This window comes from Eulemur rufifrons, chromosome 27, assembly GCF_041146395.1.
Source record: "Eulemur rufifrons isolate Redbay chromosome 27, OSU_ERuf_1, whole genome shotgun sequence".
Classification (NCBI taxonomy): Eukaryota; Metazoa; Chordata; class Mammalia; order Primates; family Lemuridae; genus Eulemur; species Eulemur rufifrons.
In genome coordinates, this window is record NC_091009.1 from 27,302,909 (window position 1) to 27,374,478 (window position 71,570).

General features: G+C 49.1%; 1 protein-coding gene across 1 annotated transcript; it reads right to left on the minus strand.

Annotated features, from left to right (window-relative positions):
• Window positions 1–11,700: 11,700 nt before the first annotated feature.
• Window positions 11,701–55,376, minus strand: MAPKAPK2 (MAPK activated protein kinase 2). Its single transcript, XM_069459249.1, has 10 exons — window positions 54,769–55,376; window positions 16,989–17,128; window positions 16,739–16,803; window positions 16,365–16,444; window positions 15,803–15,929; window positions 15,139–15,214; window positions 14,641–14,765; window positions 14,250–14,335; window positions 14,046–14,126; window positions 11,701–13,373 (listed from the first exon to the last, which is right to left on the minus strand). The coding sequence occupies exons 1-10, from the start codon at window positions 55,048–55,050 to the stop codon at window positions 13,230–13,232; spliced, it is 1,206 nt and encodes a 401-aa protein (XP_069315350.1). The 5' UTR covers window positions 55,051–55,376; the 3' UTR covers window positions 11,701–13,229.
• Between the last annotated feature and the right edge of the window lie 16,194 nt (window positions 55,377–71,570).

Consider the following 71,570-nt stretch of genomic DNA (forward strand, 5'->3'; position numbering starts at 1 on the left):
GATTTTATGATAGTGAGGGGATGGGGCAGGGTTCAGGAGCCCCAGGTACGGACTTGGACTTGCATGGTTTGAACTTCCTGCCAAAGCCAAAGGAGGAAGTGCTCAGGCCTTCCTATCAACTCGTGGGGCAGATGAGGTCAGAGAAGCGGTAGGCTTGAGAGCTGTCAACAAATACCAAAAATGGAGTGGGACTCTGTTACACTTTGCTGTCATCAGTGCATGGCTTCCAAGGTTGCCCCGATGTCAGCATGCAGCCAGAAGATAAGAAAAGAGGGATAGTTTGCAGAGGATCACATTCATGGGAGGTTCCAATAAGTCTGGCCAGGGAAAGGCGGGCAAATTCCTTCCGCCCACATTCCACTGGCTAGAACTGAGTCCCCTAGATGCAAGAGGGGCTGGGAAATGTAACTGGCTGGGCAGTCACCGTCCATTGACAACCACGGAAGAAGGGGCAGGAATCTTTAGTGTGTATTCAGCCTTTTAGTCCACAGTGGAATACAAGCAGCAACGGATCCAGGTTTTGTGGGGTCCAAAGCTTGTCTTTAAGAAAAAATAAATGAAAATTACAGATACCAAAGTAGAAAAGGGTCCTTGCAAGTCAAGGCTCTCAAGTTCAAGGTTCATCAGCTTCACTGTAAAGGCTTCCTGCTGTAACTTATCACAGGGTGATTCTACAGAGGCCATCACCAGCCACTGTCACGTCCACTGAGGACAAATCAAGAAGAAAGGGCTGTGGTTTCCAATCCGGCTACAGCACTCCTTCCTGGGAGGGAGTAAATTCTGGGATTGGCGACTTCCTGAAACTCTAGTCTAGACCCTATGAAAACAATTGCAAATCTGCTGTGAGAATTGGAAAACAGTATATTGTTACATATGTTCTGTTAGTAAAGACAGATATAATGTTACCTCATTGCAATCACAATACCTAAAGAAATTACATCTCCTTGGTTTTCCCCTATACGTAGCTATTCAGAAGTTTGGAGTAGGAATGCTTTCTAAGTAAAAGGTTTGCAGAGGTGAAGCCTGGCAAATATTATGATTTGGTGGTCTGTGATTTCAGAAAGTTTGAGAAGCACCAGTATCCTTTGCGGGCCTCCAGCCCTGAGATTCTGTGACTCAGAGATGCCCCAGATTGTCCATTCCTCAAACTACTCTGTGATATGTCTGGTTAGGGGCATGTGATATAAACCCAGAGTGGAGTTAGGACCCCATAAGAACTGTGACACTCCACTTCCCCTCTAGCCTCCAGGAGCAAGGGACATGCCCCCCACACACAATGGGGTTGTGGCCCAGGGTTGTCCTCAGAATGGCTCATTGGAGGAGCAGAGGTACGAGCCCCCAGATGGCAGCAGGGCTTTACTCCCTGGGTTTTGGCTCCACCAGGCTCCGCTGGGTAAGAGCTTTTGGTACATATCCCTCTCTCCTTATGTCCCATTTTTATTTTCTTATTTCCTTGGTTTTCTAATTTATTTGTATTCAGCTATATTGGACCACACTGAATACAATTTTACAAGCTTCCATTTAGGGAAAAGTGGCATAAAATAAAATGCTAAATACAAATACATAACAAAGTGGAAAACACAACCAGAAATTTGTTTAAATGACACTGCTATTGTCTCCAGACAGAGGCTGGGTAATTAAAATGACTTCGTGGGGCATCTTTTAATCTTTGGCTTTCATCCATCCGCTCATCCAACTTTTCCCAAAACTATCTAGGTGCCGGGCTTCAGGTCAACCCTATCCCAGGGGCGAATTGCCTTCTGCTTGCCCCTCCCAGGCTGCAAAAGCCCGTGGGCAATGTCTGCAGCAGCCCCTGCTGAGCCTGCCGGGACAGCAGGTTGAGGAATGAGACGGGTTGGAATGGTTAGTGCGGTTATCACCACAGGACCCACTGAGGGCACAGCAAGAGGAAATGGGCAGAAAGAGCAGCTGGAGGGATGGGGTTTGACAGAGGGGAGCCTTCCCTCTATCCGATGGGAGCCTTCCTCTATCTCGGGGGAATCGGCGTGCCCACTAACCGCCTCCAGGAGGTCTTCCCCGATCACACAGGGGTCCGGGACCGTCTCCTGACCCTGAGCACACAGTACCGTCCCTACCACACCCTTGGCACTTACTCATACAGCGCCTTGTGTTGTCCTCCACGAAACTGTCATGTCAGAGAGGTATGTCTTCACTCTCTGCAAAGAGTACTGGACGCCAGCTGGTTCTCACCAAACTTCAATGAGATTTGAGGGCCTGGTACGTGCCACGCACTGGGGACATGCCAGTGGAGAGAGCAGACACGAGCTTCTGCCCTCGGGGAGCTTACATGCCAGCCATTCTAAGTAAGTTTTAGGCTTTTAGAAAGTGATCAGATCTATGGGGAAAAATTAAGTAGGGTAACTGTATGTATATTATACTACAATAAAAATGATTTTTTAAAAGAGAGCCATGAAGGGGTATAGTGCCCAGAGTGAGGAGTCAAAGGCGAGAGGGAAGTTTGCAGTTTTAAGTAGGGCAATAAGGGTAGGTGTCACTGAAAAAGTGACATGTTAACAAAACTTAAAGGAAATGAGTTGTGTTGATATCTGAAGGAGTGTTCCATCCTGGGGACCTAGGTGTGGACACAATGGCTTACACTGTCCCCTTCCAGCCCTTGAGGTCCATGAGCACTGTAGGCCCCTAAACTGTGGCTTGGTCTTCACAAGGACAAGGGGGCTGGAACCTCTCTGAGCTTTAGATGCTTTCCCCGCCTCCTCTCTGCCTTTGGGAGGGGTTCCAAGTGGCTATAAACCTCTGTTGAGCCTCAGGGTCCTGTACTCTTAATACAAAGGATTGTGTCCTAGGTACTTAATCAAGCTGAGCCTCAGTTTACATTTACATATCTATAAAATGGGGATAATAACACCTCTTCCTCATAGGATTGGTGGAAATTAAAAATCCAAGAGAAAAGAAAAGGTCACGGAGGGGAACCGGGGTCTCTGAACTGAACCGGGAGGCCCCTCTCTGGGCTTTCCTTCACTATGTGTCAGGAACTGGGCTAAATGTCGACACTGATCAGCTATTTCATCTCACGACAGTGCTATGATGAAGATGCTCTTAAATCACCATCTTTACTAATCGGGAAATCGAGGCACACAGACTTCGAGGGTTCTGAGCTGGCTAGCAGTAGAGCCGGACCATGAACCCAGACCTGTAGGGGCCCAGGGCTCTAGCCTACACCACACCACACGTCCTCTCTTGAATTCTCTTAAGCCAAATTTCCTTTGGTGGTGTGAGCAGGAAGGACCAGGTTCTGAGAGCTAAACTAGACACTGCTATGCTCACATTTCCTCCCAATCAGCCCTAATCTCTGCGGCCTCCTTTGCTGGGATATAACCCAGTGGTTTTCTTTGCCAAATTCTTATGAGAAGAGAACAATACCCCCCGAGCCTGGGGGCCTGATTAATTTTGGCAGCTGTGGGAGGGAGGGAAGCGGAGGCATTCTTAGAACTGGGGCCTAGGCTGGGGCTGGCGGGCTCCACTTTCAGCAATTCTAGAGACCATGGCACGGGGGTTTTGAGAGCAAGCCCGTGACTCACCCTCACCTCTCATGGTCTGTTTCACCCGAAGGCACGCTGCCTTCCCATCATCCTCCCGCGGCCCCTTGCCGCCAACTCTGCCCAGCTGCCAACGCCCCGCGGTGACCCATCACCTCCTCTCACAGCCTCCCAGCAAGTCCACACCTCAGCATTGCCGGGGTCCTCCCTGCTGGGCTAAGGAGCCGCAAAAGCAGTGGGACCGCAGCCTCCTTTCCCAACCAAGCTGCAGTGTCAACCACTTTCTACCGCAAAGAGCAGCTGGGGCCAGCCCAGGGCACACGGAGGGCCAACTACCACTGTCACAAAGGCACGTGAGAGGGGGTGGGTCCGCAGGGGGCAGGGGACTTGGGAGATGATGGAGCAGGGCCAGGAAAACATGCTTCTAGATGCCCAAACCCAAATCCCCCTCTTAACTCGTGCTCACACTGGTACAATAGCAATGACTGCAGCACTCACTACCGAATATATGAGAATATATGGCAATAATGAGCGCTGTGGGCCAGTCTTGTACGTAATTTCTACATGATCTAACTACGCTAAGGCTTTCACGTGACTTTGGTACATATTTCATTTGTCCCTCCCAACAACCCTGTGACATAGGAGATGCTGTCTATTCTGGGTTCTCCAGCAAGCAGCTGCCAAAACAGGATTAAACATACAAGGGTTTTATTAGGGAAAATTTATGAGAGAAAATCGAGTAAGAAGTGAGACTGGGAGAGCCTTCAGACCACACCTGACCCCATTAAGGAAAGAGGGACAGGAGGATACGTGCAAGCGTCCCAGGCACAAGTGTCTGCAAAGGTGCCAGGGACTCAAGCCAGAGTCGGCTGTCTTTACAGTCCTGGTTCTCCCAGGAACGGACGGGCCTTAGTATCCCTGTGCTCTCTCAGTCACTGGGAGCAGTGTGACCTCTGCACTAACGCGACAATGAACTTCAGAGCATAGTAGCCGGGGCCCTTGGGCAGTTAAGCTCCCTGTAATAAGAGGTCTGTGAGGCACATCCTCAAGGGTGCCTCAATAATGATCGCCATTTTACTGGAAACTGAGGCTCAGAGAGGTCAAGTCACCAGCTCATAGTTTGAACCCAGCTTAACGTGACTCCAAAGATTTCTACTGTGCAGTGCACATCTGACCTATCGACCACCTCATTGCAAGCCGGGTTCCTCAGGTTCAGCAACCAGCAGAGGCACTCAATCGGTGTCCCATGAAGGCTTTTAGGGAGGCAATGTGGCTGGGCTCCTGTAAAGAAAAAATGCTTGTATGTGTCCTGTGTCCCCCACAACACTTAAGACGCTGAGCAAAAGCCACCTCCCCCACCATGTGCCTTTCTCTGATATCCCTAACCAGAGGGGATCCCTCCCCTCTGACCTCCCAGGGCACCCTGGGCCTCTCCTACAGCACCCACCGGCGTCTGTCTAATGTCCCACTTGTCATGTCCTTAGCGTTCCCGCAGGGCACTTGCATACCCGTCTGAGAAGCAGATCAGGTAGCTCAAGATCAAACACCACTAGGAGGCTGAGCAAGGCTGAACCTCAGATTTTTGTCTTTCAGCCATTCTGCCTATACACCCAAAATGTATGCAAATGACCACAACTGAGTGAGCAGAGCTGCTGATGTGGGGAGAGGTTGAAGGAATCCCCTAGCCGCCTCGCGATCAGACTTTTCCAGTCGCCCACGGTGTGGCCAAGGGTCTGCATCTGCATCTACCAGTTTCGGGAAGTGCTTCGAATGCCCTCTTCGTCTCAGCTGACTTATTCTACCCCCAGATTGCTCCACTGGTGACAGAAAAGTCCTTTCGTGGACCTCTCATTCAGGAAGCAGTATGCAAAATGCATTCATTCATAAACTGATACTGTTTGGCACTGCCTATTGAAACCTAAAATGTACACACCTCTAGATCCAGCTATTCCACTTCTAGTAATCTATACTATAGAAATCCTTAAGAACGTGCTCAATACTGTACAAGATATTTGCAGCATCTATACCAATAGTAGAAAAAGGTTGGGGGGATAAAAATATCCATCTGTATAGCAGATAGCTAAATTGTGGCACATCCACACGATGGAATGCTCTACAACTGGAAAAAATACAGTAGTTCTGAGTTCAGTCATGGAAATTCACTGAGATATGCTAAGTTTAAAAAGCAAGCTGCATATTGTTTAATGGGTATGGAAAAGTTCTGGAGAGTGGTTGCAAACAACGTGAATATACTATTGAACTTAAAAATGGTTAAGATAGTGCACTTAAATATGCACTTAAAAATGGTTAAGATGGTAAATTTTATGTTAAGTGCATTTTATCACATTTTTTTAAAAAAAGCAAGTTGCAGAACAATATGTCTAATGATACCATTTATACTTGTTATAACCTCCAAATAAATTTCTCAGTTGTGCTTCTAAGCACAAAAGTATCTAAATTAATAGAACTTTTTGGATAAAGCTCAAATCAAGCTGTTCAAAGAAGTCATTTCTGTAGAGGAAACTGGCATAGTTGGCTAAGGAGGGGTTATAGAGCAATTTTCACACTTCACTCTGTATGTCCATATATGTATATATAATTTCTATGTTTGAATTACTAAAGTTACTTGTGTTAATTTTTCTTTAGATGCATTCATCCATCCAACGGACACCAAGTACCTACCTGAGTCAGCTGTCATTGTCAGGGTCTAAAGTAAACTGATCGGACTGGATTTCTCACCTACCCTCCTCCTCTTCCTTGCACATGGGCTCAAAGAATGCCCTGCCCTCATTCCCCTTCCCTCCTGCGGGCAGCTGGGTGGGGTGAGAGGTAAGGCTGAAGTCTCGCTATGAGGACCACTTCCTTAGTACAGGTTTATGACTAGAAAAGGAGACAGCTGAGTGCCAGAAAACCATAGGCCCCTCTAGATCTTACTACAAATACCAGATCTCTCTGCACCACAGACTCTAGCTAACCAAGCTCTCAGTCTCAGACTCAGATGAGATCGTGGTTTCTTTGAAAAGTAAACCTTTGACTGGTGACTTCAGAACCACAGGTCTCCAAATCAGAGGGTAAGGGCTGGGAGAACTTATCTCATTCTGAAACTTGAGGCCTTGTTACCCCAAGCGGCACTAGTTTGAGGAACAAGAGGCCCACAGCTGCCAGGACTGAGGAAGGAGCAAGATCACGTTTCACATGGACTCAGACGTGCCCAGAGCCAGCCAGTGACTACCCTGGCTAGGGCCAGAGCCACCCAGACAGGGTGCTCGTTTGCGTAACTTTTGCAGATACTTTGCATGTCAGGATACTAGGATCGGAGAGGTCAAGACTAGTATTTGGTCTTATTGAGACTCAGAGACAGAACCAAAACCAAGCGGGTTGTGGGGATACTTGGGAGGGATGGGGGACTTGCAAAGGGGGAAAGTCAGTCCCAATATTTCACTTGCAAATCCTGCCACCGTGTGGGATGGGGGTAGGAAACTTCACTGTCCCTGAGAGCACGAAAGTTATGCAAACAAATGCATTTGCATGGTAGACCTGGTCCCTAAGAATGACTTACACAGGTTCCACGGGGCTCAGATTCTACAGCCCCAGCTGGCCCCACCTGAAATCCTGCCGCTTGACAAAGACTTCCCAGCCAGGGCTCTGGGCAAGAGCTCACCATCAGAGCAGTCATTGTTCCCTCCAGAATGCAGATGCAGATTCCAAGGGAATCCCAGCTTTGAGATGTTGGTGTGTTAAAAATAAAAACACATCAATGGAAGCTTAGGTACGCTGGCATTTGTACTTGTACCCGGGAGGCTCCCAAGGGCTTCACATTCAATATACTGACGGCTGGGGTAGGCTCATGAGGATGGAGGGATGAGAAAGGCTTTGTAGTAGCAGAGGCAAGAGGGGCAAGGAAGCCCCTCACAATGCCCAGCCCGCTCTTCCAGGAGGGTTCCAAGTTTCATGTAATGTCGTTTGCCATAATGATTTGTAAAATGCGTGACTAAAAATGACCTAAGTTTAAGGTATAACTTTGTAAGTCTTTTTTAAAAATTAATGAACTGAAAGATAAGTGGTGAAATCTTCCTCAGACTATATTGCCAAATTTTGGTTTTGGGGAGCAAACATCAGGAATGAGGGGGATCCAAGCTGGAGAGGCTGGAGAGAGAAAATGGACAGAAAACACTGAGGCCACCCCACTGGGGGAGACCAGATTTCCAGGGGCAGAACCTGTGGAGGTCAAAGGTCAAGCACAAGAGGAGCAGACAGTAGTTCAGACCAGAAGACAAGCGGTGAACCTGCCCCAGAAGGGTGATTCTGGCTCTTGCACAGACAAGCTGAGTGGAGACCCAATGGGAAAATCTCCGCCATGCTGCTCGCCCATGTTCTACCACCAGAACTGTCCTTCCAGCGCCCACGCAAAGGGCTGCTGGGAAACTCCCCTGGGTCTCTGCAGAACGGCCCCTCCTGCAGCACCACACCTGCTGCTCCCACTTTAGAGCACGTGGGCTCTGCCTGCCTCCTATTACAGCCACGTCTGCCCGCGGCTCCGCGCTGCGCTCCACGGGGGCTGGACCTGCGTCTTACTCGCCTGCGTCTCCCCTGATTCCTGAGCACCGGGCGTTACGCAGAGCAGGTGCTCAACATGCACTGGATCAAACTGTGGCATTTGTACTTTTGAATGGTGGCTGAAAGTCTTCTCGAAGAGCAGCTCAGGCCGAAGAGGCCGGAGTGGCCCTACCTTTGCACACCCACGACGCTTCCCCAGCGTTCTCAGTCGGCCTCATTTAACCCTTACGTGCCTGGGTGGGGAGCACGGGCACCATCCCCAGCCAAGGCATGGATGTGGAGGCTTCACCCAAACAGAGGATGAGGATTCAGGGCGTGTTTCTTTTGACCACACTCTTCTTTCCAGTCTCCAAACCTCTAGGCCCTAAGAGGCTGCCCCATGCCACCTGGGCTGGTATGACACACCCCTCACTGTCTGGACCAGTTTCTAAAGTGTCCAGGCCCGTGGATGCAGGGAGCGGAAAGACAAGGCCACTCTGCGGCACACAGGCACTCTTTGTCTTCCCAACCAGCCCCTCCAGGGCAGGAACCGAGTTTTACACTTGGCTTGTTTTTCCCAAAGCACACGGCATACAGGAAGTGCCTGCATAGTCACTGGTTTAGCAGGTTGGGAAGACGCTCCACACTGGTGTGATTGGGAGAGGAGAGGTAGATGAAGTCACCAAAAGGGCCTCCAGAGCTAGAGCAGGATGTCCCTTCCAAAGAGCTGCTACTCCCAAACTCAGCCACATACCCCAGGGTGGCCGGGGCCCCTAAATGAAGGCTACAAGAGACAGAACCTAGAAGGGGCTGTACTGTTGGGGCTGAGGCACAGTGGTGCCCCCCAAAGCCCCCTCTGACCCGCTCTGGCCCACCTGGGGCGTGCCCAGCAGGGTTTGTTTACATTCCCCAGTGAGTGGGACAGCCACTTTCTCCAGCCTCACCACCCTCACCCTCCGCTTTGCACAACTGAATTTCCTTCACACCCTGCGCAGACCTCCCCACTCACCGTTCACAGCCCTCCGCGTTTCCTGTCTCCAACCCAGTCAAAGGAAAGCCCCAAACTTACTGTTACTGTTTACCAACCCAACTGCCTCCTCACCCCAAGACACAGACCCACCGGACTAGCGGCAGGAGCTTGATCCAGCCTGGGCCACCGGCCCCACACCCTGTGCCCTCTCTGCAGGGCCGCCCACTAGTGGCAAAGGCTGCCTGGCAGCTGGCGTTCTAGGAAGCATTTAAATCCATTTTCTCCTTGAATTCCTCACGATAGCCACAGGGCCTAGGAACGCCATGTGCATTTCATGGAAAGGAAACGAGACCTCCCTCAGTGCAGCCGGTGCCAGTCTCAGCAGCCCCTCCCCCCCACCTCCACTGCTCTCCCTTAGCAAGAGGACGCCCATGGATTTTAAAGGAGCTCTAAACTTGGAAACAGACCTAGGTCATCTGACTGGTTGTGTCACCTTGGGCAAGTCTCTTTACTTCTCTGAGCCTCAGGTTCCTCTCGTGTAAACTGGAGGCTGGACTGAGCCCCCAGAGGGTGTTCATGATGGTGAAGAGGGCACTCGGCAGGTGCCTGGGGGTGTCTGCAGCTCCTCTTTATATCTCACACCACTTAAGGGTATTCGAGAAGCACACCTGGTCTCCCCGCCCCCTGCACCCATGCAAGCCAGCACCTGCCTTCAGGGGCAGAGGTTTCCATCGCTGCCCCACCCAGGAGTCCAGCAGGAGGTGGTTAAGTTCCCCCTAGAAACAGGGACTTGCCACATGGAAGGTCAGGGCAAGGCGGCATGGAAAGGTGCGGCAGGACTCCACTCGCCAGGCCAGATCCCTCCTGGCCCTTCGCCCCGGCCACCTTTCCTGAAAGCCAACATCAGGCTGGATCCTCACTGGCCACAAGAGCCCCCCTGAGCTGGGCTGACCCCGACAGGAAAGGAAGCAAAACAGAAGGGTCAGCGTTGGGCACCACTGAGAAGGCCGTGAGACAGGCCTCTGTGGCAGAATCACAGTCCCGGTGATACCATGCCCTTGTCTCTAGACCTGGGGCTATGTCACCTTACGTGGCAAAAGGGACTCTGCAGATGGGATTAAGGCTAAGGACCTTGCAGTGGGGAGATTACCCTGAATTATCTGCATGGGCCAGATCTCACCACACTAGTCCTTAAAAGCAACAAACCTTTCCCTAGTTGGGTCAGACCGATGTGACCACAGAAGAAATGGCAGAGAGATGTGAGGTTGCTGGTTGAAGATGGAGGAAGGGGCCACAAACCAAGAAATGCAGGAAGAGAAGGAATGCAGGAAGCCTCTAGAAGCTGGAAAAGGCAAGGAAACAGCCTCCAGAAAGGAATGCAGCCATGCTGAGACCTAGATTTTAGACCAGAGAGACCCTATCACACTTTTGACCTGAAGAACAGGAAGACAGTAAATGTGTGCTACTTAAACCATTAAATGTATATGGCAGGAACAAAAAACATCACAACAAAGCCTCTAAAGACAGCAGAGTGCTGACAACTTCCTTCTCCCCTCCGTTCCTGACTCCCTTCCCATCCTACCCCACTTCCTTCTTCCCCTTGTGTTCTTACCACTTCTGACACCTTCATAAGTGCAGACAAAATAACTGGATTTCTCTGAAAGCAAAACCTCATTCTGGCTTATTTTGAGCAGTGGTTTCTAGAGTGGTGAGCAGCGTCTCAAGGCAGGAACCAACCTCAGCAACCCATTCGGGAGCCCATGGGGCTTCTGTTCCCACGAGCTGAGGGTGGACACGTGAGCCCTTTGATGACTGAGGGGACAAGTGAACCTCTCCTCTCTCCTCCAGGCAGGGGGCAGATCTGACAGGACCCTGCGGCCCGAATTCTAATCCAAACCAGTTAGCTGTGTGACCCCGGCACCCGGTCTCACCCTCTGGGTGAGCCTCAGCAGGGATGGGTGGCCATCCTGCACTGCTTTCTCCCCCGAGTTCTGAGGATAACACAAGAGAAAGTGGGTGAAATGATCTAGGACATGAGATTTCTCCGCCTGACCCGGAGGGCGAGCAATGGGGTTGGCAGACGAGTTTCCACGGTAGGCTCTACTGCAAATCAAGTCATCGTGGGATGCTAGCGTCCCACACTGAGAGTGGGTCCGTGAACCCGGCTGTCTCTTCCAGCTGTGGTTTCTTCCTGGCCCCTATCGCCACCTCCTGGAATTCGCAGGCACTACACCGACTGCTCCCTGGTCTCTTCCAGGATTTCAACCAAATTCACCACCACCTCCTCTTCCTTGTGCCCCACACCAGCCGGCTCCCCTAGACTCAGGGTGCCAGCACCTGGCAGTGGCTATGCAGGTCAAAGAAGAATGTGCCGAGAAGCTCCTGATTTGGTATTTGGCAAAAGAGGATGGGCTCCCAGCCCCTGCTGCCTCTCAGCTCGTGCTAAGGAGAGTGGGAGTGGCGTCCCCATCCCAACAGCAGGCGCGTCCCCACCCAGGGACGTGCCGGCTCCTGCCGGTCCAGGAGGTCCTCCTCTCCTCCCTCCGCCATCCTCCCCTCTCCTCTCCCAGGGCACCCAGCTCTGCCCTTCCCAACAGGCAAAATTCTCCGCACATGGAGGAGGGAGGTGGGGGCTGGGGGCCTGAGCCCCAGGAAGGAAGAGAAAGGAAAACTTTCAACTATTAAATCTGTTTAGTAAAGACAATTTTGCTCATACAAAACAACAGTATACAACAGTCTGAGTGCTGGACACACCATCAGAGACGGAGGCGCTGTGGGCACCCGGAGCCGGTCCCCTGTGCACAAAGACGACCCTGGGTGCCCCTCCGCCACCTGCCCCTGAGGGAGAGGAAAGCTGAAGTACTCCTGCCACCTCTTCCCCCAGAGGGAAGCGGGACAGCGGGGCCATGGCACAGAGAATCTCTCCCCAGCTGCTCCTCACCAACATCAGGGGAGGCCTCAGCCCTCACTGACTCGGACACGCCAAGCTGAGTTGTTTGGGGGTGACGGCAAAGTGGCTGACGGGCGAGGGGGCAAAGTCGGGACATCTTTGGTGCAAAGACTCCCCGCCCACCCACCAGGCCACACGAGGGAAATGTGAGGGAGGACCACGCTGGCCCTGCCTTTGCCCACAAGGGGTAGCTGGCTGACGCCCCCAGGGCGCAGTAGGTACACATGAAATGCAGAAGCTTTGTCCATACAGACACCCCGGGCTCAGCTGTGTGAGTTGAGAGGCAGCCCATTGAGAAATGGCTAAAAACTTAAGGAAAATAAACAAGAATGGGTTAATAATGGCGAGAAGGGGAAGGAGAGAGGTTATTCGGTAGGTCAGCGCCTGGGAGGACCTAGGACCAGCGTAAATGGGGAGAAGGGGGTGGGGGGCGTCCAGTCTTCCTGATTGCTGCACCAGTGCCAGGCAAGTCCCCTCTGCCTCCCGGGACGCAGCTAACAGAGAAAGGCCGTGGAGGGCCTGGTTCAGAATCTGGATGGGCTTCCCAGGCACTTTGGCAGGCTCAAACGGGCAGGGCAGGCCCAAGGAGGGAGAAGGTGCTTGCGCCACAGCAGGGCCCCCTCCCTCTGCAGCCCTGCCTGCCCCTGGCCCCGCAAATGCACGATCCCAGGCACAGATCTGGGCACTCTCGAGTACACGCGCGCGCGCGCACACACACACACACACTCACTCCTGTCTGTCCGGCACACTGGTGATGCCTGAGGGCTCCAGAAGCGGAGGTGGGAGCCCCCAGAACGCCTGAGCCAGCGGGGACCCCAGGCTGTCCTGGGGAGATAGGGAGGGCAGATGGGACAACACAGGGCCACTCCCTATAACAGTTTCCACAAATACCCTTAACAAACCCCAAACCTTTGCAGGATGCAGAGAGGAAGGGGTCTGGTAGGAAGGAGGAGAAGTAGGAGAAAGGACAAAAAAAGAGTTTTCATAAAAATTCCAGGTCAAATTACTGATAAAAGATTGTAAAATGAGCAAGGTTCAACAGCGCCTTGCTGGCTTCTCTCCACAGCCTCCCAACCTCCCAGCCTTGCCCCCCTGGGGTGGCCAGAACCGAAGGCCGAATCCAGCCGCTGGCACAGTTCAGGCTCCACGCGGCTGAGGAGTGGAGGTGGGAGTGGGCAGTTCTGTGTCTCCTCGTTTAAAAAATATATTCGTGTAGAGTTATTGCTTGTCCTCCAGTGGGGCGGGACCCGGAGGCTCAGTGGGCAAGGGCTGCAGCCTCCAGGGCCCGAGCTTTCTTCCGCCTCTTCAGAAGCAGAGGGTTGGACGCATCTTCGATCTTTTTTATCTTGATCTGCTCGTAGTCGACGCGCATTGTGGCCAAGGCACTGGTCATCTCCTCCTGGGGGCAGGGGTGGAGGATTGCAGCAGGAAGGGTGCAAAAAGCAAGCCAGAAGACGAGAAGGAGAGAGGGCAGAGAGAGACATAGGAGAAGGGAGACATGACAAGCGCAGGATGAGGGCAGCAGGGGTGGGGGCAGAAAGAGAACACAGCCAGTCAGTGGGTCCCCACTGCCAACAGCAGCCCCACCCCAGCGCTGGGTGACAGAGAGCCTGGCTCCCGCACTGCTGCTGCTCTCCCAGGGGCCCCCCAGTGACCCCCCCCCCCCTCAGGAGGGCAGAAAGAGCACTGGACCAGGAGTCAGGAGACCTGGGTCTGGTCCATCCCAGCCAGTTACCAGCTGCATGACCTTGAGCAGGTCACTCCCCTTCTCTGGGCCTCAGTTTCTCCTGCAAAATGAGGAGATCATACCAGATGGCCTTTAAGGCCATCAGATCCCGAGGGAGTAGAGGGCTCCTAAGAAACAGCCCCGGCAGACCTGGACAGGAACACGGTGCTCTGCCCACAACCCGCAGGGAAGCTGCTCAGGCCGCTGTTCTCCTTGGAAGGGAGACAGCCCCGGGGCGAGAAGATGCTGAACCAAACTCCCCCGCCAGTGCCGCCCCTCCCACCTGGGCGCTCCCAGCGAGCTGCCCACACACCCAAGCCCCTCTCACCCAGGGGCGCCCCTCACCTTGACATCCTCCCACCGCTCCTTGTCCTCCTTCAGGACCCGGCTGGTGTGCAGTGGGGTTTGAGGGACCTTTGTCGATTGCTGAGGGGAGAGAAAACGGGTCCGAGTGAAAGCCTGGGACAGGCAGAATCCTGGCTAGGGCTGTGTCCCCAGGGACAGTCCCCTCGGACCTGGACCTGGGTCTCCCCAGCCTGCCAGGCTTACCATGATCCAGGGGTGGTTCATGAACTCCGTGATGGTCATTCTCTGCGTGGGCTCTGTTTTCAGCAGGTTCCGGATGAGCATCTTCACTGTGGGGTGGGACATGAGCAGGGACAGCTCAGGGGCCACTCTCCCCATCCTGCTTCTCCTTCCAGTTTTCAGGGGGAAACCAGGCTCAAAAGAGGGAGGCTGACCAAGAACTGGCCCCACAGACCACTACGGCTTCACTACTTGACGGGCCCCCCCCAAGGGCAAGACGTGCCCAGCAGGGTGGGCACAGGTGCAGACACACAGACCCCCCACGAGACGGATGCCCCCACGCGCGTGTGCACACATGCACGCAAACACCACACACACGGGCTCTGCCCCTAGTCCCGCAAGGCCGGGCTCCTACCTTCCTCCGATACTTCTGACCACTCCGGGTTGGGAAATTCATACTGGCCCATTCGGATGCGCGTCTTCATGCCCGGAGAGATGGCGAGGCCGTGGTTGGAGTAGAAGGGGGGGTAGCCACACAGCCTGCACCAAGAGGAGGAGGAAGTGGGAGACAGAGAAGATGTTACTCAGGGGCCCTGACTGGGAGTGAGAAACAGGCTCTTCTTCTTGCAAAGGTCACAGAGAAAGGGGCTGGTTGATGCAGGCACAACATACAAAGCTGCGGACAGGGCCTGGGAATCTAGCATACCAAGCATCTAACCACACACTTCCCGGCCCGTGAGCCAGCATAGCCACCACCAGCGACCAGAATCCACGGGCCCTGAGGGAAGTGGGCACTCAGGGGAGTCCCAGGGAACCCCCCGTCCACAGGGCAACGCTGACATTTGCCAATCCTTCTCGGCCTGGAGAGGTCCACCTCCCCCGTGCCCACCCCGGCCCCTTCCAGCACACTCACAGGATGTACATGATCACACCCAAGGACCACATGTCACAGGACTTGTCATACTTCTCTGGGCCCAGCACTTCCGGAGCTGCAAACCAAAGGTCAGTGTGGGTGGGTCTGGCCCTCGGGACGTGTGGACGATGCTCCCCGTCCCAACCTTCCAGCCCATCTCGAGGGAGCAGCAGCTTGGGTGGAAGGAGGAGGAGCCATAACCCAGCCTGGGGCTGGAAGGAAAACAGAACATTCTCCCCCAACAGGAACCCTGGAGCCGGAATCTTAAGGTTAAAAAAGTGCTGAACTGCATGAGACTTTCAGACTCATGCTACCCATTTAATCTGACAAACATGTTTGAGAGCTTATTCTGTGCCAGTCAGCTGAGGCTCTAGAACCAAATCTGGGTCCCAGATGCCACTGAGAATCTGATGGAAATGGTGGCTCTTCTCAGGAAGTGTGCATGTGTGCACAAAATCCTGCCCATGACCTCAGGCAGAGAATTGCCCACACTTTCTAGCTCCTAGCTTAACTCTGCTAAGCCCTACTTCTAGCAGGCCCCATCAGATAGCGCCAGAAAGGGCCCATAAGGACATGACTCTCCTAGGATGTGTGGCCCCCTGAGAGGAGGGGTTGAGGAAAGTTCTGGGGGAAGCCTAGGTCCCTGGGCCTCCTTTGGACTTACCCACATAGTATGGCGTATAACAAGGAGTGGTCAAAGAGTTGTGGCTGGTGGTTTCCTTGGCAAAGCCAAAATCAGTGAGTTTGAGAATGGCATTGGGCCTTTTGGAGGTGTATAAGAGATTCTCGGGCTACAGGAAGAGAGACAGATAAATAACTGCCCTGCTGGACCTGCGAGGGGCTACGAGAAACCACAGGGTGATAGGTCCCCCCTCCTTCACGCATCCAACAACCCAGCCCTGTGAGCTGCCCACCAAGAGGAACAGCAGCTCTGTGTGGCCAGCTCCCTGCCACACAGAGCTCAGAGAGTGCTTGCAGGTAAGAGACTGACACCGAGAACCAGCAATAAACTCTACAGGGACAGAAAAGCCAAGGGGTGAGTGGGAGGTTCTGGCTGAGGAGAACCACAGGGCTGAGTGTGGCCAGATAGGGCTTCACTAGCAGCTTTGTGGGTTTGCCCCTAGGCAGAGAGCAGGGCCCTCGGCACCCTCAGGAACCAGGCCGCAAGGGTGCAGGGGGCAGCCCGCCTCCATTGCATCGGGTACGGGCATGTGAACAGCTGGCACCTTGACATCGCGATGGGCGATGTTAATTGAGTGCAAATACTGGATGGCCTCGCCGATGCTCTTCATGATTTCTGACGCTTCTGCAGAGGGGAGAATGGGGGAGCAGGAAAGAAAGTCACAGATACATCATTAGGTTTCGAAGCCCAATGCACCAGGCCCACACCCATGCAGCCTGAGAGGCTCCCCGCACCCACCCCCCTCCCCGGAAACAAAGACACCAGGAGCTGCCCTGGTCGGCTGAGGACGACGCCCTCCCTGGTGGCTGCGTGCCGAAGGAGACAGCGGCCCCGGTGTCCCCCCCGAGAGCAGGCCCTGCAGAAGCCCCCTTAGGCCCCTGTTGCCCCAAGCCTGTCCCCATGACAGACCCTTTCTACCTCTTTCTGTGAACGCTTGGTCTCCTCGGTCCTGGATTCGGCTGAAGAGTTCTCCACCATCCAAACTGAAAAAAAGCCACAGTGAGATCTGGGGAACAAACCGCCCACTGCCACTCTCCGTCACCCCCAGAGGAAATCAAGCGTTTACATTTCAGCTTCGGGGTCCACGCCTGGGCTGTCCTCAGAGCGTGAGGCACCTGAGTGGGCAGAGGGCCAGGCTGGGCCAGGCACAGAGCAGCAGGCTGCTTACCACTCCATGACAATGAGCAGGCACTTCCTCCCCGCGTACAGGTTCTCGTAGACGTCCACGATCCGCACGATGTGCGGGCACTGGGAGGCCCGCCAGTGCAGCTCCACCTCCCTGCGGGCCTTGGGGCAGTCCTGAAGCATCTGCAAGCCAAACAGCTTCCAGGTAACTGCACTGTCTCCTCGGGGGACAGGTGGCACTGCCCCAAAGAGCCTATTCCAAGCCCTGGGCCTACATGCCCTGACATTTCCACTGATACTCCATCAACTCCCCACTCCTGCTGGCCCCCACCAGCCCCTGGCACTTGTCCTGGCCACTCCATCTCCTGGATCTCGTGAGGCCTTTGCGGCTCCTTGTCTGCTCTAAATGAAACCTCAATATGACCCGTTTGGGGCCCTTTTTCCAGCTTAGGCCATGAGATCTATTCTAGAAGGCAAGTAGTAGTCAGGTAGGGGGTGCGGGGAGTATGAAGAGAAGGACAGACAGAAAAACCAATACAGTAAGGGAAAGCGGCCCGTAAAGGACAGACTCCAGAGTCAGCAGGAAACGGTACCTCCAAGATCAGTCAAATGCGCTGCACCAAATCTAGAGCAATGTTCTTTCTACTTCTGTGGTTGACTTCAATCAACCAACAGATGGCCTTGGGAGTCAGCCAGATGTTGGTCTGGATCCCGGTTCTTATCAGATTTGCAAACTTGAGCAAGTTTCTTACCTCGCTGAGCCTCATTTATGTCCCCTTTCTTCCCTGGACCAGGACCCTGGGGGACTAAAGGCGGCTGGCCTCTCACCAGACTCAGGGGCTGAATCTGGACTAGTCCAAGCCAGTCTCGTTAATTCCAGTCCCTTTGCTAGTGACTGGCTTGGGAACAAGCCTAAGACCCAAATGGCCAAGAACTTTGTAAGAAATCTGATGAGAGCTCTCTTAAAGGGAGCACACGGAACCTACACCATCACTCCTGTGTGTGGCACCTGGAACCATGGCAGTCACCTTGTTGCCAGTAAGGGGATGGCCTACAAGGATAAACTAACACACTGAGGAAGGCCACCAGGAGACACGGCAATGCCCTGGATCTTGTTGATATCACCAAGCATCCTCAGGACTTCTTTTTGGTAAGATAATAGACTTTCTTACTGTTTAAACTGCTTTTAGTGGAATATTTTTATTGCTTGGAGCCAAAAGTATCCTGATTCATCCCTCCTTTGTATGGTGGAGATAACAGCTTCCGTTTCACCGATTTGTTGTGAGAACTAAATTAAATATTTCTGCAAAGCATCTAGCAGAATACCTGACATGCTCACTAATAACAGCTGTCATTTCTATTACAGAGTGTCTGCTAAGTGCAGCGCACAGAGGCCAAAATGATTAAGATGAGGACCCTCACAGACTCACCACCTCCATGGGAGGTCAAGATGAGCCCTGTACCGTACACACTCCACTGCTCTGGGCATTTACAGGGCTGAGGCGTCAGGGAGACCAGCTGGGAAGGAAATGGACAGGCAGAGGGAAGGGCGCCAGGCAGGGCAACGGCAGAACAGGGCACTGACTGGCGGAGGAGTAGAGCTGGGGGAGGATGGGTGATGCCGCAGGGAAGGCTAAGAGATTGCTGGGAAGTGTCGGAAGCTTGGTGAATAAGATCATATGGCCAAGATGGAGCCGGATGACAGAGGGCAGAGCAAGGCAAACACAGAAATTTCCAACAACAAAACTGGCACGCGTTTATGCTGGGCTTTTTCTAACTGTACAACCTTTGCCCTTGTACAGGATAAGGAAACTGCGGCTCAGAGAAGCAGCACACCCCAGGTTCAGCGTCTGGGGAAAGGCAGATCCAGGATTGTAATCCAGGCCTGGTAGATGCCAAAAGCACAGGGCTTTCCACCGCATCCCCAGCTTTCAGAAGAAGCTGGAGGCAGAGGCTTCTCAGTCGGACTTTGCAGCGGCACTTCCCAAACAGGTATCCAGAAGGAATCAACCACTAGATAGCTCAGTCTCTCGCACAGAGGGGGCTGGAGCCAATCGTTGCAGGAGCCAAGTCCCCATGGTGCCACACTGCCACCTTGTGGCCACCTGATGATACTGCATAGGTCCTGAGTTGCACCACTTCCAACTTCACTCATTTGGATGGACCAGGAAAAAAGTTTACTCAACTTTCCCATGCCCTAAGAGCAGCAGGAGGAGACACTGGCCAGTTTCATTCCCATCTAATTCAATTCGACAAGCAGTTACTGAGATCCCACTACTACGGGCCATGCACTGTGCTGAATGTCAGACCAAATAGAGGACTCCTGATCTGAAACAGCTTAGGCTAGCGGGGGGCCGAAGAAACCAGGGGAGGTAGATACAGAAAATGCCTGTAATATCGTGAGATTATGTGCTGTAAGACTGCTACATTCAAAGGGTTTGGGAAGAAGTTTCCGGAGCAGCCAAGCAGGAAGAACCTCTAACGCCCCCTGCAGGCACACAGGAACAGTGGCCCAGAAAGCAGGAATCAAAGTTGTCAAATTCACCCAGAGGCAACATGTGGTTGTGGATTTATAGTCAGGAGAAACTTGGGTCCTGGTCTGAATTTGTTGAATTTCTGGTTGCACAGCCGTGGAGAGGTCATGTCTGTAAGTTAGGGGTGATGACACCTGCCCAGCCTCCCCCTCACAGAGTCATGTGAGCATCTAATGAAATAATACCTCTAAAAGTACTCTGTGATCAGAAAAGCACTCATCAGTGTTATCCAGCAGCATTACTGCCACAGCACGGGGGCCCCTCCATCACCACTGAGGTGAGCCTGGAACACGCTTAGGTACCCAGTAAAGTCACCCGCAACATTGCAGGCTGGGTTTCTGTCTTCAGTCCGGTGACCACCACCAGGGCACCAGCTCCCTGCTCTAACCACTCAGAGCTGTGCTAAGTGGGGGTGCACCAAGGCCCAAATCCAAATACACACGGTCCTTGGCAGCCCCCGAACTCAGAGCACTCACTGCAAGTCCTGCTCTTAGAGCACATGGCACTAGGCAAACGAGAATTTGCCGTAAGAGAGGCTGGCTCTACACTGCACTTCCAGACTTACACAAACTCTTCACCTTTTAGAGGAGATGGACTGATAGTGAATCTGGGCTTTGGGATCACATGCACGTTGAATACCAGTTCTGTACTGCCTCGCTTGTGTCAAGCAACCAGTCTACATTTCGGAAAAGGGTTCCCTCATCAGTAAAATTACATTCAATTTCGTGAAATAATATCCTTGAAAGTGCTTCAGAAACTCTATCTAGGGTACTTTTCACTTCAAAGAAATTTACCATTTTGCATATTTATGCCTTGTATCTCCTCAACCTGAGTCTCTGAAGGGCAAGATCTAATTCGATTTCTGTTTAATCCCTTCCCTCTTCCTGTCCTCAGCCAGTGGATAAGAATTCCTGAGCCAACAGCTCTCGTCCTGCTGCTTCCTCTCCCTGCTAAACTGTCTCCCACGCTGTCCCCTCTCACAGAGGTCTACCCCCAGGGTCCTGAAGTAAATTGTTAAGAGGAGTATTTTTAATTTCTTAGAGAAACTTCGTAAGAATTTCCCATGAAGACTGGTAATTGACACCCATCCAGGCACATGTTTCCAGAAATCCCTGACTGGATATGAAAATCCACCCAAGCAATGAAAGCAAGACCTTCAAATTGGTCAGGCGGGCTGGCTGGTGTCACGGGCAGAGCCCTGCAGGGCCAAAGCGGCCTCACAGGCAAGCGTGGAGCGCAGAGAGCCTGCACAGAGGAAATCAAGAACGTGCTAATCTGAGTACAGGGCTAAGTAAAGAACAGTGGGGGAGGCGGGCTGCGCTTCGAGCCAGAGAAGAGATAGGGAGAGAAGGCAGGATCCTTGGGCACTGCCAGGGGCACCAGCGCAGTGAGGCAGCAGGTCCAACCAGCAGCCAAGGTGCTGCCTCTCTGGCATGGGCCAGGGCAGTAGAGGCCAACAGGCCCAGGCCCACAGCGCTGGGGCCAGAGACTAGAAGGAAGAGCCTTCCCACTAAAGAGCCACAGGCCTCTAGTCAAGGAATCCCTGAGACGGACTGTGAAATATTTTAAGCTCATGCTCGCCTCAGCCCCACGAAGTTTGTGCCTGAAATTCTCCTCCACTATAGGAAAGGTTAATTGTTGCATGTGCCAGGCTGCAATGCAACAGGCAAGGCCCTGCCAACTGTGGACACAGAGCCCAGTGCCTGGAGAGGAACCTCTGCCCAAACAGGGTTGCATGCCTGTTCCTGCCAGGGCCTAGAGGGAAGAGGGACAAGCGCCCCCGACCCCGATTCGGATTGTGCTTGGTCCCCCTTATCTCCCCTCCATGAGATCTTCCACCACGGGGCCACACGAAAAGCCCAGCCCAGCCCAGCCAGAGAAGGGGAAAGAAACAAGGAGCCTGAGCCTGAGGGGCTGCCCACCAGCAAGGCGGACATGAGGACGAGACTGGGAAGGAGAAGCCCCAAGGATCCCCCTTCACAAGCCCTACTACTTACTAGAACCCGGGAAAGTTTTTAACCCCTTTGTGCCTCAGTGTCTTTATCTGTCAAATAGGATAATAACACCCCCTACATCATGGGGTTGCCAAATTAGATGAGTCAATACATGAGCATTATTAGCAAATTACTACCAATGGTGCCTGGCACATCTGTTATTATATTATTCTGCTCCCCACTCCCCATGTGCTGGAGTCCCACTGGGGTGGGCAGCTGGGATCCCACCACACCCATTTCACTTAAAGTGTCGTTAATTGCTCTAGGCACTGGGTGGAGGGGGGACCTCAGAACATGGGGAGGGAAGCTGGCTTTGGCCTCCCAGCTTTGTGCTCTCCCCGCCACCCCACCCAGACTGGACAGCTGGGGCCAGGGTGCACGTGTAAGAAGCAAGCATCCCTTCCCAAGACAGACTCTGACCCGGTGCCAAGCGTGATTCGTGAAAGTCTGATTTAAGCGCTGGTGTGTGTTGTAGGTGTGTGTGGTGCGTGTTGTCAAACGAGACCTCCTCTGCACTCCCAGGAGGCAGCCACGTGTCGTGCACAAACCCACCGTGCCTATGGGCCAGAGCCACCCCCTCCTCTCCCTGGACCACAGACACCTCTTCTGTACCACATGGAGGACGGCCAGCCTGGGTGCTCCGTGGGGCGAAGGGAAACAGGAGGACCTGGGAGGATGGCTGCTGTGGTGAGTCCCAGCGAGCGACCTCCTCGGCACAGTGCACAGCAGGCAGCGAGCCGAGGGGAGGCCGGGGGTGCTCTATGTTAAATGGCTGCTAGGTACCGCTGCTGACCCTTGAACAACATGGTCTGAACTGCTGAACTGCACGGGTCCACTTACACACAGACTTTCTTCTGCCTCTGCCACCCCTGAGACCGCGAGACCAACCCCTCCTCTGCCTCCTCTTCAGCCTGCTCAATGGGATTTTCTCAATAATGTTCCCTTTTCCCCAGCTTACTCCATCGTAAGAATATAGTATATAATATCTATAACATACAAAATATGTGCTAATTGACTGTGTCATTGGTAAGGCTTCCAGTCAACAGTGGGCTACGAGTAGTTAAGTTTTGGGGAGTCAAAAACTGTACATGGATTTTTGACTGTCGGGGAATCGGTACCTCTAACCCCCCATTGTCCAAGGATCAACTGTACTTCCAATGGTTTCACCCACTTCACACCCACTCTGGGAAGGAACAATGAGAAAACTCATTATTGAGCCATTAGGTCAAAGCCTTTCAGCCAGTTGTCCCTGGCAGGTCTGGAATCTGAATCTTGCTCTTGGTTGCTCCCAAACCCCCCCTTTCCAGCACCCCATGGTGAGGCAGAGAGTACAAAATCTGTCCAGGAACTGTTCCACAATGTCAACAGCCAGAAATGGAGGCTGAAAAGGTCTTAAAGTATAAGCCCTTCAATGTTGAAATTCCACTTTTAGAATTTTACCCTAGGGTACTAATTATAGATGCAGCTTTGAGATATAGAACATGGTGGCTCACGCCTGTAAATCCTAGCATTTTGGGAGGCCAAGGCGGGAGGAGTGCTTGAGGCCAGGAGTTCAAGACCAGCCTGAACAAAAGTGAGATTCCGCCTCTACAAAAAAATTTTAAAAAATTAGCTGGGCATGGTGGCATGCACCTGTAGTCCCAGCTACTTGGGAGGCTGAGGCAGAAGGATCACTTGAGTTCAGGAGTTTGAGGTTGAAGTGAGCTATGATGATGCCACTGCACTCTAACCATGGTGACAGAGAGAGACCCTGTCTCAAAATAAAAAAGGAATATATACATCCCAATAGTTATTGACCTTAACTAGAAATAGCAAACAAACTTAATGCCCAACAACGAGGAATGGAGATTGCTTTTGTTAAAAGTAAGTTTATATATGAAATCTATAGTCATTAAAATGGTGTTTCAGAAGAATATTTAATGGGGAAATGAATTCCTAAGTGGCTATTAGATTTGTCAGTCACCATCACTTTCACCATCTAGAGTAGCACCCTATTTTTTTCTTCTGCAGCACAAATTCCTATCTGTAATTACTTTAACTTTGCTTATCAGAAAGTATGTGATAGTAAGTGAAAAAGCAAGTTACAAACCCTTATGTACAGTATAAACCCAGTTCTATATGTATATTTATATCTGTATCTGACTATATCTATATACAAACACACACATATAAAACAGTAAAGACATTAATATTCAATAAATTATTAATAGTAATTATCTCTGAAAGAATCTCAGATGATTTAATTACCTTTATTATATCCTAGTTTTCTAGGTGGCTTACAATTAGCATATGTTACTTATTAAAGAGATAAGCTTAGCTCTCCAAATTTTCATTGGTGGGCAGCCATGCACACCCCAGGCCCTGCGGCCAGGGAACAGACCTCCCTAGGGCTTCCAGGCAGGGAGCAGATCTGGAGCCAGACAGGCCACAGGGAGGAGGCATACAGCCTTTGATCACGTCCTCACAGAGTGCCACCACTCGGCAAACACTTGGGGTGCCCGGCGTGTGCCACACACTGGTTTAGAGGGTGCTGAGGATATAACAGAGAACATGACAAATAAGGCCTGTGCCCCCCATGGGACTTAACATTTTAGTGTATAAAGTACATGATAAAAAAGTTCAAAGAAAATTGTTTCAATTACACATTGTAATTTGTGCTGCAAAGGAAAGAAATAGGATGCTGCCACAAGAGTAGCAACGGTGGTAAGAGAGAATCTCTCTCATCTCCCCAAATCACAGAGAGCTGCTCACAGGCTGGAAAGAGATGTCACTTCTCATCTAGCCCAGCTCAGGAACATAAGAGATGCAGAAAGATAAAGCTTGGTTGAACTACTGATTTTCCTCTCTATGGGGGGAAGAGATTATGTCCCCCTTCTAGAATCTCTGCTCCAAGAGGAGTGACTGATGGTCTTCCCCTGGAAACCTAACCTTATCACAAATCTAACAACAGATTTTAAAAGCCCTGGAAGGTAGGCAAGATGAAAGGTATACAGAGGTACCACACTGGACCCTTCGTGTTGGTGCATCCATTGCTATACTTCGGCTGGGAGGTAGAAGCAATTTTCTGCTTGTTACTGACTTTCACAAATATGACCAGAATCAATCCCCACCCAAAATAAAGCTACAACTTACAATGGGGAGTCCCAGTACCAAAAGCCTTAAAACAATCGTGCCACACTGCCCAGAAGGTGGGGCCTGTCTCCACCGAGGGTGACTGTCCCTCTACTCTCCAGGGCCATCACGGGGGCAGTCACAAAAGATGAAAAGAGGTTCAATTATAAAAAAAAGTCAAGAGGCCTAAAAGTCACACTGCAAATAACAAATTTTTTAAATATTTGCAACACATGTGGATAAAAGGCTAACTTAACTCTGGCAAATCAATTGTAAGAGATTAACAACCCAATATAAAAATGGCCAAAGGACAAGAACAGGCAGTTCAAAGAAAAAGAAACACAGATGGCCAAATGAAAGATGCTCTATGTAACTAATTAAAAGAGAAATGTTTATAAAAACAATGATGATAATTTCACAGACTGGCAAAATGTTTTAATGTTTGACCAAAATAAAACTCCTGAGTTTATGTAAAGATTTGGGGAGAAAAGAACTCTCTCATACGTTCCCTCGCTAGGGATATAAACTAATATATTTTTGGAAGAATTTGACCATATCTACCAAAATTGTAAATGCTCAAACCCTGGACCTGGCAATTGCCTAGTAGGAAACACTCCCACAAATTGCATTTATAAAGCATCTTAATGGCAAAAACTGGTAACAACCTAAGTGCTTACCAATAAGGGGTTGGTCACATAAATGACAGCAAATCTATAGAACAGAATAATGTGCGGCCTTATAATAGAATGAGGCAGCTCCTCATCTGCCTTGGTGGGAAGAACAGGACCTTATTAAACGGGACAGCAGACAAGGAACAAGATACTCTGGAGTTATCTTTAATGTTCTATTGTTTTTAATGAAAGTACATTCATGTTACCTAAGAAACTTTCAAAGTATATTCATAAAGACAGGAAGCAAACACACCAAAAGGTTAATTAGTGGTTAATTATAAATGGTAGTAGCATGGGTGACATTTTCTTCTTTTGTGCACTTTTTAAATTTCCAAAAATAAAAAAGGAACGTGTACTATATGTACTGAACAGAACGTACAGTGTAATCTCATTTGTGTGGTTTCGCTGTTGTCGTCATTATTGTTATTGTTGTTTTTAAGGCAGAGGGGAGACGATACATGAATTTGTAGATGCTTATAATTTTTCTGGAGGAATGTACCAAAAAAAAAAAAAAGTTAATGTTGACCACTAGAGAGTAGGTACTAAAGGGAAGTGTGTATTTTACTGTTTTTCCTTTTCCTTTTATACCTTTATGTATTGTTTGAATCTTTACCATCTGCATAAATTGTTTTTTGAAAAATTAATCTGGCTCAGATTCTGAAGTGCGGTACATTTCAGGCCTTGTATTTCTGAACCCCTGGCTTGGGACAGTGACACAGTTAGATGTGCCCCAAATGCAGGCTGAGCTTCCTTAAAGAAGGAGGTGAGCAGAGAGAAGGGCCCTCCTGCCGTCCACAGCAGGAAGAGGGGCCTGGTGTGACCCAGAGCAGGGGGGCAGCACTGCAGATGGGAGGCCTGGCCTCCGACCAAGAGACGCTAACTGGTGACCCGAGGCCCCAGACCACCCCTGCGAACCACTCCCGACTTATATGGAAGGGAACACTGCACACAGTGGGGGTGTCAACCACTCTGGAGTCCTGGGCAGGAAACTGAAAGATGGGGGACAGAGATACTTCTGTTTCTTTCAGCAGATGATTACGACTTTGAAAGAAAAAGGCATTTTCATTTATACTGCACTGATCATAAGCCAGGTGCACCTCTTATATATAGAAAATACCGCTGTATTTAAGCCTCCCACAGCCCTACAGAATAGAGTCAGTTGGTGTAGCAACCAAGGCCGGAGGAAGTAAGTTGGTCAAGGCTACCCGGCTAATACGTGATAAAGCCAGGAGTCAGCCCCAATCTAGTCTCCAACCTCCAGGCTCTTTTTCTCACTACAATGGAGGCTTTAACAACTTTTTAAACCTGAGCTGCTAAGAGCAGTTTACTGCTGACCTGCTTTGTATCTCCTGTCCCCTGTCCCCGCTCTGTCCACAGACTGCCCTATTTACCCTTGCATCCGCCAGGCCCAGCGCAGGGCATGGTACAGAAGAGTCACAGTAAACACTTACTGTCTATCAGAACAACTCTACACGCTGTCACTTACGAGACACAAGCCACCTTTCCCTAGGAGACAAGGTAGACAGCAGGAAGGAAATACACTAAACTCTCCTACTTGGCTGTAAGCTAAGATCTAAGTGGCAGGAAGAAAAATACCATGTTCTTTGTAATATCTGGTATGACTTCAAAAAAAATCCAGAGATGGGCAAATTAGAAAGAGAAATTGAAACGGAAGGGGGTCAGAACACTGCTTCTGGCCTAAGCAGCCCCCATCAACTTGACCCCATGCAACTGCCAAAGCCAATTTAAAATTTTAATTCCAAGTGATAAATGCAATCTCATCTTCATTACCCCAGTTTAGTGGAATGAGATTCCTGACATGTAGACCTTAATCAACAAATCTCACAGGAGGTGGAGGGGAGTTGAGAGAGAAAGTGGAAGAAGAGAAGGGTCCTACAAATCAAGAGGGCAGAACATATACACACACAACACTCCTGCACACAATCCCACACGCCTGAGACTAGAGAACAGCTGGGTGAGGAGAGAAGGAGAAAGAACCAGAAGATAAATAATTATTGTGGTAACATATGGGAGAATTCAGGCACAGAGAGAAGATATGAACCAATCTCTACATAGCAAAATGAACCAGACACAAGACAGAGCTCAAGTCACCTAACACAAACACGAGGTTGTCTGTGAGAGACAGGTTAAGTCTTCCGCTGAGAGCAGAGCAACTGATAAATTCTTGTTTTCCCTTACTATAGACATGCCCTCTCGCACAGCTGAAGATACAAGGAAGGGAACTGTTACCGAACTAAATTCGTACCAGGAAGAAAAATCTAGTAAATTATGTTTAAACACACATACACCTTAGTTAGCAAAAACAACAACAACAAGAATACCACATTGGGAGGAAGTAACCTTGTCAATTTAGAGTTCAAAGTAGGGAAGGGGAAAAAAAAAAACTGAGGACAAAAACAACTGTTTAGCCTAGACTTCAAGAAAACCAATATTTAGATGTTGAAACAAAGGAGAAGTATGGGCAGAAATCCCAAAAGGGTAATAAGCATTTTGAAAGATAAGGCCTGAGGCTCTAACATGTGAATTCTGACCATCGCAAACACAGTGACCCCCTGAAGGAGAAACCAGGAGGAGACGGCCACAAAACAGGGAGGACCGATGAGCTCAGTCAGATACTGAGGGATGTGTCCAAAGACAAGAGCAACTGCCCGGAAGTCAGGACAGACCCAAAGAGAGTGGCTTGGGCTCACAAAATAGAACAAGCAGAGCTTGTGAAAATGCCAGAGCTACTCAAAGCATGTCTTAAAGCTACAGCAAAGCTATGAGAAGAACCAGGAAAGAAACGGCCCCTTGATGGACACAGAGGCTCTAATATACAAAAAGGACAGAGAATGGGGAATGTTCATCTCCAGTCTGTTCCATCTTTTCTATCAAGAAGAATGCTCTTCAGCCTAAACATTGGTTCAGCTAAACATTTACTTTCTCTTTCTCTTTCTCTCTCTCAACCTCAAATCCAAGCTAGACCAAGAGCCAACCTGAAATCACCCAACTATGACTGAATCAAAAGATCCCAATCTTAGAAGAATCACACCCCAGGATGCAGAAGGAAACTCTGGGCTGACTCCAGAACCACGCTGGGAAGAGGTGGGCCACGCTCGGCTTCCTGGCCGCACACGTTCCCTGGGGACCTGCTCTGCTCCAGGCACCAGACTACGCACTTGGGGCTTCAGGGGTTCACAGTCTAGCTAAGAGGGAAAAAGAAACAATATATACACAAAAGTGTTAATAAAGTGTGACAACTAAGAGGATATAAGGGACTGGTTTGACATTTTTGTTTGTTTAAAGGGAAAGGAACAAATAAGACAAACTGCTAAACTTTACATCTGTCTCCGGCAAAGCTCTAGGACAAATCATGAATATTGGACCATCACAACCCAGCCTGGGTTCCCTGAGAAGACATGGCAAACCAGCCTCATGTCCTTTCTAGTGGAGCTGCTAACTTACAGACCGAAGGAATGCCAGATACAAGGGCCCCCGAATTCTAAAAGGTATATGGACAAAGTCTCCTGCCAAACCTTTGGGATGACAAAGAAAGAGGGGGTGAGATGACAAAGCGTTTAGATAATATTTGCAGTTGTTATAAATGACTGATAATAAAGTGTTGTTCAACGGATCTAGGACAGGCTGCTGAACACGCACTAAACTCACTGCCCCCTCAAATATGCTCCTGGATCTTAGTAAATGGCAATGACATCACCATCTAGCCAGGCTCCCAGATATAGACCTCAAAGTATTTATCCTCAACCTCCCTCTCCCTCCCTTACCCACAGAACCAATCCAATTTTTTTCTGGAATGATCTCCCAAATGCATCTTCCCTTTCCCTGTCTTGTTACCACTTGCTTGGGTGCAGCCCCCTTTTCTCTTGTGTGCTATTATAACTGGTTCCTAGACGGGAGACTTACTCTGTTCCAATACAGCCAGTCACCTTTAGAAACACAAATCTGAGCAGGACATTTTCTTCCTTAAACATCTCCACCGGCTAACAGGATAAAATCCAAATTCCTTAACTACCTCCTACCCATATCATCTCTATCCTCAGCTCCCAACACATGCTCTATACTTAAGCTACACTGAACTTCATGGCCTCAGACAAGCCATGCCTTTTCACGACCCAAGGTGTTTGTATCCTTCAAGAACCAGCGCACAGTGTCACCTCCTCTGTGAAGCCTCTCTGACTACTCCCAGGCAGGGTTAGCTCCTCTTCCTCTCTGTTCCCATAGATTGTTGTTAAACTCCTACTGCAGCACTCACCGGTGTTATTTACAAGACTATTCTTCCTCCCACTGTAGACCACGTACCTCTTGGAGGTTGGGACAATGTCTCGATCATCTTTTGATTCGAAATCCTAAACCCAATACATGGCATATTTGCTTGTTGACTAAAGTCAGAGAACACTTCCAGTGACAAACCAAGGAATGCAGTCCCTGGCTTTGATATTTTACCAAAAAGCTGACTGAAGACATAGCAGACAGCAAGCTTGCAAGTGACCAAAAAAAGCAGGGGCAGGAGGGACAGTCTGTGTGCTAGGTAGATTTTTAAAAGATTACCATAGGAGAAAATATGGACGAAAACTAACCAAAAAGTCATCGACAATAACGCAGGATGAAAGAGATTTTTCTCAAGTCACATCCATATGACATGAATGAGAGCAAGGACTCTGGAGCCAAGCTGCCTGAGGGAAATCCCAGTTCCCCTATGAACTAGCTGTGGGACCCTGGGCAAGTTCCCTAACCTCCTTACACTTCCAGTTTCCTTCACTGTAATATGTGGATAATAATATTAATAGCACCTGGCTCATAGGGCTGTTGTATTGGTTAAAAATAACAACGTAACTGCACTCAGAATGGTGCCTAGCTCAATAAACTTTCATTATTGTTGGTGTTAAAAGTTGCTTCTAAGCACAGGAAAGAGGTGTAAAGCACTGTGGTTAAAAGCAGGGCTCTGAAATTACACTGCCCCAAGTTCAAACACCAGCTCTAAGCTTAGTAGCTGCCTGACCTTAACCAGTTGTTTCACATTCTAAATCTTACTGTCCTCATCCACTAAATGGAGCCTATGATAGTATCTGTCAAAGATATTCACTTTAGCATTATTTCAAATTGCGGGGAAATGGAAGTAAACTAAATATCTATTAACGTAAAACTGATTGAATAAATTATGGTATATAGAATAATATGAAGTTATCAAAAAGAATGAGGTAGATCTAGATATACTGAAATCAAAAGTTCTTCAAAAAGATATTCTTCCATGCAAAAGTAAGTTGCAATTTGATATCCATAGTCTGATACCATTTTTGTAAAATTTTTTTAAAAAGAAAAAAACAAAAGAAATATGTATGCATGTGTGTGTGTTCACCCATACTTTTAAACATAGGCAGCTCTTGCTTTGCACACTAATGTAGACCATAAAAATGGCCATGCAAAGCAACCTTATTCGTCAATGGAGAAAATTACTATTGTTCTATGACCTTTTAAAATTTCTATCAAACATTAAAAACTCTCTTACTGTTGTTATAAATGAGTAAGGAAATGAAAAAATATTAAAACTAGTTATTTATTTCCTATACTGTAATTTAAAACACTGGCATCACTGAGAATGAGTGTTTTTATCTCTTCATAAAAAACTTATCCAGAGCAGGCTGAACAGTACTTGCCTTCTGGATGTTTACCACACGATGCGGAGGAGCATCTTTGACATGCTTCACAACTGTCATGCTCCTAAGTTCAGATCAGTTTCTAACATTTTATCCTTTGCACTGCGAACGTTGTGAAACACCTCCAAGAGTGCCTTTAATGTGAAGGGTTTTTTCCCAGTGTCACTTCCTCTGGGACCTTTCCGTCAAAACCACTTTCCCCATTTATGTCAATGTGTCACCTTCAGTTAAGTTCCCCTGGTTGCACACGTCAAGTCTTGAACAGTGGCAGTGCCAACACAGTCAGTTATTTATTCTATAATTCCATTGCGTTTGGCTCAGATTTCACTTCCAGCATTGCCACACTTCATTTCTTTGCTGAAATTTCATCTTTCTTGGCCAATACCCTCTATCGTTGTCCAGTTTTGTAAAATGTCACCAGGAGACAAGGAGGCAACACAACTATACGTTTTCCTGTCTGTGTGTGAACTCAACAGATGGGCAGTGACCAATCACCATTAGACTCTTGAAGAAGGAACATGATTGGGCACTGAGCACAATGAGCATCTGGTATGTATACAGTGATTGGTGGACTGAAGAGTGAACAGCAACGTTTGCACTATACGCAATTACTCAGTTAATTTACCATGGCAATCGAAATTCACGCAGATTAGAACTATGAAAAATTAGGACCGTAAAGAATGTAATCTGGAAGTATATAAACTAAAGAGCTAACAGTGATGACCCTTCAGGAAAAGCTATATTATTTAAATTTTTTTCTCAGTGACTAGGTTCTACACCCTGATGATTGTGCCCCTCGAGGGAACACTAGGCAATATCTGAAGACATTTTTGATTGTCACAACTTGTGGGGGTGGATAGATGCTTGCAACTGGCATCTAGCAGGTAGAGGCCAGGGATGCTGCTAATTCCTACAAAGTACAGGACAATCCCCCACAACAAAGACTTACTTGGCCTAAAAGGTCAATAGTGCCAAAGCTAAGAAACCCTGTTTTAAACCAAAGAGTTTTTATTAAGTTAATTTTAATAGTATCTTTCTCATCAGGTGGTGGCAAAGATTAAATGAGGCAATGGCAAGTAGAAAGTAAACAATGAATGCTATTAATATCAGAGGCTCTAGATGACTGTAACTGAATGAGTATCTTAATATGACCTTAGATTTGTGGTAGATTCACAAACATTAACTCATCTGACCTGATGCCATGATGTGGCTACCAAAAAGTTAACATCACTTTCAGTTCATTGGCAGATCAAATACCTAGATCAAGACAGGAATCCAGATCCAGCCACACTCTGTACTCTCACACATCTAGATCACATCTAGAATCCAGCACTTAGCTCTGGGTAACACATTTGAAAAGGAATATTAAACTTTCAAAGGAGGACAACCAGGATATAGAAGATCTGAGAACCATGACACATGACAAACAGTTCAATAAACTGGAGTGATTAGCCTGAAGAAGGAAAACCCTAAAGGAGCAACTGAGGGACTGGACATGATAATGGTCCGAAAATTCTATAGGGCTGTCACAGAAAAGGGACTAAATTAGACTTGTCACGTATGGTTCCTCAAGGGAGAAATTACAAGAGCCATCCCACAATAGTAGGAGCCTTGTAAGGCAGTAAAGTCTCTACCCCTGGAAACATTTAAGTAGAAGGCCTCAGGTGGGCTCTCAAGGGGATTCTGACCCTGGGCAGGAGATCCATCCAGATGAGCAATAAGATACTCTCTAAAACTCACATTCTTGGGTGCAGAGTACAATGAGAGGGCAGGGCAGAAAGTCAGAGAGGAACAAGAAGTAATAGCCTCCTAGAACCCAGCAACTACACTCCTAGGTGTTTACCCAAGAGAAATGAAAACATTATGTCCACAAAAAGACTTGTGCAAGAATGTTCATAGGAGCTTTACTCATCATAGCCAAAAACTGGAAACAACCCAAATGTTCATCATCAGGAGAATGGAGCAAATTATATCTACACAATGGAATACTACTCGGCATAAAAAGGAACAAACTCCCGACACATGTCACCATGTAGACAAACCTTACATAAAAGAGTTCATACTGATTATCCCATTTATATGAGGTTCCAGAACAGGAAAAACTAATCTATGGTGAAAAAACATTAGAGCTGTAATTACCTCCGAGGAGGTAGGTGTGGGGATGATTGGGAAGGAGCATGAGGGAACTTACTAGGGTAATAAAATTTTTTGTTCTATATGTGAACAGAGGTTAGGTTTGCACAGATAGAGGCATTTATTTAATATCAAAACTCATCAAATGATATCTTAAGAGTTGTGCATTTCACTGTTAAATAAATTTTACCACCAAAAAACAAAACAAATTCAAGAACAAATATTGAAATCTAATTAATGCCTATATATGCTGAAATGTTTGGGGGTAAAATGCACTAATGCCTGCAACTTACTATGAAATGCATCCCCAAAATAAGATGCACTGGAAAATGGATAGAGAGATTGAAAGATGGAAAGAGACCTGGAAAAGCAAATACAGTAAAAGGCTATTGGTAGAATCTAGTGGTTGGGTATGTGGATGTTCACTGTACAATTCTTTTAAGTTTGCTGCACATCTGAAATGTTTCATAATAAAAAGTCACGGGGAAGAGGAAGTAACAGCAGGTGGGAGCACCACAAGGGAAACAAGAGGTGGCTGGGAGGTTGTGGACAGAGAGCACAAGGGGAAGAAGAGGGTTGGTTTCGGCCAACACAGGGGCCTCTCAAGGGCAGAATTGCAAAATGCCAGGCTGACCTGGGAACAGGCAATCTTAGCCAAGAGGCTATCTTAGCACATTTACTGTCGTAAGTTCTTGTTCCTACAGGACCGGCTCTATCATTATCTGACTGCGTGGTCAGGGCAAGTCCCTGCCCCTCTCTGGCACTGGGTGAAGGGATCGACATACAATGAAAGGATCTGTGGAAAGGATCTCTGTGCTCTGACAGTCTACCATTCATAGCATCTGTGGAAACCGCTTTTCTAGACAGGAACCAAAGAATGCACAGATGCAATCATAGCTTCGGCGAGCTCCAGCTGGTTTCATACGGGCACAAGGCAAGGAGCCTGCTGTTGTATCAATGTGTCCTCACAGACAGGGCCAGGGTACGAGCAGCTCTCCACTGTCCGCATGTGGACTTCGCAGCTTAGCCACAGCAAACACCAAACCAGTGAGCAGGTCCTCTCCTACCAGCACCCCCCCCACACACACAGATACCAGGTCTCTGGGGCACAGAATCCCAGTGCCATTATCCCCACCTTAGGCACCTTGGTGGAAACTAAGGCGCAAAGAGGTACAGACGTTCACCAAGGTTACACAGCGGCTGATGGCAGTGAGGACTACAACCCAGACCCTGACTAGACCATGTGGACTCCCTGGAAAAGCACAGGGGACCCGGGGAACCCCTCCTGGGTTTCAGTACCTATAACCAGCCCCTCTTTCTCTGCCTTTGCCGATCTGGTTTCCAAGGAAACCAGAGAGTGTTGTGCTTCTGGCACTACATCTTAAAGAAGAGGGGGAGCTATGTCTATTTCTCAAACCAAAGACCATTAACTCTCAAACCAAAAACAACCTTCTGGCAGGACTTCCTTCCCACCATTCTCCTTGGGGGAAGGTGGAGTTGGGGCAGACTACTTAGAGGTCAAGGCTCGGAAATGCGAGCCTGGAGGAAGTCTCTGAGAGTGAGGAAGTCCCCGCTTCTGCCCCGGAATAACTGTGGCCAATCACCTAGGAAAATCGGGGAATCTCATCATACAGGACAACAAGACACTCTGTCTAGGTCCAGATGTGCCACAGCTGCAAGCAGGGCCATGACAGGAAACGGAGGCCCAAAAGGGAGAGGACCTGTGAGAAAGAAGAGAGGGTGCAGTGCCATCCCCTCCCCCACATGCCTACGCACCTGCTAGAACCACAAATGTCTGCCCAGCTGATAGGCGATGTCAGAACGACAGGTGAGGGGAGAACAAGGACAGGAGGGACCACGGGAACAGGGCTCAGACACTGCCCTGCCTCTGGCCTTGAGGGGCAGCAGGTATATACTTAGTGTTCACCACCAGGACCTAGAAAGAGCACATCTGAAGACTCTTCTGAACAAGTAAAGCCCCACCCAGGAGTAAGAAAGAATTTCCATAATGACCAATCTGTCTAGAAGTGGCCTGCATGTCTTCCCAGCAGCGGTGATGCATTCCCAGCTGATGGGGGAAGGCGGGAGTCATCCTGTCCTCTGCTCCTGCTCCCCATGCCCTCTCCAGCCTTGCCCCACCCCCACCACAGTGAGCTCAGAGGTTCCTGGCACGGGCGCCCTCCCTGGGGGCCACAGCAAGCTCATGGGGATCAGAGCTGCTTGTCCCCCCAGAGACCCGGAGCCTGGGAGTCTGCAAGTATAGCCCCAGTTGGCAGCAGCTAATATTCCTGCTTCCCAAACCAAAGCTGGGCCACCCAGGCTTCCTGGGCTGGGGGTGGGCGGTCACTGAGGAGCAGCATCTGCCCCTTCTCCACTAACAAAGGGCAAGGATCAGAGGGACTGGGTTTGCCCCTCCCCCCCTCCACCCCAGCGGCCTCCGTGGCTGTGGCTGAGGAAAGGCAGGAGGCAGCCAGAAGAGCTGGGCCATCCAGGACACCTCACCATAGCTCCTGCTGGGGGTACACTGACCCCCGTCCCTGTGGAAAGGTCGAAAGGAAGAAAGCAGCCCTTTAAAATTCAACCAACCAACCAATCAAACAAACAAACAGAGATAGGAAATCCTGGCCTTAATAACACTGAGGTCTCCAGACACCAGAAGTGTACAATCCCCAGAAAGAGTGACTGATGCCCACCCCACATTCCCATTTGTTCCCAGTTGCTGATTTCCTTAGAAATAGCCACGGCCTCGCAGCAAAGCCGCACCAGAAGGGCGCTGAGGCCGGCAACAGGCTGCGAGAACCCTCTAGCCTGGGTCTGTCCCAAGAGAGGAATCCAGTCAGGCCTCCCAGGCATGTCTCAGGGAGCCGGCCATCTGCGGGACTGATCACTCACGTCCCCCTCCCGCTACCAATGGTCTGAAAACAATTCTAAGCCAGGTCTCCCAGATTTTAAAACTTCACAGACTTCAGTAAATCCAGTTCACAATTCTGAATGCTTCCTTAAATTTAAACCAAAATTCCTTCATCTCAGCTCCCCCGGGCAATGGAGAGCTAAGTGTCTCTCTGCCTCAGTCCACCCTCCACATGCCCTTCGGTTGGTGGAGAGGGGAGAAAATATCCAGTCCACCTGCTTCTTCCTGGCTGTCCCCTCGAGGGTCAACACAATCTCCCCCATTGGAACCCCCCCTGGAAAAGGAGAACACAGAGAGATAAGAGAGATAAATCTTGCTCCCTCCACTTCCAGGATTAGCAAGCAGCTGCCTCCAGATCACCAGCCCCTCCCTTCTCCAATACTGAGAAGCTCTCAGCAGCCAGGGCCTCAAGCAGGGGTGTCCGCTGACTGCTCCTTTACCCCCAGCGCCGCAAATTACTGCTTCCCAGGCATGACAGATGTAGCTGCTATTGAGTATTTTCAAGCCAGGACAAAAGCTTTTCCAGAAGCACAAAGCCAATAGGGATGCAGACAGTGCCAACTTCAATAGAAGCCACCTGCCAGGGGCCCTTCCCTGCCACACCCCCCAGCACACAGGCATACACACATACACCTTTTTCAAACCTCTCCAACTTGTGTTGACCCAGAAGCAGGTGACTTTTTCTCTGAATCACTGGCCAGTTCTCCCAGAGCGAGGAGACTATATTGCCATTTCTCAAATAGTTATTCCGTAGGATGTTAATAAGTCATAAGTAAAAAAAAAAAGGATCCTTATATATGTCAGAAGCACTAGGTTAAACAAAGTTAAACAGATTCTGTTACTGCAGAACTTCTCAAAGCCGTCACTATGGTAAGGTGCACTACACACTGTTCCCCATTCGTGTGATCACAGAGCGTCTCAGGATTGGCATCGCGCTTGCAGAAATAGACGGTTCCTTCCTCCACGCTCACCCAGTCTCCTGCACATAGCTCTTCTACCACGTGGAGTAGGTAAGAAACGCTTTGCTTGCATGTTTCTTCTCCTCAATCAACTTCCAGCGAACCAATAAATGGAGAGACTGACTATACACACACTTGTGGTATCTTTATTATTCAGTTCGAGAGGTGACAAAGCTTCCACAAGGACCACTAGAACTCAATAAAAGGGACTGAACTTATGCGCACCCTTTGAGCCAACCTGGGCTGTGGATCACCTGTGCTTATGTCACCAAGGGACCTCCAGGTGAGCCAGCTGATTTTATTCCCTTATCAAGTCCTCTCGTACCCCAGACCTTACCCACTGTTTTGTATTTGGTTGTAAGCGGAATAAGGGTAGCTGGTGACTGCATTGAATATACCGTACACATCGGTAGTCCGTGAGAAGTCACCACCATAAGCATCATGTACGGGCTGGGTGAGCTCAGTCACCACCACCACTAGTTCCAGCAAAGAACCTGGAAAGGAAAAGCAGGAAGGCCGACCAAGCCTGACCAGCAAGGGGACCGAGGGACAGTCCTTACCCAACCCTCCTTCTATCATGAGCCAGGTAACAAGGGGACAGGTAACAGTGAGTGGGAGACACTCAGACATGGCACCAACCTTCAGAATTTCCCAGAAAGTCGAGTACTTTCATATACATACCCCAGATTTTCTCTTGGAGCACCCCTCCTCATCCCCTAAGAAAAACTGTCGGACAGACCCTAACTTTGGGTTGGAAACATATAGCCCGAGTGCCCCGGGGTGAACTTGCAGCTCCTCCAGCAGCCACGGTGATTTCTGGGGACAGGCTTTTTGCTTCATTCACAATGAAGCAGACTCTGAAAGGGTGTCTCCCACTGACCTCTGCAGCTGAGCACAGAAGCAGATGCCCCCCACCAGGATGGGCTGCAGGGCACTCTCAAGCCCCCCGACCCTCGCAGGAAGCCTCTGCCTCTTGAGCAGGGTCCCCTTGTTCTGAAGCCAGGGACTATTCCGACCACGCTTGTTTCTTAGAACACCTTCAGCAGAGAAGGAGATTGTGGTTAGAGTCTGGGTGCCACTAAGGGGCTGGGGAATTCCTCCCGCTCTGGTTCTGACCTAGAAGAAAGGGGGCCCCGATGTCAGCTCTCCCCTCCCACTGCCAGTAGCACAAGAAAACAAGATGAGCTACCACCAGGCAGGACTGAACAGTCACTACTTACCGCACAACTGTGTGCTTTATGACCCTAGGAAAAAGCCAACAATCTATTCCTGCCCTATTTTCCCAATTTCTCTTCTTGCCCACTTGGCCAAATTAGTCCAATCTGTAGAGACCGAGAGGAGAAGAGACCACTGACCGCCCTTCCTGGGGAAGCACTTCCCACCCACTCCCCAGCCAGCCCCAGCAGGACACCCCCCCCCACCTCCCACCCCCGGCCTTTCCCCTTGAGATCTCAAGGCCTCAGAGATCTCTTTAGCTCCACTTATCACTCCACTTATCTTCTCTAACTGGGCGGGGTTAAGTTTGGAAGTAGCTGCTTCTGGCTGACATGTTAATGCCTTATTTTTAAAACTTTATTGTTTAAATACCAGTTTTGCCTCTGAGGCAGCCAAGCCTCACGCCCTGCTTGTTAATTATCAGCTGTTAAATAGCACTTTTCTCCTCAGCTCCAGGCCACTGAGGGTAAGAATGCTGGAGCCAGGAAAGGGGCGCCAGCTCCCCTATGGCTCCCCTCATCAGAATCCAAAACCAGACAGGCAGGCAGGAAACTGATCCACTTATGTGGGTAGGGGCTGCACCACAGCCAAGTGCCAGGCCCTGTGCTTGCACTTGGGGACATCAAACGAATGAGGAAAACCCCTCGTCCTCGGGGAGCTCCGTCTAGCAGGGAGAGCTCGGTGGGGACTGTAATTCAAGTTCACAGCAGTCACGTGGCAGGATGAACCCCGACCCGTGCAGGGGAGGGAGGGAGTTCTGCCTGGAATGGGGAGGAGGGAGGGTAAGTAAAACCTAATATGAGCCTCAAAGGATGAAAACAATTCTACCAGAAAGGATGCAGAAGAATGAATCAATGGAAGACCCAAGAGAAGACAGGGAAGCAGATGAAGGCACAGCAGAGTGGGAAGGAATTGATCTCCTGGAAGGGAAAGGGTAGAAAGGTCAAACCAGCTCTCTTGGACTCCACGTCCAGGAGTTTGAGCTCTACGCTGGAGGGAAGGGGAGGCTACAGGAAGCCTCTAAACAGAAGTGATGTTTGTGGTCATATCTGATGAGAAATGGATGGCTGAGTCGCTCAATGCCTCTGAAGAAAACCAGGTTGCTGCCCAAAAAGAGCAAGTGTTGGCCATGCAGAGAAACAGAGACTTTTCCCCATGGAGCAGGGCAGACAGAGGCAGAAGGTGCACATGGCCCATACTGGCTGAACAGCCCGCGCTTCTGCCTGTCAGGCACCACTGAGATTCACACCTCCCCTAGGCCTCTCAGCAAAGCCTGACAACTGGGAGGAGACTGGGAACGATGCTGCGTCTCTGCATCTCCCCGGGAGCCCCTGGCAAATCAGGTACTCTGAACACGCCCCTGACGTGGGCTGGCAGGGACCACAGCACAGCTGTGCTCCAATACCTGCGGAGGGCTGAGTGCAGGGATGGAGGTGATGCATTCTGTGAGGCTCTGGAAGATGCAATGAGTGCCAAAGGATTTCACAAATGCAGGGAACCGAATTTTGAACTCAGTAAACGGAGAACTTTAACAACAGCAATTTTTGTTAATGTTCCCTCTGGCTGCTGCATGGAGAACAGACTTGTTAGGGGGGTGAGGGTGGAAGCAGGGAAACCAGTGAGGAGGCTGCCAGCAATGCAGGTGTGAGATGATGGTGGCCCAGACCACGCAGTCCCAGTAAAGGTAGCAAGAAGCAGTCAGCACCTGGATATGTTCTGAAGGTAGGACACTGACTAGGACTCTCAGACAGATTGGACACTGCTTTGTTTCAGCTTCACAGTCTCTCTGAGAGGTGGGCATAATTATTCCCATTTTATTTACTTATTTTTTGAGATGGGGTCTCACTATATTGCCCAGCCTGGTCTTGAACTTCTGGCCTCAAGCAATCTTCCCAAAATAGCTTGGGAGGCTGTAATCCCAACCTCCCCCAGCCTCCCAAATAGCTGGGATTACAGGCGCACATCATTGTAACAGGCAACAGCAAAATTTTTTTAATGGTAAGGTTTTCTTGAAAAGGGATAAGCTCACCCATCCCTGGAGGAATTTAAGCATAGGTTAGATCGGTGGTTGCCAAACCCAGATAATTATCACTTTAGTACACTAAAAATACACATTCCCGATTACCACCTGTGTGGAGTCTTGGACTCAATACAACACAAAGAGTGGTGCCCAGGACTCTGCATCTTGAAATGCTACGCACAGGCGATTCTGACGACCATCCCGGTCTGGGAGCCACTGGGCTAGATGACCATCTGTTAGGATGTAGTCCTAAACAAGAAAAGCTAAATACTTTTTAAGATCCTTTTCTAAATGATTATCTTCTATTTGTCCTCTCACCTGTCATGCCCTTCCACAAATCCCCTTCTAGTTCAGATAAATCTTTACCAGGGTATAGAATGGTTATCTCAGAATCCTGCACGAAGAGAATGTTCTATGATGATGGAATGTTCTCTATCTGTGTCGCGTAACACTGTGGCCACTAGCTGAGCACTTGAAATGTGGCCAGAGCTACTGAGGAACTGAATTTTAGGTTTTATTTAATTTTAATAGTATGTGGCTGGTGGCTACCACAGCGGCCAGAACAGCTTCCTGTGAAAGAGGGCTTATGCACTCAGCGGGGGATCCAGGCAAGCAAGCAAATTCTAGCCCCCACCCCCCACCCTCACAGGGAGATTAAATTCAAAGAGAACAGCAGGAAAGGAGGACCTCTGTGTCAGCCCTGCCATAGGCAACAGGTACAGGGAATAAAGAGCCTGAACAAACTCTCATCCCTAAGCACTTGACCTTTTTTGCTCAAGACAGCAATTAATACCAGCAGACTTCACCCTATCCTGGGCATTGGGACCTGACCCCTCGTGCCATTTCCCAGCTTCCTCAGAGCAAGCAGCCTCATTCTCAGGGATGACCTAGAGCATCCCTTAGTTGACTAAAGCTGGAGTCTCAAAGCTGATTTGCACTGGAATTTTTTGGCTGTACTGTAATATAGCAATCCGAGGAAAGGAATCTCGATGAAGGAGGGGAAAAAAGAAGGAAAGAAAAGTAGTTACACTACTTTTCCAGACCTCAAAAGTTTTCATCAGGAAAATACATCATCTGTACATTTCCAAACACAACTGGATTCTTGCCCAGCTGCAACACACAGGCAAAAATCAAATGAGACCCAGGACTCCAGATTAACATGTGTGGTCTTCCAGCCTGATTTCTGCCTAGACACACACTCTGAATCTACCAACAAGGTGGTTATCTGAGTTGAGAAACAAGTATTGCTTCAACCTTCTGGATACCAAATGAACACAGATGCAGCAGCAAAAGATGCCAGGTGGGTATCAGGAACCACCTGTCTGTATTGATACAGTTCTCAGTATCAAGGGAGAGGTCACCAGCAACCTTCCAGGTCTGAGTTGTTGCAACAGACCTGTCTCGCCTAGGGGACAATGGAGAACATGCCCTCTCAAGGTGCCCTCTGTGCAAGTCACTGACAGCTTCCCTCTCTGGAGACCTAGCTAGTCAGCTGCAGACACATAATCTTTCAGAGGAAACAGGGACTGGAAGGTGTGAATGGGGACAGAAGGACGAAAGACTGTACTTGTAAAGCACTGTCGGGGGAGGGGCCATAACCATCCATCACAGACTAGATGCTTTTTCTGATGTTTACTGGAAGATGGTTTTCCCCCTCCTTACTCTATAAAAAGAAAGAAAAAAATATGTTGCAATTTCCTTTGTCACAGGACATGTTCAGGAACAGACCTGACTCATTGCTTCACGTTCCCATCTGCACCAACGGTCGGCTCCATCCCGCACCCTGACCGCTGCTCTCCCAGCCCCTGAGGTGCAGGACAGCAACGATGGCCAGAGCTCGGGGCCAGAGAGCCTCCCGTCTCCTGCATGCAGACTGCCACTCTTCCACCTAGGAGGCTAAACACAAGAAGGAGGCAATTCTTCAGAGCAAGAGAGAAGCCCTATGAGGGCCCCAGAGGAGGATAAAAAAGCCTCTGCACAGCTTCGGCCCAGCCATTTCTTTTTCATTACCCTGGTGACTCCTCCCCGGCTCTGTGCTATGTTCTGTTGACACCAAGTCCCATGCATTTCCTATTACCAGAAAGATTCCTGGGAGACATCATCTCTCCCTCCTCAGCCAAACAAAAGGTGGGAGCACCCAGTGACATCCCTCACATCTCTCCTTAGAAACCATCAGGCCAGCCGTATTTTCGTCTGTACCCTCCCCTGGGTATGTCACAGGTGTGTGTCCATGAAGTGTCCTCTGCCCACTTGAGGCAAAGGGACCCCTTCTCACCTTGAAGAGCCCATCATGTGTCCCTGTATCCTTTATTGGCCACCCTGTTGCCCTGACTCTGACCCTTATCCTCCATCAATTCCCTGAACCTCTTCCTTCAGATGTAAAACCAGGAATCAGACCATGGGCCTACGAGGGTCACATGGGGAAGTGTGAAAGGGTACCACCTGGATTTTGAGAAGTCTTTTTTTTTTTTTTTTCATTTATTTTATACACACAGATGTTCACTCCTCCTCTAAACTGTAAGTTCCCAAAGGCAGGGCCTACAACTTATGATTTGTACAAAATAGGTATTCCATAAATATTTGATGATCAGACATAAATTGCTAGGTCATTTAAGTACCGAATTATAACGGAGTCATGAAGAACTATTAGAGAGGCCGTATTGTGAGCTGTAAGGTTTTAGAGTTAGGCACGCTGACCATTAATGGCCTTGGGCTTTTGTCCTTGCTATTCCTCTACCTGGTGCCCCCACCACCAAATACCTCTAGGGCTCACTCAACATCACCTTCTCAGGGAAGCCTTCCTTAACCCACCACCTAAACTGCAACACCACACATGAGCTCCCAGCGTCACCATACACTCCCGTCACCATCTGACAAGCTGTGCCACTCACTGATGTCTGTCTCCCCCTGCTAGAATACAAGCTCCATGAAGACAGGATTTTTTTTTTTAGTCTGTTTTATATACAGATATATCGCCAGAACCTAAGACAATGCTTAGCACTTAGTAGGTGTTCAAGAAATAACTGCTCATGAACGAATTATTTTGAACATGTTTCTTCTTCTACAAAATGGGGACTTTCACTTTGGAGTATTATTTTAAGGATTAACAACAGTGTAAATAAAACTCTTAATACAATGTCTGATATATAGTATCTGTTCAATAAAGACTCGTTATGAATCTGGGAAACCTTCACAGAGTTGCTGAATTTCCAGCAGTGATCTGAATCATAGAAGACTGTTGTTAGATGTATAAAATTCAATCTGCTCTTCTGATCTATCCTTAGGGAAGTTGCAAAAGTCATTCTTGGCACTACTAATTAATTTTCTTGAGTAGCAAGTTGCTTTGGATCTCAGTGGGGTAGAAGGCAACCTAAGGCAAATCCTGCTTAGAAAGGCAGGGGTCTAGTCTAAGCTGCTAGAAAGAATCATTGTTCTAAATTCCTCTCATCTTATACAGCAGAGGTATTAAAGGGGTCTAAACCCAAGAGATTGACCCTGACTTTTCTTCCATTCTAGGCTAATCCTGCCATCTGGGCCTCCTGATGGCCAGTCAGCAGGGAAGACAGGAGGCAGACATGGAGGAAAATAAACGTTTATAAACACTGGCAGAATGAATAAAAATACTGCAGCCAGGAGAAGGGTGAAATAACACTGTTCTGCAGAAACTGAGGACAGAGATGATGGTTCTCAGCCCCCAGGGCTCCCTGGGACCCAGGCTGGCTGCTTCTTTCCCAACATCAGGTCGTTTTCCCAATGGTGGGGATGCAGCCACAGGGAGGAAGAAAGGCCTTCGGTGCAGGAGTCCTTGAGGTCAAGTCTGGTCCCTTCGATTTGTAAGTGAAGAAACTCAGGGAGGCCCAGAGAGGATCTAGGACTTGCCCACGGCCACACAGGGAAAGTTCGAAGCCAGGTCTCTCAGATTCCAGTCCAGGCTCAGGTTCTCTTTCCTGTGCCAGTCTGTAATGGCACAGAGTTAGGTGGCCTCACAAGGTTCAAACCTCTGACCTCAGTCCTGGCAACTTGGTGCTCAATGCTGGTCCCTTGTGCAACACACAGGAACAAGGCCAGCACATGGATAACCCTGGACTGCATCCGTGCGTCTCTGCTGTGTCTGGAGCTAACCAGAAAATGCCAAGAGCTGCAGGAAAGTTGGCAAGCTCCACATCTGTCCCTCCCTCAGTGAAAGTTCTCCAAGGGGCAAAAGGGTCATCTCCATAACCGAACAGGAAAAGGAGGGGCCCTGGAACAGGGAGGAGATGGAGGAGAGGCATCAGTGGGAAACTGTGGTCAGGGCCTTGACGAGAATGAGAACTCCGTCAGCAGAAATAGAAAGGTGCCCGCTTGAGTCAGCAGATCCGAGTGGGTGGAGGGAAGAAATGCCCAGAAGACTGTCCCAAGAGCGGCTTTTCAGTAGACGGGAGGGAGAACAGGAACAGACCCTTAGGGGGACCTTCACCATACCCTTGGCTCAGTCTCAGAGAGCCCAGCCCAATACTGTCCCGTGCCCCCAACACTGAGGATTACCTTACATTCATATAAGGTAGCATCCACTACTATTCAGCTATCACACCTGTATTAGGCAGCTAAGTATAACGCACAGTGCCAAAATACCCTACGAATTTTTTTAAATGAGGGCATACAGTCACTACGTGGAAATAAGAGGATACAAAAATAATAAAGATGTGGGTTTTCAAAGAATTTACAATCCAATTCAATATCTAAGTAAGTACTTTGCATGTGGAGAAATGCACTTAAAATGTGAAATTAAAGGAAAGAGTATCTTGGCAAGTTTGACAGGGAGGGATGGGAATGCCCACTTCTGGTGTGAAAGGCTTTGGAAGAGCAGCATTTGTGCAGCACAGAATACGCAGATACGGAAGGGGGAGGGGCACAAAGAAGCTACAGATGGAGAGAGGCAAAGGTGTGGGGGTGGGAAAGCAGAGTCCTGTTAAGGAAACAACATAGAAAAGCCACTTAAGCTGAAAGAAAGCCACATGCATTCAGAAAAAAGCCAGACTGGGGCCAGATCTGAGAAGGATTTGGATATCTCATGTTTTCAGGCAGGCAAAGGAACTCACTGACGAGGGTAAGCTGGGAAGCTACATGATCAGAGCTGGGCTCTAGGCAAACTAATCCCCCGCTGCACGCCAAGGAATTGAGGGGGCAAGACCTTCATTCCACGGTTGAGGGTTCTCAGAGCTAGTCACGTGTTTCCACTGCCCACCCACCCCCACCCCTGCTCTCTGTTCCTTCCTTCTCTAATTACACCTCAAACCCAATTTTATTTTCTTCTAAAGAATCTAAGCCCAGGTGACCAAATGAAGTCCATGAAGTCAGGACAGTTTGTGACCCAGGGGAGGGGGCACTGCCGCCCCTCCTCCTCCCCTCTAAGAGCACAGGTCACTAGAGCACGGCAGGGGAAGGAAGACACCAAGGTAGGAAGTCACTGAGAATCCCAGGTAGGCTTTGCTGACAAGATGCTTGTGAGCCTGGCAGTCAGACGGAATCAAACACTCAGCGTGTCCATAAATGTAAGCGCTTACAGAGCAGCTCACTGCACATGCTCACTTTCTTCCTGTGGCCTTCTACCTACCAGACACCTAGGTGCCTGTACGGAGACAGGGAGGACGAAAGGCACAGGATGGCCCCTTGCTGGGCTCTCCAGGACAGCAGAGCAGCCAGAACGCTCCAAGCTCCAGGGCACACGTGGTCTCCTCACCAGTCCACCTGCATTCCTGGGATGCTCCAAGTTCCACACACGTGACCTCCAGTGCCCAGGGCTCCCCTCCCCCAGCCCAAGACCCTTTGAGCTTTGCACAAGCCGAGAATAAGGAGCAATCTGCAGATTCCTCACTTACAGAGGCTGCCCTTCCCCCGCTCCCATGAAGCCTGGCCTTTAGAATCCTACTAGTCTTCTTCTAGGAATTACAGAAGCCAAGGAAGGAGGCTGGGATAGGGAAAGAAGAGAGAGGGGACAGTCATTCCAAGGACAGGGGCTCCTTCTGTCAGAGTTAAAAATAAACTCTTAGCAACTATACCCAGCTCCTCCCCTCCAGAGGCCAATGGGCCTTGGCAGATAAATCTCTCCCTGCAGAGGAAATGGGGCCCCAAGGGGAGAGATGGGAGAAGGTGGCCACGGAGACCTGGTCTGAGTTTAGAACTCTAGCTGAAGGCAGACAGCTCCCCAAGTCCTACTTCTCAATTCCTAGTACTCTCCCTCACGCAGGCCTTTCCTCAAATACGCCCTAAGCCCAGAAAACAAGACACTGTACCCTCCTATGCCATGATTAGTACCAACACCCATCCAGGGACTGGAAAAATCAGAAAGAAGAGAATGCCAGGTCACACTGAAGGAAATACCCTGCCCAGTGTCTATCAGCTAAGCAGACATTCTAGCTACCTGAGCCCCTTTCCTCGCCTTGCTCCGCAGGTCTCCAGGACCACGGGCAGCAAAGGAAGGGGCCACACTTCAATGGACACAGATCAATACCGCTGCACCTTGCAGTCAGGACGTAGAAGAGACCCATGCTGTCTGTGACATTCTGCAGGTGGCTGAGCTGGGAGGGCCACTAGGCCATAGGCCTGACTCAGGAAGGAGGTCCCGAGAGCCAGGGCCCAGTTATTCTTGGAAGCTAACGAGATGAGGTCACACTGGTAACCTAAAGCCCCACACTGTGAAGGCTGAGAGTTTAACTTAGCAACAGGGCAGAGGAGAAGGCAGGTAGCATGCTCAGTCCCAGGGCAGGCAGGGTGAAGGCCCAGGGCAGAGTAGGCCCAGGCAGGCCCTCCTACTCATCCCCACATACCTTCTGGCAGAGGCCTGCTTGGAGGTGAAGCCCACAAGAAGCCAGGGCTGGAGGCAAGCACAGGAGAAGGTCTAATCTCCTCCAATGAGCTGGTTCACCCTCCTCCAACCCTTTCCCTAATGGGGAACGAGCAAGGCGGCTTCACAGAGCCTTTGTACACATAAATCTAGCTACCTGGAGACGCACCAACCACAGTGCATCTCCCAGCACACAGAGGAGCGAGTTAGCCCCAATGGCCTACCAAGCTCAGGCTGGAAGAGAAACGGGAAAGTGGGGAGAGCACTGGTGAAAAGAGAGAGAAATAGCTCAGCAGTGTGGCAGGGAGGACCGGGACAGCTATCAGGGCCTGGCTAGGAGGGGAGACTGCAGCAGTGGCAGGTTTATTTTTAGCTGTTGGGGCAGAGGGGCTGAGGTAACAGTCCTGGGCCCTGGGCAGGAGGCCAGGCTGCCAACGTCTGGTGTGGGCTGGGAGCCTCATAACAATATGAATAATCAAAATGGCAGCAAAACGATCAACTCGATCATCTGCCTGTGGACAAGTGAGAGGGCAAGGAGCCCCACAGGAACATGAAGCTGGAGGAGTTGGCAGGGGGACAGTAGGTGGATCTCCTTCTGGGCCCTGCCCCTCCCCAGGACTGGAGAGATTTCACCTTTGCTTCAGGCTCCAAAGAATCATCATGGAGATAAGCCAGACAGAAGGCATCAACAGTACAGCTCCCTCTGTTCCCACGTCTTCTCTGAGACAGATAAGCCTTCCAACAGGCGGCCACTAGCTTCCGTCTCTGGCCACCACTCCTCACCTCCTAGATGAGTCTGGATGGATGCTGGCCACGGAGATGTCTGGAAACGTCCCTCAAGAATAAGATGCCCTTTCATATGACCCTTTTGGAGAGCTCAGGTTCCTAGCAGAATGAACACATAGCTTGGCTGGCCTTGGAGGCGAACATCAGATAAAAATATGGGTTGACCTTGGGGCTATGTCCCAGCCTCCACCACCTGCCAGCTGGCACACAAAGGTGTTTACTAGATCAGAGAATATAAAGACCCCAAGAACTCTATACTACCAGAGGCAGTGCCCACCCATATGTCCCTTCCTACTGTGCCTCTCTTCCTCCTCCCACCAAATCTGATGGCCTGGTACACAGGACCCCACAGTCCAAACTTCCAGGGCTGAAACCACTGCTCTAACCCTGAGTCAGCAGGAAGAAGAGGAAAGAGAACAGAGATCACTAGGTATCCCCTTCTCTTCTTGCTTCCTTGGATTCCTGTATCTCTCCTTACCCAGCCCTATCTGAGAGGCTGAATGGTACCTGGAGGGAAATCCTAATTTCCTCATCAGCTCTGGGAATCAGTCCCCAACTCTCACCTCAAAACAACCCCTAGTCCATAACTATACTTTGGGTGAGTTAGAAGAAGGCACCCCTTTCAATGGACTCAGACACGCCAAGGCAAAGCCTGGCAAGTGGACAGTAGCTCGATTTCAGCCCTCACTCCCCCCCTCACCAGATGCCCCTGCACGGGGCACACGGTCTGCATGACCAATCACAGTGGCCTTCAGATGCTCCATGACTTAACATGAGAAAGGAGCACAGAGTAGGGAAAACAGACTTCCTCAGCTCTACCTCACACCATCACCACACTAAGATTCTTCTGATTTCAAGGGAAGAGAAGATACACACCCGACTGAATGATACAGCCCTCTTCTCTGCCGAGTCACTAGCTGGAACACTTTCCAAGTCTTCAGACGAGAGAAGGAGCAGCGTCCGTGATGATTATTAATGAACCGGACACAGGCTACACTGGAGCCCAGCAGTAAGCTATGAAAAGGGCATCTACTCTGGCCCAAATATTGCTGACGGTCAGACCCAGAGCAAGCCGGCAAGCTACCCTGCCCTGGCCTCCTGCACCGCCTTCCGCTGCCCTCACTGCCAGTGCTCAAGGAGCTGCTGGAGCCGGCTCTCTGAGCACATAGAGGCCTGGAAAGTTTAACTGACCCACTCAAGGTCACACAAGAAGTAAGCAAAGCACAAAGACAAAAAAAAAACCTTTTTTTTTCTTTTTTTTCTTTCTGCTTTCTTATCTAGCACATAACCCATGGTAACAAGCTCATTTCTACATATTTATAATCTTATATATATATCTTAAAAAACAAAATATCAGTATTTTCCTAAAGACTGAAAAAGACACAGCAATCTAATTCGGGATATATAAGTGGTGTATAATAAGCTGTCCAGTGGCATGCTCCCTTTTCCCTACTAATGTCCCCAATTTACAAGGTGACCTATGTGGAAAGATCCTAGTTGATGGGTGAGTGGAGCTCAGTTTTGCCCTGCCAGGTCTATAATCTTCTAGCAACCAAAAAAACCAAAGGAACCTAGACCAAGAACAGGTCCCAGGAACCAGGTCCCAAGACACGGCTCAGATGCCGACCCCATGTAAGACCGTGTACATGCCATGCAACCTTTCTGCACCACCCAGCCTCTTCCTCGGTGAGATGGAAGGAGTTAAGAAAGATGACCGAGGAGCGTGGGCTCTAAGCTGCTATGAAGTGTAGGTCCCTTTACCACTGGACCTTAAACCATTACCAAGAGCAGCTGCAGTTGCTTCAAACAACAACTCTTCCCTGCCCACTCACTTCCCTCCAGCACACAGAACCACCTGGAAAGGCACAGTACAGGGAAAAAGGGGAAAAAGATGTCTCACATGACCCTTGGAAGGGCCTGAAGCAGAGCAGAGGGAGGCAGAAAAGTGGGAATCCTGTGCCCCAGACATCAAATCACCAGGAAGAATCCAGGCTCACAGCATGTAGGGCAGCTTGGGAATGAAATAGCTCAGATGCAGCCACTACTGCCCTGCTCTTCCCCACCTTGGCTGACACTCCTCCTGGCACAGACCCCGACACTCCTGGGCTCTGCTGGTGATGGGAGCTTTGGCCCCTCCCCCAGCCCCAGGACTAGCCAGGAATTAAGTCTGCCTCCTGCAGTACTGAGGCTCCTCCTGGCCCTCCTCCCAACCTCCTGCACCTGCTCCTCAGGAAAAACCATCAACTGTTGATGGCCCAACCCCTCAGGTCCCAAGTAGTGGAAACATCTCCACCATGGATCCAACACCTTCATCCTCACAAAAAGGAGCCCTTTGTTTCCTAGACACCCACCAATATTTCACCCTGAGGCCCTAAGACTGCTTTTCTCTCCCCTCCTGTCAGCCACTGATCCCAGATCTTAGCTGGCGATTATTCTCAAGCTCCATCAAAGCCCAGAATTCACAATAAAAAAGAACCATGAGCTGACCCGGCTTTGATCCTGGCTCAGTGGATGCCAAGAGCCCTGCTGCAATTGACAGGGGTCAGGACCAGGGCCAGAGCCTTCTCCCAAGGGAGGCAGGGACAGGGTCTCTGAAACCAGAAATCAGACCTTTCCTCAAAAATCCACAGGCCTCAACCTCAATGATTGATAACCTTCCTTTATCTAACTCCCATGACCCCAAATATCTTCAAACCTGCTTTGACACGAGATGGGTTAGGTTCAATTCAGCCCCACTGCTCCTGGACACCCTGATCTTCTGCTCCTTCCCCCCGCCCTGCCCCTGCTCGAGCCAGTCCTCCTGCAGACTTGCTCACTGCTCAGAGGCCCAGCAATGTCCCACTGACCCCAGCCTAAGCCTCCCTCAGCTCCTGAGTCCTCATAGATGCCATTCTTTCAAAGCTCCCTGTTTCCAGCCACACAATTTAGTCCTAGACCAACAAAGACCAGCAGAACTTTCTGCAAGGATGAAAATGTTCTTCCACACTGTATATGTGGCTGCTGAACAATTGAAATATGGCCAGCAACTGAATTTTTAATTTAGTTTAATTCATGCTAATGAATTTTAATTGAAATAGTCACATGTAGATAGTGATACCACATTGGACAGTGCAGTCCTAGCCCACATTTGTTAATTTCACCTTCTCCAGATAGGTTTCTTGACTCTCAAAACTTTACAGGCCACTGTTTACATCTGTATCCTCCAAGCAATTAAGCTTATGGCAGATACTCAGCAAACTGTTACTTACATGCAACCATATTCGATATAAAATAGGCAGGTTTGGCCAATGAAACTTTCCTCACCTCGTTATTCCATTTGGCAAACCCTAACGTGGGACACTGCCTCTCACCCAGCCACACTACCTGTCTTGCTCTCCACAGGCACCCAGCATGAGGTGTGCTGCACATGACGGTGCCCGTGCTGTGGGGATGTGGGAGCTCTGGCATCTCCCTCCAACAGTGTCCAGACCAACCATGAGAGGTTCCAAGATCTCTCCTTCACGACAACAAAGGAAGCCACACTGCAGTGGCACTTACATGACCTGGGGAGGAGGACCGCTGGAGAAATGAAAGGAGAAGAAACTCCAGGACCTGGTTTTCTCTAATCCATGCAATGGAAAGATAAACAGAGATAAGTTATGACAACATTCTACATTTAGTAAAGCAATAACACACTTAACCTAATCCGAGTTGCGCCAGGGAGATGGACAATGGTGCGGGCTTTAATTAAATTTGTTCAGCTAATACCTAAGAGTCACTATGACACAGTGAAGCGGGAAGCAGCTGAGGAACCCCGAGGGGAATACAACCAATTAATACACAAGTGGGTTGAGACTAGGTGTCCTTATCAAAGAAATAATTAATAGAATCCCCATGTTATTGCACAAAAAAAATAAGAAGTAAGGTTTCTATCGAAACTCCATAGAAAAAGGAGGCAGTGGTAAAAAAGCTTGTTACAGCAGGTCCAAAACTTACGGAGCTGCAGAGTTGGTTTCAAAGCTACCCCTCTAACTTTGGGATTGTTGGGGAAGCAGCAAACACCCACCCAGCCTCCTCCCTGACAGGCAAAGGAGGGCCTGAGGGGAAAGAATACCTCTCAGGCTCCCAGCCCTCCAGCGTCACTGCAGTTAGGAATTGAGAAGTGCCTGAGAATTGAGAAGCGACCTGGGTTCTAATCCTGCCTCCACCAAGTGAAGGGCTGTTTTCCTTGAACAAGTCACTCCTCCACTCTGGGCCTTGGTTTTCTCATCTGCAAATTGAGGGGGCTGGATGAGATGACCTCTCAAGTCCTTTCCACTCTGACTGAAGTGTAAGTATGACTCAGAATTTAGCAAAAGCAGCCAGGAGAGATGGTGAGGTGAGGTCACAGCACCCACCAAAAGCATTTAAATGTTAGCTGTCTGAGGCGGAGAGAGAAAAGCAGCAGGGTGAGTTGGGGCCATTTCTTAAGCACTGATTTCACTTAACAGGGCTAAAAGGTCACCAGACCACAGACAGAGCAGGGTATCCGGACAGCCACCAGTTCCCACCGACTCTCAGGACTGCAAGATGGCAGCCTTCGGAACCCCAGCAGAGGCCAGGCTGCTGCCCCGCAGCTCTGCCCCAGGTCCCCAGGAGTGGCCTCAGCACACTGTGCAGAGTAGACGGCTCCTCCTTCTTTCTCAGGCACCCTCCCCATGGGGTAAACCCTCCCGCCCCACATCTTCCTCTCTTGCCTTATAATCAAGACTCCTGGTTTTAAAAATCATTTCACTACTCAGCATCTAAAGTCAATCAAAATTCAAGATCTAGAAATCTCTTTGGTGTATGTTTCTGGAACAAGATTCTTTGAGCCAGATTGCCCCCACAGCTGTAATTATGTCCTAGCCAACGTTTGGATATGGAAGTGCTGTTGACACTGCCGTCAGTCTCCAAATGCCTTGCCATTCCTTTCTTCCTCTATTATTAAGTTTTAACATAAAAGATGTGTGGGGAATCTGCAATTTAACAGTTGAGTCAACTTGTAAGATCTGGGAGCAGGCTGCCTGTCAAAACAGACTCTGACTTCACTCTTCACCCACTTCTAACCTGAGAAGGATAAACTATGAGTGTTATTTAATATACTGCTGGATTTTTCCTTTCAAAACTATTAAAAGGAGAAAAATATCCAAACCTCTCTCCTATTAAGTACTACGGAAATCTGAAGTGTCACCCAAAAGCATTTCAGAGGATGGTTCTGGGTGTATGTCTATTAAACAGAATAAGGAAAAGTTGAGAGCTTTTGTTCCGAAGTCTTTATATAATATTCCAACTATCCAAGAGAATGAACAGCCAGTGTCCCCAAACTGCTGATGGGTGAAGGCAGATGGTGTCTCAGAGAGGACAGAAAAATCTCTTGGAAAGAATGTCATTCAACGGTACAGGTTAACTGTGGTCAAATTGTATTTATTCAAGGTCAGAGCCACTGACATTCCAAATAACTCTCCTTTCCCTCAGTTAGGAGTGTGGAAAGAGAAATCTAAGGCACAAATATTAAAGTGTTCAAGATACTGATATTTTTCCTCTCAACAGTCAACACTAAACAATAACTGAGATCCCACAACAAGAGGTTATGAGAGAAATCAAAGAAATCTGGCAGTGTTGAGTATGAAAGTGGCAAAGAAATGATTCTAGAGGCCTTTAAATCTAGAAATTGGACATGTTTGCCCTGTAAAACCCCTGTGCAACCTGGTTTTTATTACATCCGACTGTATATTCCAATAGTTCTACCCACAACTCATTTCTGAGTTCTGTATTTGATAACTGAAATACAGCTAGATGTGGGTGAAGGGGGAAGAGAAAAACATAACACAGGAAGTATTTTTTCTTCCTCCAATCATTAAGACACCCCAGAGTAAATAAACCTTAGGTGTCACCTTTAGAAATTGGTTTGACCTGAAACCCCTAGGAAGAAAACCTTGTGGACGACTCTGAACGACTGGCTCACACTTCACTGGGGACCCACCCATCTCATCAGACCTCCAAGTCCATTCTGTTTAACTTCTAAAGTGGGGATTCCCATTTGAATCCCCATTCTCCCCCTACCACATCCCCTCAAGAAAAAAAAAAGAAAGGCTGTGTTTCCCTAGCTCAAGGATAAGGTTTCCTCCTACTGCCCTTCCACCGCCCGAGTCCGGGACTTAAGTGGCCATCTCCGGTTTGCGGAATCAGCACCGGGTTCCACCGTGGTCCAGACTCGGTTTACAGCGATCAATGGAGCTATGGAAACAGCAGACCTCGCGCCGGAGCCTGCTGGCCTCCCATCTGGAGCCTCCCAGGCGCTGATGTAGGAGGGGGCCTGCCCTCGGATCAAAACAATCCCTCCCCCGCGCCCGGGGGGCGGTGTCTCCGCGGAAATCTCCAGCCTTCACCTCCCCGGCCGGCGCGCCCCAAGGCGGCACGGCTGCCCTCGCGAGGCCCAGGGAAGTGAAATCACACATTCCGGCTCCCAAATAAGGAGCGAGGTTAAATAAACCTCTGAGATCCGACTTCTCCAAACCAACCGACCAACCAGCTCAATGAGTAATGGGCCTTTTGTGCCCGCAGAAAGAAAAGGAGGGAGGAGAGGATGGAGAACCACAACCCCTGAAAATCACTTCCTCGAGACGGGGAGAAATTAGCAGAAGTGGTCCCAAAGGCAACCGTCCCGACTCGGCTGGATTCCGCTCAAACCCCAAAATGGCAGAGTCCCCAGGAGTCCTCTCGTGTCCCAGGCACTCACGCCCGGAGGTGACCGGAAACTTGGTCTGGGCGGCGTGGTCTACTCGGACCCGACCTCCCCCGCTGGCCCCTCTCCCGCCGCCCCCGGCCACGCACTTGGGACTCCTCGGGCGCCCCGGCCGGACAGCCCTGCCGAGGCCACCCCCTGCCCCAGACAGCCGGTCCGAGCAAAGGGTCTGCCGCTACTGAGCGCCAGAGGTCGTCCCCGGGAGCCCCCTCTGCCCCTCCTCCCCTCCCGGGGCCCCAAACCTACTTTTAGGGCAAATTTCTCCTGGGTCCTCTTGTTGAAGATCTGCAAAACTTTCCCGTTGATGCCCAGTCCCAGGACCTGGCTGGTGACCTTGTAGTCGTCGATGATGGCGTTTTTCTTGATCTGCAGGCTCGACTTGACGTGGAACTGGGGGAACTGCTGCGGGGGCTGCGGCGGCGGCTGGGCCGGGGGGTGCGGCTGGGCGGGGGCGGGGGGCTGCGGCGGCGGCGGCGGCGGGTTGGGGAACAGCACCGGCGGGGTCTGGCCCTGGGAGTTGGACAGCATCGTGCCCGGAGACGCGGGAGCAGAGGCGGGAGGGCCCGCGGCCGCCCCCTCCTCCGGCTCCGGACGGGGTCCCCGCCACCCCCCGCCCGGCTGCGAAGTTTGCTCCGGGCTGGAGCCGGCTTCCCCGCCCCGGCTCGGCTCCAGGCTCGGCGGGTCGCGGGGCTCCGTGGGTCCCACCGTGCGCCGCTAGCGCCCACCGGCCCTGCTCCCTCTCACCCTCCCCCCGGGGGCCTGGCGCTCTGGGGAACGCGGGACGGCGGGGGCCCGGCCGGGGGGAAGCGGCCGCGCGACAACGAACCCAGCCCCGGGGCCGGCGGCCGCGTCACAGCCTCGTCTGCGTCCGGGGCCGGTCCTTAAAGGGGAGGGTCAGAGGGCGGGGCTTGGGGAGGCGTGGGCGTGGGGGAGGGGCAGGCCTTAAAGGGGAGGACGCAGGGCTCCAGAGCGCGGAGGGCGGTGGCTGGGGCTAGGGGCTGGAGCCTGGGGGACAGGGAGAGGAGACGAAGAAGAAAATCCTGGTTCTTAACTAGGGCCACGCAAAAGGAAGGGAGAGGTGTGTAAAAGTAGCTGTATAATTCAGGTAGAAAATCCATTCTTCTCCAATAGCCTGGATCTTTTAGACAGCAGCAGCGAATTGGGAGAGGGGGTGTATTTTGAAGGAGAGGCATGACGGGTAAGTGTCCAGCTAGGTGAGACCTCAGCGGTGACCTGGAGTTACGCAGGCCATTCATCCCAGGGACAGGTGGAAGGCAAATAAGCATTAAATATCAATATTTTCTTAACTTGAACATGTTCCTTAGAGTTTTGCATTTTTCTCATAGATTTACTGCTTTTCAGTAAAATTTACTATTATGTAATCATGAGCACTGTAGTAAGCATACCTTTGAACATTTTTTCATGTAAGTAACTGAAAAGGATACAGGGTAGGAAGAGGATGGATTGAGATTCAGGCTGCCTGAATTCCCAGGAGTCTTTGCCACTGACCTGTGACCCTGAATCAGCCTTGCACCTCTCTCTCTCCATGGGAGGAACAGCGATACCTTTTCATAGTGTTGTGGAGAAGATCAGATGAGACAATGTAACAAAAGGGGGAGGTCTGGGGAGTGGGTTCTGATTTCCACGGGGAAAAATTAGTCCCTGAACATACAGCCATAAGAAGTGGGGTTTTTTGAAGAAGCCTAGTTCTTGTCCAGGTTAGCCCTGTGTCTCTTGAGGAAGATACCAGGGATCTAGCTGGACCTATAGCATAGCCCTGATCAAGGAGGGGATTGTGGAGGCCCTGTATATAAACTGCCAGAGGCCTCTCTACTCATTCTGCTGGGGGTTGGAGATGATCATCGAGTACATCCTGCTGACCGCCTCCAGCCTCTGACTGCTAGGGCAATTGAGAAATAAGACAAAGGAACCAGATAGGTGAGGACAAAACCTCAACTTAATTACTGATAAAGCCAAATTAGAGAATGAGGCTTGACCTGTGGCCACAGATGGCCCCTGATAAGTCCCCAGAGAGAAGAGAGTATCCTGAGGAAGAAGCCCTTGGAGGTGGGACTCAGGTGGGTAAGGCATAAGTGCTAGTGCCTTTCCCCTTGTTCACCTTTCCCAGAAGCCATCTGTCCTGCATGGAGGCAGGAATGAGGGAGTGGAGTGAAAGACGGAGCTGGCCCTGACACAATTTTTTTTTTTTTTTTTAGAGACAGAGTCTTGCTCTGTCAGGCTGGAGCACAGTGGCCCGATCAGCAGCCTTCAGCTCCTGGGCTCAGGCAATCCTCCCACCTCAGCCTCCCCAGTAGCTGGGAATACAAGCACACACCACCATGCTTGGTTAATTTTTTAATTTTTTGTAGAGATGGGGTCTTGCTATGTTGCCCAGGCTGGTCTCAAACTCCTGGCCTCAAGCAATCTTCCTGCCTCCGCCTCCCAAAGTGCTGGGATTACAAATGTGAGCCACTGCACCCGGCCCCTCTTTTGAAGCAGGCTTTATTTAGTGCTGTGTACAAGGTGCCATGCTCAGCCCTGCTGTGGGGGACTATGTTAATCTGCAAGGGAAGAAGACAGACAGGTAGCAGTGGACGGCATCATAAGAATGGCAGACACAAACCTGGGAGCTCAAGGCAGAGGGATTTGCTGTCTACAGCAACCAGGATATTCTTATTAAGCCAGAGGATAGATACGATTAGACAGCTACCAGGATTCCCCTGGATATTCAAGAACAAAGACACTACCTAAGGCCACACAGATTGGAAAACACCTTCACCTTACCAGTTCTATAGTATTGCTGTCACCTTCTTGAAGCACACACAGGAGATGCCCAGGACTGAGAGAGCAATGCAGGGTGAGGAGGGGGGAGGCTCCAACTGCTCAGGCTCTTTCTCAGATGGAAGGGGGTCCACGGTCTAGGGCCACTCAGGGGTCCGAGTTGGTCTGTTTTCTTTGCAGAGTGTCACTGGGGGCTTCCTTCTGCCTTTTCAGTGGCAGCAAGACGAAGCGGAAAAATCTAGAGACAAATAAGCTGAATCCAAGTTCATTCTCCAGCTGAGTTACCTTGAGCTGCCTAATCTCTCTCTGTATCTGCAAAATGAGAAAGATAATAAAATCTACGTTCAGGGTTGACTGAGATTCAAATGAGATGGCATGTATGAGAACTCTTCTTAAAGAATAAACTGTCAATTCCCATGAAATATTAAGTATCGCCATTATTCAGACCTTACTGTCTTGCTCCTCTGCCCAGCGCCCACTGCCTAGGGATCTATCCCTGGTATCGAAGCCGCCTGCCCACCTAGCTAGAGCCCTGGGGAGATGGTGAAGCCCAATGACATAGGCATAACAGGACAACTGAAACTCCCCTGGGGTTTCCTCCTGGGCTTACCAGGGCCAAACAGGCCTAGGGGCACGCAGGACTCTTAGGGCACCTACACAGTGCATCGTGATTACACAAACTGCACACTCAGCACCCAGAACACACACATGTATATGAACACAACACACAAGCATGGTGTGTCTGGTCCGTAGCAGATCCAGAGTCTTCCATTCCATTCTGATACCAATTCGCTATGTTACCCCATGAAAGTCCCTCCTCAGTTCCTTCTTTCTCATTTGTAAAATAGTGACAGTAACAACTGCCCTCCCTACCCCATAGGGCTATTGTAAGGATAAAATAAAATCTTTTTCCATAGGACACAGAAAAAGTCCAAAGTCCTATTTGTATTAATATAACACCAAGCTCTCAGCCATCTGTAATGAACTACTTAATAAACAGTTTTTATGGGTGTGTAAAGTGCTTCAAAAGTTGAAAGTCTATGCAAATAGAAAGTGCTCGCTTAGTCTACTGTTCACATGCAGACACACATGCCACGCAATATAGTACACACCAAGACAATTTAAGGACCTCAGTACATAGAATTGGATTAATTATAATCTTCAATTCATGAGACACTGTTATCATTGGATCATTGGTCCATGAGTCTCCAGTTTTGTTTAGTTAGTCAATAATCATTTTTAATAATGCAATAGGCACCTGTGGCCCACTACCCAAAATAAAAATCAGGACTTTGACAAAAATATATATCTAACTAGATGATTCCTACACACACATGCCCTAACCCCTCTATGTCACCTGGCCCAAGACCCCCATGTTCACCTTTCCCTTGTTTTCCTTTTTATGTAGTTTTATTTCATGAGGACATGTTTAAAGGTATTATAAAAGATGAAGCTCAAACTGTCTTAAAAGGGAGGTAAGTCACCAAGGGTAACTTCATCAGGGAGATGAAGTTAAAATAATGGAACACTTTCGTCATAGTTTCAAAGTATTCCCCGCCTTCTCATCATGGTGATAATGATGACGATGATGATGATTATCAAGGACTTTCTCTGTGTCCAACGCTGTGCTCATCCCTCCACCTACCTTGTCTCATTTGCATCTCATAAGGATCTGTGGCTGAGATTGCTAGCTGTGTGGGCCAATACCTATTTTCCCTCTCTTTGACAATAAAGAACCCCCAATATTTAGCCGAGCACATGACTGCCTGGAATAAATATTACATTTCCCAATTTTCCAACTTCCATAACAGCTAGTTACATTCGTGAGATTGAGCTCTAGCCAATGACTTGTGAATGGAAGTGGTTTAAGGGAAGAGGTAGGTCCTTCTCTTTCTCCTTCTCTTTTCTTCTTCCTGCTGGCTGGAAGAAAAATTTAATGGCTGGAGCTTGAGCAGCTATCTTGGATCATGAAGTGGAGGCTACAGGTTGAGGATGACAGAGCAAAAGGATGGAAAGAGCCTGTGTCCTGGTGAGCACCGATCCATCTTATCAGCCCTGACCCACTTACCCTGACTTTTCTATGAGAAATAAATGTTCTTCTTATTGAAATAACTTATGTTCTAGATTTTCTATTACTCACAGCCAAACCTTGTCCTAATTATTACACAATCCTATGAGATGTGTACTGTTATCTTCATCTATCTATTGTATAAAAGACAAAACTGAGTCCTAGAGAAATTAAATAACTTTCCCAGGGTCGCTCAGCTAGCAAAGGACAGGACACAAGTCTTTCTCACCCACAGTCCATGCTCATATCCCCTAATATAAATCCTGAGCAGAAATATACCCACATATCCTTCTTGATGTCAAAAATATGGTATCTGGCATTTCTGGGCAGGAATTGCCTAAAGAGGTATGGGCGATACTCTTCATTTTTGATCTACTGTAAATTTCCCACGACCCAATATTCTTTCATCTTGGCCTAATCTGTTACAGAGTATAAGTCTATATTAATTTGCACAACTGGCTTATATTATAGGATACATCATGGCAATTTCTCTTCTCCAAACTTTCCCCGCTCTACTTTCACACCATCAGGAAGAGAAAATTTCCTATATTACTATGATGCAGCATTATGAATGGATGACAGAGGGTGGAAATCTATGAAGATGGATTTTGTGGAAATTTTCAGATAACATTCTTTTGATGAGACAGGATCAGGTGCACAGATAAAGCAGGCTTTGTATCCACTGCTGGTACGGCACACAAAATATTGCGGAAGGGAGCATGATTCACAGGGGAAGCCTTGTCCACTGAAAACCCAACCTTGGAGAGAAAAATGACGTTAGCCCAGGGAGGGATAAGCAGTCTTCATGTTATATGGTAGTATTTCTTTGATAAAAAGAGAAAAATCTCCAAAGCAAAAATGATAGATACATATATACATAAAGCTCATGAGTCATAAAAATTTCTGACCCAAAAAGTGACTTCAAGTGTTGATCAAGGTTTCTCAGAGAGGAAAAAAAAACAGAAAACAAAAAATATTGATCTGAATCACCTCTATCATCCCTTTCATTTTACCCCTCGCTGAAGGTGCTAAGGGCTTATTCGCAGAAAAAAAAAAAAATTCTACCCAAAGCAGGTGCCATTGGCAATGCCCTAGGTAGGACGTCCCAGAGGCGAAGCAATGCTCTGCTCCCTAACTGCGGGGCCCTCGTCTGCTCTCTGTCCTTTCACGGTCAGCGCCATGGCAGGGAGCAGCTGGGCCAGCGGTGAAGACTGGGAATAGAAACAGAAAGATGGAAGTACCCGAAGGGGAAGGGACACTTCACCTCTGCACATCAACAAACATGACATGGTGCCAGGGGACTACACATGGGACTCGTGAGGACTCCAGGAAGCCTAACTACAATTCTGCAGCTTAATGTGGGCAAGGTAGGGAAGAGAGGCAAATGCCCCACGGTCTTCAAGAGGGCCCAAGGCTGTTGTCCCTGTCTTCAAACCTCACCCTCCAGTGTAGCCTCTGTCTGGAACAGCAGCTGCAACCCAGCTGAGTATACTGCCTGGAGAATAAACTGGGAAAGGAGGAAAGGAAAACGGGGCTTGCTTTCCAGGAACCCAAACAGAGTGTGTCAACCAAAAGGATGATTGGTCCTTGCCTGGTGACTTGGTGATGTCTGGATTTTTTCCTCTCACTTAAGATAAGTAAATGGAAGTGGGAGGGCAGGAAAGGTAGGGGAGAGGTGTACGACTGTGTGTGGAAGGGGTGGAGATTTCCTAAGGCTTTAATGGTAAGTAGTCTCACGTGAGAACACAATTTTGAGGGAGCAGAGTACGCTGGAATCAAATCCTGGGTTCAAATCCCACCTCCACCACTTACTACTATGCTTACCTGCACTTCAGTGTTCTCCTTATATAACAAAGGAGGAGATTCGCCTCTATCACTGTGAGCTGTTATTATACGCAGGTACTTTCATACTGACCATCTCATGAAATCTTCTCGATGATACTCTATGTAGTATATTTCTGCTATTTTGATCATTGAAAACACTGTGGCTCAGAAAGTTTAAATAACTAACCAAAGTCATCACACAACCAGAGGGGGGAGAGCTGTTTCCACATGTGTCAGAGCCCATGTTCCTGAAAGCTCGTGTAAGTGGTCCAGCTACTGACCCCTGCCGGGCCACCTGGGCAAGCGACCCCCGCCTATGTGCACGGCTCAGGAGAAGCAAACACAGTCTGCAACTGTGACTTACTCGGAGCTCTCAGAGACTCTCCTTCCCTTGAAGATGGAGAGTTAAAGGCAAAGAAGAGAGTCAGTTGAGCTGAATTAATGAATTCAGCATCCTAGCATTTGTAAACTTTTGAGGAAGTACCTAAATATATGAGATATATATGAAATATACTATATTTTGGTTTGGTTTTGCTCATTCCATAACACATAGAGGTAGGAGCTATTTTTTCCCCACATATCTCATGAGTTGTGGAAACAACAACATTGTAGAGATGAAAGGGACATACAGAGATCACCAGATCTGTCCCCTTCCTCCAAAGACCACATCTAACAGCATCATATAGTCAGGGAGGTGTGGGACCTTAAAAACTACTCTTAGAACTTCTGGTGCACATTCATTAAACCATAAGAAGAAGTTCTTCCTTTTGGGTGACTCGAGTAGCACACGTTGCATGTAAGTCTCTCTCGTTTCTGGAAGCTCATTCATTGATTCTGGGGAGGGGTCTACCCACGGCCCTGTCTAAGGCCTCTTCCAGTGGAGCAGAAATAGGTGCAGGGAAAAATCGGGTGTGTGGGAGAGAGAAGTTGGCATGTGCACCAGCCTGAGACCTGTCCCTACCCTCCCCACCATCAACTTTGCACTTCCTTACATGGCAGCAAACACTGACCAGGCACCAAAGCTTTGGGAACAGGAGGTGGTCAGCACAGGCAGGGGTACAGGGTTTGTGGAAGAGAGTGTCAAGAGGTGAGGCGAGAGGCAGATTTAAGGGCTAGAAATTCCACTCAAGCTTTGGACTTTGGGCAATAGGAGCTATTGGTAATGTATGTGAAAGTGCTGTGCAAACTTTAACGTATTTTATGAACGTAAGGATTTAGAATAAAAAAAGAGAGAAAGGTGTTTAAAGAAACAATGTGCTAAGACTAATACACAATGCCTGTATTGTGCATTATACAATATGAAGGCAGGGTCTAGCACCTATTAACACCTGGGAGGATACCGGGACCCCAGGGTGCTGGCACTGGCCCCTTCCCTCCCTGATAGCTCCCAAGTACAAAGGCAACCAAGCAGCACAAATGGCCTGCCCTGTTGACCTCCAGCAGTTGGGAGGGGCTCCTGCTATCCATTAGATTGGAGAGTCATGGCCTTCAGGCCTGGACAGAACTGCAGGCCCATCCTCCTCCCTCCTGAACCATTGCACTCAGCATCGCTTCTCCTTCTAGTGCAAGATTCTGAGTCATTCAGACACTCAGAAAATCACAAACCCAAGCAGCCGCCTGCCTTTGACAGCCCCTTCAAAGCCTGCAGTCCAGGCCTGCCCAGTAGTGCAGTTGTCTCACTGTCCCTTCTGCCATGAGAACAGACCAAGGAACTCTCCTCTGTATTTTACATCCAAGAGATTTACAAAATCACAGAATTCCTTTTTTCCTTCTCTTTTTGAATCTTTTTAATACATTCGCATGGTACTAAATACAAAAGCCCTAGAGGGCCTATAGTAACATGTCTCCCTCCCATCCTAACCCCTCACCCACCCAGTCCTCTGCCCATTCTTGTGTGTCCTTCCAGAGGTATTTGAGCCAGTCCAGGCTTCCACCTAGGAGCTAGCAAGGACTGTGTTTGGCCTAAATCCCAGGAGATCTGATCCTACACTCGGAGTCACGTTGTTAAGAGGGAAGTCCTGGACCAGGCCATGCAACTCAAAGTCGGTCAGCTTCTACGGCCTGGGGGCTGGTGCCAGACTTCAGTGCAGCCTTCGCTCCTGGCTTCCCAGGATCAAGGCATCCTCACAGGAGTGGGAGGCTTCTCCTGGCATCCGTGCGGGAAGTGTACAGTTCCCCCTCATGGAGAGACAGCGAGTGGGGGATGACAGCCAAGGGTGAAAGATGGGCCCATGCATAGGGAAGAGGGTGGGACAAATCCTGAAAGGGACAGATGAGGGAGGATGCTAGTCTGGCTGGGTGTCGGGGGGGGGCTGCCTGGCTGTCTACTTGTGTCTGCAGAGCCAACTGGTGCCAAGGTGCCCAGAACCCAGGCCAAGAAGGACTGGAAGTGTAGCAAAGAGGGACACGTGGGCAGCCTCTCCCCTGGGCCTTCCCCAGGCAGGTCAGGGCCAGCAGAGGTGTTTCTTCACGTCTTGGTGTAATCGCGGCTGCCCTCATCACTCCCCAGGAATCTGGCTCTTGTTTACCATGAAGTGTGGTTACTACAGAGCCTGGTAGCTCTCCTCCTGCCTCCCCGGAGAGCCCGTGGAAGAGCCCAGGGCCTGGGAAGGGGAGCCTGGCCCAGGCGGAGATGCTAGCCCAGGGACCAGCAGGCTTCCTGCGGCATCGCCCCTCCCAGGCCTCTCGCACCAAGACAAGTCATGGAAGGGCCTGGCGGGATTCTGGGGGCTTTCCTTGGCCGAGACACCTGGGGCCTATCTTCCTGCAGAGTTGGGGACAGAAAGAGCCAATGAAGGAGAGAATGGACATGGAGCGGGAGACCGGGAAGGATTGGGTTCAATGTGACACCACCGATTAGGTGCTCTCCTCTAGGTTAAGAAATAACAGAAACCTGGGGAGAGAGTGAACCCTCAGATTTATGTGGACGGAATGGCGCATGGTGGACGGCACACAAGACAAATTTAAATGGTTGTAATGATAGCTTCCATTTCCTGAGCACTTATCATGCTCCTGAAATGACTGTGAGCGATCCTGTGTGTGGACTCAATCGGTGCCCCAGAACAGCCCTACGAGGCAGGCGTTACTAATGCCCTTCCAGGGGCCCAGATGAGGAAACCAAGGCCCAGTGAATGTGACATAAAGGTCTGGAGTGGGGGTCTGAATGCAGGAAGCCAGGACCCCGCACCTGCCTCCTTAGCCACCACGTTCTCCTGAGCAGGGGAGAGACATACAGCTGCTATGGTTTGGGGCATCAAGCTCCAGACTGGAGTTTTTCTTTCTCAGTCAGTTACCCTGCTGTGACCCCCCAGTCACATCCAAGCCCCGGATGGGCTTTTCTGGACCCCAATGCTAAGCTCAGAAAAAGTCATAGTGACATAAGACAGTAATGTTTTTTCCAAACCAAAATTCCAATCATTATTAATTTGGCTCCAGATCTTGGTGTGAATGCTGTAAAAAAAGGTGTGGGCCCCACACGGCTGCAATGTTCTCTCATTCTCTCTCTTTGCTACCCTTCCCAATGCCTTTTTCTCTCCTGCTCCCTTTGCCTTATTTTTTTTTTTTCAGAGTATTGTCTGAAGGAGGAGGTATTTCTGAGAAACCAGCTCGGTTCATTTACTCCCCACCTAACTGTCTGCTCTTTTCTCCCTGGGAAGTTGAGCTAACAAGGCGGTATGAAAACCAGGTCATTTTCACTGCTTGTCAGTGTTTCCAGAGGCCGGTGGTGCCGCAAATGGAAATGTCAACGTGGGATAATTACATTGGCCCTGATGCCCTGTGTGCTGACGACCATTTATCCATAATCAATTCCTGAAAAAGACAAAGGCCGTGAATAATCAACCAAGCAGATGCAGCGGCAGGCAGCTAGGCAGGAGAGAAAACACGGCCCCCCGAAGGGAGAGGGCAGGGAACGTGTCTGCTGTGGGGACAGAACCAGCTATCGGGAAAGGCACAGGGCTCAGACCTGGCCTGGGCAGATAAGGTGTGTGTGGCAGGAACCAGTTAATCACTGGCCTTCTCCTGTGACATTCGGAGAGAGGAGAGAGCCGTGGGAAGCGCTCTCTAGGAAATGAGGAAGGAAGTAGTAAGGAAGGACCCTGAGGGTATCACATGATGGGGGACGCACAGGCATAAGAATAGACTGCAAGATCGCTGCTGTGAGTTCTCGAAACTGCTCATTCAAAGACACAAGCTGCTCTTGTGACACACAGCCCCACCGGAGGCTGTTGGAGCCTGTGGCGTGGCGGGGCTACAATTTTCTCTGGCTGGCTTCTCCTTTGCCTTTGGGTCCAGCAGAGGAGACAGGGCCAAGTATTTATCACTGGGCATTTTAGTCAGTTTCACTTCCTGTTTCTCATGCTGAAAGCATCATCATCATCATAATGATAATAATAATTCCGCAGCCTGGCCTCTACCTTCTATTTATCTAGGGCCTCCCAGAAGTGTGTATATACGTGGGAGGGGGGGGCGGACAGCATATCTACCCTATCAGTCAACAGCTGAGGGTGGAGGCGGAGGTGAGGGTGGTGGGGGAGAGGAATTAGCAATGGAAATTATTAAGCTCATTTTTTTCAAGAGGAGGAATCTAAATGGGTTGGTGGTTCCCCAAATGACTCTTCTCACTATAGAGATATTTGTAAATCCCATCTCCCAAGGTCCTCCAAAAAAAATCCTTCCCAAAACCTTTTCACCCTTCAATCTGTCCCCAGTCAAGATAATCTTTGTGATCTGAAGCCCAGAGAGTTCAAGCTAACTTCCCAGAGCCACACAGCAGGAGGGAAGATAGGACCAGATGAGGGTTCTTCTGTATCTATCAAGAGCTGTAACCAAGAAGGGAATTTCCAACTTAATGGGGAATTTACAAAGTTGTTAGAAAAAAACCACAACTATTTCTGCTAAGGAAAAAAAAAATGCGTAGTTCCTGCAAACTTGAAACTCTAGGACAATGAGAGAGAGCTCCCTGTTACTAAGAATATGCTGGGAACATGGAAGAATGAGGATGGAGGTAGGAGGGGTAGCTTCCAGACTTTGGTCAGGACGACAGGTTCATGGAGTAGAGGTATTGGGCCAGTATTTTAATTTTTTACTGCCAGTAAAGGGCCCTATTCTGAGGACAAAGGTTGAGCACTTCACAGGCTCAGGGAAATGAGATGGGAGTGGAGGGAAGGGGGAGGGAGCTATTATCTTGATGACAATGGTGACACAGTCTTCCTTTAGATCCTGCCTCCCCTTGGGGATCTGAGAAAGGGAGAGAGGGAGGAAGCAGGTGGTTTCAGAGTCCTTTCTATATGAACAAAAAAGGCAGGTAAAGAAAGAAAGAAAAAAAATAAATAAAAACCATCAGAGAGAGCCTCTAATTAATTGAGTTAAAATTTAAAAGGAAAAAAAAAACTCTCTCAGACACAAAGACAGAGACACACCACACAGACACACCCTGAAGCATTATCTAGTTACTAAGGATAAAGAGAGGATGTGATATCACACATTTATTTATTGTGATAATTATTGTTGTTGGGTCTTTTTTTTTCCCCAAAGGACAATCAGAAGCCTGGGGCTGGATGGGGAGGGACAGGTTAGAAACGTGAAAATGAGAAAAGTCCACTGTGACCCTGTGAATAATCAACCTCAGGCTGGCAGGTGTTGAGCCAGTGCAGGGAGGGAGCCGTAGGGGTACCAAACAGAGCATTCTCTGCGTGCCAGACACTTCTAAAAGTGCTTTCCGTGTATTTATTCATTCAACACTCACAGCAACCCTGTGGAATATAGGCTACAACTGTTATGACATTATCATTCATATTCATTTCCACCCTGACTGTCTCAGCATCCCTGAGCCTGTAGAAAGACAAGATTCTTTAGTCCCTTCCTTCTTCTGTGGGCCCGTTACCTAATTGGCAGGATGCAGCACAAAATGAAAATACAGAGTGCCTTGTCCGGAAATGATTAGGAGTTTCAAGAGAGGGACAGCAGAGCATTAAACCAAGCACAGGGTCTTTTTAAGCGCAGGTCCCCGGGCAACTGCATGGGTCGACCATGAAGCTGACCCTGCATAGAACCTCCCTGAATCTTCACACAGAACAATTGTGCTGCTGTCTATTATGCTACCCTGGTGTGTGCCCAACTCCTGAACAAGGAAAGAAAGAGAAAAACAAATCCTACCCCAAATACATTGGCCGTATGTGTATGGCTTTGTTGAAGAAGAGATTCCACAGCCAAACGAAAATTTGAGAAGCATGATCTAGACCATTTTTAAAGATCTCTCCCATTGCTGTATTAGATTTGTCCTTGTTTCGATGCCTCTCCTCTCAGCCCATTCTACCTGGCTGGCAGTTCTTGCTGACTCTGTCTCAGCAAGGCCTCCTGTATCCTGTCCTCTTTTCCATCTCCCCTGCCACTGCCCTAGTTTTCTCTCGCCTAGAATATTCCACTAGCTGGCTAACTAGATTCTTTGCTTTCAACCCCCTGCTGTTCCAATCCATCCTTCACGCTGCTTGTTACACCTGGGCTTTTATTCATTTCCTTTAGGACTTTTTCTCTCCTGGGTTGTCAATTTCTCTAGGGCCAGTTCTCCATTCCCGGTCACCTGTGCATGCGTCAGCAGCCCTCTGTGCTTGCTGGGTATTCATGCGATGTCTCCCCTGCAACTATTAAACACCTCTCCTTTTCCACCAGGCCCACCTTCTGGACAGCAGCTCAGCCTTTTGAACTCTCCGTCCAGAGAGCATTACTCTTCTGTCTAAATTCTAGGCGAAAACTGACATCCAAAGTCCTATCTTATACTACAACCAAAATTTGCCCAGTTGGAAAGATCAGGGAGACTTGCTTCCCAATGGATCACTGAGGGGTGGCAATATGATGAGAAGGTGTGGAGAGGATTAGTGGGTTTTTCTTGCTTGGAAGGCTTATTGGATTTGGCTTCCACCAGAAAAGCAGAAAGACCTGACTTCTCTAATCTTCACTACCCCTTGCAAAGTAATTGGTTGGCTTAAACAATCAAGATTGTTTTAAAGGGTGATGGCCTTGACTTTAAGGAGGAAACCACAATCAAAGATGGTTTAACCTCAATATTTCAAAAAGTCTTACTGGTTCCCTGATCTCCTTTTAAAATCAACCTAAATTACCTCAGATCTAGAATATGCCAACCTCTCCATATCAGCTAGGATGCACGTAACTGAAAAGATAACTTTGCAGTGGCTTAAAAAATAAGGAAGCTAATAGTTTTTTAATAAGCCTAAAGGGAGGCAATCTCAGGTTGTTCAGCAACTGGACAAAGTCCTCAGGTACCATGAAGGACCCAGGTCTCCCCATCTTTCTGCTTTGCCAACCTCGGCAGCAGGGACCTCACCCGGCAGCTCAGCTCAGCGCTTCTTTAGTGCAAAGAGGCCGCAGCAGCTCTAAGCTTCACATCCTTACAAGACACTATTCAACAGTGCAAGGAAAGAGTCAGGGGTGAAATAAAAATAAAATCCTGAAGCCTTTTTTCCCCCTCCTGTAACTATCTTATTTATCAAGGGGAGAAATATTTTCAAAAGAACATCCATCAGCTTCCCTTTATGTCTCATTGGCCAGAAGTGGGTCACATGACCACTCCTAAACCAATCACTGCAGGAAGGGATGGAGCTCCCATCACTCAGTCCCCAGCCGAGTCGGGGAGGAGCCTACCCCCCACCCCAGCACTTTGCTGCCCACCTGCTGGGTCAAATTCGGGCTCTGCCACAAGGAGGGAAAAGGGGGACGGATTTTGAGTAGGTAACAACAGCATTTGCATCATACCCATTCAAGTGGCTCTTTCCCCTGAGCCTGTAACGTTTCACTATCTCTTGCCCTCAGTCCTGCCTCTGTCTGACACCTGTCGGGTTTCTCTGCGTCCCTACCCAGCAAACTCCCTGCAGGAGCCATAGAACTGTACTTCCTGTCTCTAGTCTTCACATCCTGATCACTCAGCTTTTCTGAAGTCTGGCTTTTGTCTCTGCCACTCCTCTGATCTCCTTCTTATCTTAGCTCACTCTCTCAGTTTAGATCTCTCTGCTGGATTTCACACTTTGCGCCAACACTTCTTCCTCAAAACTCTGTGCTGGGCCTATTTTTAACCCAGGAGCCCTGGACTCTCAAGACCTCACACTCTGAAGTCTACTTCTATATCCCCGCCAATTTCTTATGTTTCCTTCGATTGCTCTTCTCTCCTGCCTGCCTCTAAAATGTCAAGGCTTACTCTGGGAGGCTGAGGCTGGAGGATCGCTTGAGGTCAGGAGTTCAAGACCAGCCTGGGAAACATAGTGAGTCTCTACAAAAAATAAAAAATAAAATCTCTGTCATCAGATTTTCAGATTTCATAAGCCCACATTGCCCCAGGCATCTTGAATATTTATAGCACCCAATGAATATTTATTGGTTTGAAATTGAAATGTATTACTTTCTATTGGGTTTTAACCTTTCCAACTACTTCACATGGTGAACAGAGTCGTACATCCAATAGGGCATAGATCTTAGCTAGATCACTTAATTTCTAAAAATTATGTACTCCGTGCAGCTATCTTAGAATTTGGAGGTGAGAACAAATGTGCCAAGTAATTGGAAGGGGTGGATGAAAGAGGCATTGTGAGTGATCCATAGGTCCTGGCTGCTATTAAAACCTGGGTGCCCATGATATACACTATATCCTCTGTCCCAGGGGAATGTAGCCAAGTTCCTGGACTTGGAAATAGTAAAAGACCTGGTATTTTCAGTTTAGAGGATGGGAGGAGTGGCCTGGGCTGGTTATTAGGTCCTGGGGGCTGGCAGAGGGGAAGGTTTGGGGTAGAGGTGAAAGAGAAACAAAACACATAACATGAATGAACAAATCACAACTCCACCCAATAAAATAGAAATTGAGGAGGCTCAATGTCAGACAAAGGCAAAGAAAGTAACATTTCCTTTTCATGTTTGAACAGCATTAGAGTCCCAGCTTGAAAGGGCTGAGGTTAGAGCTCAGACAATGGGGAGGACTCTCTTTCTTAGAAACTGACAAAAAATGAGCCAATAGGAAATGGAACTGGAGTAGAAAACAGAAAGTCGTCCCTGGGGATGCGACTGTAGGATTCTCTAGTAGGTGGAAGGGAGAGAGAACTAACATCATTGAGCTTCTGCTACTCCAAGGGGAAGTATCTCATATACCTTGCTCATTCAAACTGTACATCATAAAGTAAGAATTATTATTTCCATTTTGTGGCTTAACAATAACAAAAAACAAGCCACGTACTTAGTGAGGGACAGGGCCAACACTTGAACCCACATCTTTCTGACCCCAAAGTGCAGGCCCTTGTCATCTCCCTGTGACCATGAGCAGCCATAAAGTCTCCTTTCCCAGGGATAGTGAGCTATTTGTCCAGATTCATTCATTCGTTAGACAGATCTTTACTGAGTGCCCATTATATGTCAGGCATGGAGATAGGCTATGGGTTGACTCTGGTTCTGCTTTGGGGAGTGGTGTTAAGGAAGCCCTGGAAGCTGCTCTGGCTACAGAATTCAGTGACTATGGGAAACCGAGGCAGCCATGACCCCCTTCTCTGCTGTATCAGTCCCTGATGCATCCCCTGGGAAGGGGCCAGAGCCCAGTGGCCACTACTCTTCTGCCCAGTTTAGGGAGAGCAGGACCTCTTAGTGCCACTAAGATGTGCAAGGATCAAAGCTGGACTCCAGCAGTCTCTTACAGGGTCCTGTATTATTACAAATAGGTCCAGTACAGAGTTTTTGTCGGGGATGATCAAAGTTCCAGACATGGATAGTGGTGATAGTTGCATGACATTGTGAATGTACTTAATGCCACTGAATTATACACTTAAAAAATGGTTTAAGTGGTAAATTTCATATTGTATATATTTTACCACAGTAAAATAATTTTTGAGGTACACTTAGAAAAAATAATTTTTGAAAATAGGTTTTAAACACACTGCACAGCATTGCTCCCATATGTATACCTCTCCAAAAAATTGACCATTCGGATAACTCAGCTCATTTTTATTTTTAAGCTATTAGAACAAAAAGAAAAGAAAAAAAAACTACAGGAAAAGCTCCACAAATTTGCCTGTGGAAAGATAGTCACAATCAAGCATCTCCCTAAAAGAGAACAAGAATTTGTTCTTCTGGCTTATGTCTCACCCATCGAACCCAACATCTGATAGACAAAGAGTCACAGTGCACATAAAAGAAATGTCCAGTGGGTGTGGTGGCTCACGCTTGTAATCCCAACACTTTGGGTGGTCAAGGCAAAAGGATCTCTTAAAGCCAGGAGTTAGAGACCAGCCTGGGCAACGTAGCAAGATCCCATCTCTACAAAACATAAAACCATTTAGCCAGGTGTGGTGGTGCACACCTGTAGTCCCAGCTACTCGGGAGACTG

What these genes read in the sequence shown, in the direction of transcription:
- MAPKAPK2 (XM_069459249.1), bottom strand. Translation starts at nt 55,050, where the DNA reads ATGCTGTCCAACTCCCAGGGCCAGACCCCGCCGGTGCTGTTCCCCAAC. An exon ending in CTGCTCATTGTCATGGAGTG is followed by an intron (nt 16,804 to 16,988) that starts GTAAGCAGCCTG and finishes GCTTTTTTTCAG; the next exon opens with TTTGGATGGTGGAGAACTCT. An exon ending in CCAAGCGTTCACAGAAAGAG is followed by an intron (nt 16,445 to 16,738) that starts GTAGAAAGGGTC and finishes TCCCCTCTGCAG; the next exon opens with AAGCGTCAGAAATCATGAAG.